This window comes from Psittacula echo (genome assembly GCF_963264785.1).
Source record: "Psittacula echo genome assembly, chromosome: 23".
NCBI lineage: Eukaryota > Metazoa > Chordata > Aves > Psittaciformes > Psittacidae > Psittacula > Psittacula echo.
This window is the reverse complement of record NC_137748.1, coordinates 2,835,012-2,897,375: the sequence shown is the minus strand read 5'-3', so window position 1 is coordinate 2,897,375 and position 62,364 is coordinate 2,835,012. Positions and strand designations below refer to the sequence as shown.

Genomic DNA, 62,364 nt, shown 5'->3' with positions numbered 1-62,364 from the left:
GCAACGGGACAGTGAGCATACCGAGATAGTGCAGGAGGATAGTGAGTGCATGGGGACAGCAAGGGCACCAGGACAGTACACCAGGACAGCCCCAGGACAGTGGTACAATGCCCATGGACAGTGCACTGGCACAGTGCTCCCAAAGAGTGTAATGAGACAGTGCACAGAGATAGTGCTCCAGTGCACCAGGATAGTAAACAGTGCACTGGGCAGTGCACAGGGACAGTGAAACTGGTACAGTGCACTGGGACAGGATAGTGCGCCAGTGCACCAGGATAGTGAACAGTGCACAAGGGCAGTGTAATGGGATAATGCACCGGGACAGTGCACCAGGGCAATGCACCAGGACACTGCACACGCACAGTGCACTTCCAAACCAAACAGTCCCGTGACAATCATCCAGGAAACTGGGGCCATGCATGGGGACACTGGGACCACATGCTGTGACATCAGGACAATGCACGAGGACAATGCACCAGGCATGGGGACAGTCACTGGGGCTGCATAGTGAGGATGCACTGGGGGACTGGGACATTGCACTGGGACACGGGTGACATGGGAACATGGGTGATCTGGAGGTACAAGGTGCTCTGAGGATGTGGAATGTTATGGGGTTCCCAGGGCACCACCCTAATCCAGACTCACCCAGCGCTGGATGCTGGGATGGGGATGCAAAGCAGCTTTCAGCAGCCCCATGCCGTGCTTCATCATCATCCCACACTCCTGTGTTCCTACATTTGGGGAAATTTCCTTTATTCCACATCACAAATTCCAAATCCAAGTAGGGGGACATTCCTTCCCAAACCCCCTAATTCCCATCCCATAGCCTCTGGGGCAATGTTTCCTCTACGTGGAGAATGACTTTAGGAACGCGGTGCAGCTGAGTGTGCTAAGCAGACCACAAAGTGCTGGCATAGGTAGACCGAAGAGAACAAACTGACAATGTTTCTGCCTCATGGACTGTCTAGAATAGGATGTTATGAGAACAGAAGATGTCTTGTGATTAACAGCAATATAAACATAGGAAAATGTAGCCTGCGCTGTTTGATTAAGAGTGGTGATTGCTCAAGCGATAGCAGAGCTTGCTAATCTAAGGCAAATGTTAGCTAGAGGCAATAACAAGGAAATGGTGGTTGAAAATGGTGATTGGGTGACCTTTACATTAAAGTATATGTGGCAGTCTTTAATTGGTTATGTGCTGTAACGCCCTTGAAAGCCTGAAGTATATAATCATGCGGCGTGTGCTGAATAAACGATTCTGTACCTCCGTTCTCAGGGTCTGTGTCTCCATACACCACAGGTGCACCCAAACAGGGAAATGAAGACGTGAAGAGAATTGCAGACCGAAGGTAGCTGCAGAAGCCTGGTGGTGTACCCCATTTGGCTGGACGGAGGGAACAAGCTGAAGGATCCTCGTAAGATTCAGCAGCAGTCGCTGGACAGCTAAGGTGAGCAGCCGTGGGTAGATAGCCTGAGATATTGATGCTAAATATGGGTCAAGGCGCACCAAAGGAGCAATACCTCCATAACAATTTGCTGCAGTGCATTCTGCAAAGACAGCACTTGAAAGTAGCCCAGCTAGACTTAGTTATTGATCTGGATCAGAGATCATTGCCCCTGGTTTCCACCAACCAGCTCTTACGATTTGACTCTGTGACAGCGAGTGGGAGAAGAGTTGCAGGCAGCCCAGGCAGTGAAGCCCGACTCCTTAATGGGACATCTGTTGCCTTGGCATTTGGTTTATTCAGCCTTGTGAGCTTTGCAGCCAGCGGAGCAGGTATTGCAGAATGTGGCAGCTTCTAAGCCTGATATGGTGGAAGTGGTGGAGGGGCTGCAGTCTTTTGAACTGCTTGGCCCTGATGCAGGCCCAGCTCCCCCACTGGTGGAAAATCCTGATGAATCGGAGGATCCCTTTGGTCCTGGACTGATGGACCCAGGGACAGAACCTGATCTATACCCACCACTCACACCTGTGACAGTTTTGGCTGCTACGGCCCCCAGTGCTGATGAAATCCTGCAACAGCAACGTAAACGCTTGTCCCAGTCCTCCGTGGCACGACCACCACCAGCTGCCCCTCTGCTGTATCGGGAAAAGGAGCATGGTGCTGGGCTTTTGGACGAATGTAGAGAGGAGGCATTACGGCGCGGCCAACTGCAGCTTTTGCAAGCCGTGCCAGGCATCTGTAGACCCAATCAGACTCCTGAGTTTGACACTTACCCTGTGATGTGGTGAAAGCAGTGCAGAGGAGTCTGTGAAAGAATATGGTTTGCAAGCATCTGGATGAATTTGCTGCAAGCCATAGGAGAATCGTACACCATGACTCCCTTAGACTGGAAATCTCTTCTGCGCCTCGTACTGTCAGCAGCACAATACTCAGTATGGTCAACTGAATATCATGATTTAGTAGTAGCACAATCAATGGATAATCTAAAGAATGGTGTGGCAGTTGGGCAGAGTTGTTGAGGGGAGCACCAGTATGCAACAGGAGCAGCTCAAGTGGCTTTAAGCCGTGATGTTTTTACCCAAGCAGCAGATCTTGCCATTAGGGCGCTCCGTAGACTGCCAGATCTGAGTAAAAGGGAGATCTCTTTTGCAACAGCCTGACAAGGGGCACAAGAACCCTATGTGCAATTCTTTGATTGGTTGCAAACAGCCACACAGCAGCAGATTGATTCCCCTGAGGCAGCCGACTTGTTAGGTTTTCAACTTGTTATTGAAAATGCTAATGCCGATTGTAAGCGAGCAATAGCTCCATTACAGAATCAAGTTAAAACTGTGGCTGATCTCATAAAAGCCTGTCAGAATGTTGGGTCGGAGCAGCATAAAGCTGAGCTGTTGGCAGCGGCTCTAACCCAGCAGCTGACTGTTGCTAAGGCAGCAGAGGAATGTTTTCTCTGTGGACAGGAGGGACGTATCAAGAAGGACTGCCCCCATCAGAATGGAAGAGGTAGGAGTTTAAGAGGGGGAGCTCAGGGCAGAGCTCCCACTCAACTCTGTCCTCGGTGCCAAGAGGGATATCACTGGGGCAACCAGCGTCGCTCAAAATTTGACAAATTTGGTAATACTCTGCCGGGCCTGGGAAACAGCCGGAGGGGCACAAGGTCTGGTGCCCTGAGAGCAACCAACAGGGCCACCTGGCAAAGCCCAAAACCCCCAGCTTGCCTAGCCAGTCTGCGAGATACTACGTCCCAATGGAATGCAATCTGGGACCACCATCATGCCCCGGCAGAAGTGCCAGGTTGGACCTGGCTACAAGCCAGTGTACAGCAGTCATAGATCAGAGTGTACATTTGATACCCACGGGAGCGTTTGGGCCATTGCCTGATGGTCTCTTCGCCTTGCTAATTGGTAGATCCTCCAGTTCCAGAGTGGGGTTGTTTGCTCGCCCAGGGGTGATCGACTCAGATTACACAGGGGAAATTAAAATTATGGCATGGACACCTACACCCCCCCGTACAGTGCCTGCTGGGGAAAGTATTGCACAATTAATCTTACTTCCTCACAGTTCATCCAACACCGGCACCCCATTCCCCCGGTACAGCCAAGTCCTAGTGTGACCCCCATTCTCCCAGTATGACCCATCACGGCCCCAGTATGACCCCCTTTCCCCAGTATAGCCCAGCCCAGTACAAGTATCACCCCTGTTCCCTCAGTCAGTCCCAGTCCCCTTATACCCCAGTGCAGGATGGCAGCTCAACTGGGGCAAAGGTGAGTGCTCTGGTGGGTCAAACTGGTCCCTGCATCTGGGGTGGCTCTGGTGGCCAGGGTGGCCATGGTAGCAACACCACCTCCCATGCACAGGCTTCAGCCTGCGCTGAGACGGGATGCTGAGCTTCGAGCTGTGGGCACCAGACCTGGAGCTGCTGCGCTTCATGGAGGACCACGACAGCACCTCCTGCAATGACTTCATGGGGCAGTCCATGCTGCTCATGGCCAGCCTGCGGGAAGGTGGGTGCCTTCCTGCTACCCCCGGGGATGGAGGAGCGCCCCTGCCACCCGCTCAGCCCCTGTCTTTGTATTGATGGGTATCGGCATACCCATCTGCTCTCCAAGGATGGCATGTCCCTGTCCCCTGCCATGCTCCTCTTTCACATTCAGTGTAAGAGCCTGTGAGATCCCAGCTGGACGGATGTTGTGTCCCTGTGTAGGGGACAACCTGCTCCTCCATGGGGTGGGCACCATCCTGTGCTACAGACATCCCACTCCCTGTGTGCGGATAGCCTGGGGGTGTCACTTGTCTGGCCATGGGGACACAGCAGGTAGGGAACCCCCTCCGTGTCTCCTGTGCCACCCCAGGACTCAAAGGGAGTAGGGGAGCCCCTCCATGTCCCTTAATGCCACTCCATCTGCTGTGGAGTGGATAGAGATGCTGTGACAATCAGGACAGGGTGGCCAGGCCATTGAAAGCCCAGAACAGCCCTTTGGAGGAGGGGAGAGTGTGACAGCAAGCCCCAAATGTCACCAAGCCCTGGATGTGCTTGATCTCAGCCCCTCCTTGGTGACAGTGCCATCACCATGAGGTCCCCAAGGGCACCATTCAGTCCCTGAGGGGACCCTGCCACCACATGCCTTACCATGCCTATGACTTGGCTGGGGGCTGTTCTCCAGCACCAGTGACAGTCACAGATTTACAACCCGCTGTTAAGCCAGTCAAATAAAGGTTTTATTTTAACAGAGCCTGTCCCGGTGTCCCTTGTCACCTCCTGGGGCCTTTTGGGCTGGGAGCGGGGAAAACCAGCTGAGGCTACCCCACACACAGCACTGCCCAGGGAGCTGCCCAGCACTCATGGATGCTCATTGGAGCAGCCCCCAAACCTGCTGAGGGGACAAGGGGACACCCCCCACCCACACCCAGCCTCCCCCAGCCCAGGACACTAGGGAGACAGGAGGGGACAGAGGTGACACAGGTCCCGGAGCAGGGGGGATGCAATGGGTTTGCCGCGGGGACATGATGGGCTCCTGGTTCCCCACCAAGGCTCTGCAGGTCCAGGCTGGGTGGGAAAAGGCCCTTGGTGCCCGTGGTGTGGGCAGGATGGGGACACATAGGGACAGGGGATGCATAGATGGGTCTTGGCCTTGGTGTGCATCTTTAGAAACCTTTTGGTGAGAGGGCAGAAGCATCTCAGAGCCCTTCATGGACACAGTTCATGTAATGGCAGCAGGTGGCATGCTGCCTGGGTGCTTGTTTCCCAAGGTATCTTGATGGGATAAAGCTTTTCCATGAAAGAAAACATCTCCTTTACCTCGGAGGTTCCCATAGCACAAGGTAATGAGCCTGGTGGAAGAAGCACTGGAGTGGCTGGAGAGGCTGAAGCCCCAGGACAACGCCGATTGTGTGTTGGCAGGGCAGTCTCTTGCATGTGTAGCCATATTTCCATGCTTCCAAAGAAAAGCAGCTGAGCAGAGAGCCCTGAGGTGTAGCAGCAGTGACGGAGCATCCCCCTGATGCCTGCAGCCCCAGTGTTATGGGGAGTGGTGCAGGGAATGAGCCCCCAGGAGTCTGAGCAGAGTGGGGTGCGCCAGATGAGCTCCAGAGACAGTGAGGAGCTGAGTCCCACCGCGGCTTCTGGTGTTGCTGCTCCTCAGTTCAGCACTTGACCCGTTGAAGAGGGTTCAGGTCTCCGAGGCTGGGGAGGAGAAGGGACAAGGCATCGCTTGCACAAATAGCCCTTAGAAAGAAACTTGGAGACTCTCCCACGCTCGCGTGGAGGGATGGTGCCATCCTCCCTCTCCAGGCACCCATGGGGAGGACCGAGTTTAACAAAGGATGAAGCAACCCTGGGGAAACCAGCCAAGCAGGGGACAGAGCTCAAAGCCCCCTCCAGGCAGGCAGGAGGGCTCGGGAGCCCAGCCACTGCATCCCGGTGCTCTAGCACTCTAGCGCCAAGCCGCTCAGCGCAGCAAGTGTCTACCTTGGTGGAGAAAAGTTACGGTGCAGCGCCCTGGAGGTGGCCTTCAGCAGATGAATGCAACTCATGGCAGTTGGGAACAGGAAAGATTTAAAATATCTATAATATATACTTTTATTATTCACCCGTTAACTCCATTATATGCCAATCATGAGCTAGTTTCAGCAGTTACATTCCCTTGATCATGTCTTTACAAGGATGCAATTAAATCAACACAAAGGAGATGGCTGGTGCCAGCAGGACAGTGATTCCAGGCAGTAAGTGACGGGGTCAGTTCCACCGCTCCCGGTGCGGGTCCGTCTCCAGCAGAAAGGATGAGGTCGCTGGGCCTGGCTCCTTGGCAGCGCTGCACTCTCCTGGCCAGGGCTCACTACTGCAACACCAGTCCGACCTGGGGAGCCAGCGGAGATGGGAGGTCAGGATGTGCCCCAGCACCAGTGTCCTCTGCCCCACATTAACACAGCTCACAGGCCCTGGCTGGGAGGGCTCAGTGTTGCCCATATGGGTTTCTCCAAGTTTGGAATATTATGCTGAGCTGCACTCCCAGAACAGCAGGTCGAAGGAGGGGATTCTCCCTCTCTGCTGCACTCTGGGGAGATCCCCCCCCCCCAGTCCTGATCCAGCTCTGGGGCAACAACACAAGAAGGACGTGAAGCTGTTGGAGCAAGTCCAGAGGAGGCCACAGATGCTGCAAGGGCTGGAGCAGCTCTGCTCTGGAGAAGAGAAGGCTCCTTAAGGGGAGACCTTAGAGCAACGCCCAGTGCCTAAAGGGGCTTCAAGAGAGGGGCTCTGGACAAGGGAGGAATGGCTTTAACCTGCCAGAGTGGAGACTGAGATGAGCTCTGAGGCAGAAGCTCTTCCCTGTGAGGGTGCTGAGGCGCTGGCACAGGGTGCCCAGAGAAGCTGTGGCTGCCCCATCCCTGGCAGCGTTCAAGGCCAGGTTGGACACAGGGGCTTGGAGCAAGCTGCTCTAGAGGAAGGTGTCCCTGCCAGTGGCAGGGGTTGGGACTGGATGCGCTTTAAGGTCCCTTCCAACTCAAACTAGTCTGGGATTGTAGGATTTGAGAGCAGCAAAAGCCCTGGACTCGTGGCCAAATGGGCACTCATACCCTGCCCAACTCCAGCGGGGGAGGTGACCAATATTTGGGGTGTGACATTCCCCAGCAGACTGCAAGGCAGCCTTGCTTTACCAGCCAAGGCTGTTTCTAAGCTAATAGCCACAGATTTGGGAGAAGCTGCTTCCCAAGAGCCTGGTATCAGGCCAGGTTGCTCTACAGGCAGCCATCACTGCTGGGTGCTCTCCGGCTGCTGCATGACAGGACATACTGGTGACTGGTCTCAAGCTCTGACCCACTGGAGCCACAGGCAGCCCTTTTGCACATGCTGTAAGTAGAGCTCCCCATCGGCACAGGGTCCTGCTAACACTGACTCAACAGCTATCACACTCGTCTGTTCTCTCTAGAGCAGGGAGTTGAGGGGATGAGCCCTTCCCGTGCACTGGCTGGGCTGGAGGACTCCACCACCCCAAGGCACTGACCTTCTCTGGTGCCATGCTGGGACACTTCCAATTGTACAGGTAATACTGCAGGTTCCCGTCCCCAATCCCAAACTTCAGCTTCTCCAGGAAGGTTTTGTTTTCCATGAGATCCAGTGCATTGAAGACGTCGAATCCTTTCTGCAAGAAAAGATTAACAAAGGCAAGACACAAAGCCATCAGCTCCTCCTGCTTACACAGATGAATTCCTCCCATTCATGAGCTGCCTGACCACTCTCCTGTCCAGCTTTGTACCCCCAGAAGAAGGGACTGAGGCCACCAAGAAATAATATAGCATTCCCCCTTAATTCAAGTGCTGCGGACGTACAGCAATATCATCTGCTGTAAGAAATGAGTAGATACCCTGAGCTCAGCTCACCACTAGCTGGAAGGTTCAGGCTATCCCAGCATCCTTCTCCTGGGTGGCAGATCCTTCGGAATTTGGGTTTGTACAGCCCTGAGTATAAGCCCTGCCCCATGGCCAGCCCAAGAGCAGCCAGATGAGCCATCACTCACCGACTTGGCAAGGATAAGAGCATCACTCATGAGGTCGATGAGAGGTGTCTTTGTGTGAACATTGTAGAAGGAGTAAGCAGCTTTCAGGCTCTTGTGGGTCGGGTGGTTCATGATGGTGGAGGGCAGTGTGTAGAAGCTTAGGAAGTCTGTCACCTCCCCTGGGGTGCTCTGGAAACCAGAAGTGACACCACAACACATCAGAGCCAGGATAAAGCCTGGCCTGAGCGTCAGAGAGGCTTTGTCAGTCCAAGTGACATGTGGGCTCCCTGTGAGGAGACTTTGGGCAGCCCAGGATGGAGGTACCATTCTCCAGCAGCTCAAACCTCCCAGCCTGGAAGAACATCTCTGACTGGGGCAGCCTCTTCCAGAGGAGGCAGAAACCGAAGAAAACACCCTCAATCTTGCTCCTGCCCCCTCACCTCCACCACAAAGGTGTCGATGATGTTCTCCTGAGGTAAGAACCAGTGTTCCACCTCCTCTTGGCTCATGACGGGTGTCAGGTGGAACTGCTTCAGGTACTCAGTCAAGAGCTTGTGCACTGCAGCGATATCTTTGTGCTCCATTGGCCGCAATCCAGAAGTCTTGGGAGTCTACAGAAAGCAGGAGAAACCCTTTGAGTTGCTTGCACTGTGACTTTTATCACCCAAGGGCTCTCTGACAAGCAGCACAGAGATGCTATCTGCTTAGATCAGCCCATTTTCAGTCCCAAAACCCAGCATTCCTGTCCCCCAGCCTTGCTTGCCTGGCAGGATGGATGTGATCAGCCGTGACACCAGCACAGAGACCACAGAGAAGCACAGCAGGTCCCCAAGCCCCACATGCCAGGTCAAGTCCCACTGGAAGTGGCCTCCTACCCACTAACAACTCAAGATCTCTGCTTCCCTCTAGGTTTCTGGTCCCGCTTGCAGCAGGGATGGCTGGGAGATGTGCCCCAGGCACTGCAAGGAACCACCTGAGGTTATTTCCAGTTGGACTCAATTTCTACTGTAGGGTTCGGGTTTCTCAGCAAAGCCCAGCTCAAGCAGCACAGACTGCTTCAGGGTTTGGGTTTCTGTGCAAAACCCAGTAGCTACAACCCAGCAGCTGGTGCCTCTGCTGCGGCAGGGGGCAGGAGACAGGAGCCATGCGATGCCCAGCACTGAAGCAGCACCCTCCAACTGCCAACAAGCAGCTTTGATCAACAAAATGAAGGCAACAAGGTCAGGGAAGGTGGTGGCAATTTTAATGCTTTGTTTGGTTTTTCTCTCATATCCAGCTGGGAACTTCCCAGTCAGGACAACTGCAGTGACAGAACTGATCAGTTTGACTGAAGAATGAGGGACTAACCCAGTGCACGGTCACTCCGAGGCTATGTTTGGACAGATGAAGGCTGTCATATCTGCATTCTTGTTTTACCAGGAGGACAGGATATGACTCACCATCAAACAAAAGCTCACAGGGTCCTCTAGCTGCAAAAATTTTCCCTTAAAATGCAGGTACCCAGGCAAAAAATACATTAAGATTAAATAAAGAGCAATGGCTTGACAGAATCATTTACTACAGGAACAAAACCCCAGTTCTTCAGGCAGAGGACCTGACCTTAGTTGAGGTGTTTGTCTCTCCAACTCCCAGCCTCACCCCTTGCTCAGCAAGGAGCAGCTCATGAGCTCACAGCCCTGCCTGGCACCCACCTCAGGCAACCGGTAAAGCTTCATGGTACGTTGCATAGTCATGTTCCTGCTCAGGTGGGAAAATTTGACCTCGATGAGTTTCCGAGGATTCAGGGACCGGTGCCAATACCTGCAGAAACACACTCACGGTGGGAGACTTGTTCCCGGGCAGCAGGATGGCCACAAGGTTCTCAAAGATGCCATGCGAGGGCGAGAACATCACAGCACTGGTGAAGAAGCCAGCAGCTCCCATAGAGAAAAACAAGGGCAGACTGAAGCACTTGTGCTGCAGAAAGTCTCCTGTCCTGTGATATGTGAGCAGCTTAAGCAAAGCTACTGGACTTAATCCTGGAAGGATGTTGTGGCGAGGAGGAACCTGGGCTGGAATCAATCTCTCCTGTCCTGGGGAATCCCACACATGCTACAGAAGATATCTTGGTAAGGGAAGGTCTGCAGGCAGGAATCTCTTTGGAGAATCCTAGCTACTCACCTGCAAGTCCCCACAGGCTTCGGCAGCACCACTCCTGCAGTGTAAACAGCCTGGAAGATTCCCTCCAGATGCACTCGCCGCGTGATCTCCCGGATCAGAACTGGAGCCACCCTCTTTGAACGTAGCTTTTTGTGCACACACAGGAAATTTATTTCTACCATCTTCTTTTCTCTTGGGAAAGAAACAATGCAGAGCATGAGACCCCACTGTCCTGAGCCAGGAGGGTCAATACAACACTCTGGGCAATATACCTCCAGCCCCTTCAAGAAAAAGAGCAGTCAAAGCCTTGGGGAAGGCCAAGGAGCAAGGGCTGGGTTTGGAGAACTCCCCCTTAAGTTGTTACCCAAGGTTTTCCCGAGTTAAATGGCCTCCATCCAGCCATGGAGGAATTCTGGAAACCAGAGCTCTAAGCTGACCTCACTTGTTGAGGAAAACAGTCTTCATGGTGGCTAACTACAAGATGTCCTTGCACAGAACTTCACTGCCCATCTTACATATCCCCCACCTTCTCCTCCAAGAAGCAAAGCATCCCCATGGTTGGGCAGCATAGGTCTGGCTCTGCTGGTTGGGGAGGACAATGTAGCCAGACCTCCTCAGTGCTCCCAGGAAGCCCCATGTACCATCAAGGGGCAGAATGAGAAATGCAGCCAAGCAGCACTCACGTGTCATAGATGTGGATGGTGGCTGGAATTGCACTGATAAATCCAACCAGCTTCTTGCTGGAGACAACTCTGACTCCACAGTGCCACTGGGGCAACCAGCCTGGAGGACGCAGTGCCCTGGAGAAGTGACATGCTTCAGAAGCCACATCCCAAAGGTTCCCAGAGTACCTGCTCCTGCCTCCCCATTGTGCCCTGGGACAACCTGTCCAGGCTTCCCAAGACAGCTGTGGGTTTGCAGGCAGGATGAGAGGGTGACAGTGACGTGACAAGCAGGACCGCTGGGATCCAGAGCAATTCCTTTACTCCATGGCCAAAGCCAGTTCTCACTAGTGACACAGGAGGAAATCCATGTTCCTCAATCGACCTACACCCTGAGGAAACAGCAGCTCTGGTGCAACACGTCTCCAAGTGTTATTCCTAGCAACACTACTTGGCAGCCACCTTCATCCTACAGCTCCAGGGCATTGAGAAGTTCGTCAGCTACTGGTGCTTTTACAAACACTCAGGGATCAACCCAAAGAGTTAAAAAGAGTTCCTAGTTTAGGCTCTTATCTCTCAAGGAAGCCAGAGGCAGGCAGGGCTGGGTGAGAGCTCTCAGAGTGTACATGGGATACAGCACACAGTGACAGATGGGAAGGGAGGTTTCATCAAGTGAGATGGGAAAAGCAACAGCAGCTCCAGTGCTGCCACTGGGATCAAGCTCGGCAGCATCCAAACGCCTGTGCTCCATGGTCATGGTGCCACTCACCACAGCAGGAATTCGGGAGAGTAATCGAACCGGAACATGTTGTCATCGTCCTCCACGTAGTTCTCGTTCAGCAGCGTGTACAGCTCTTTCAGCTGAAGCAGCAGAGACCAAGCAGGTTAAGAAATTTGTTCAGCCACCACATGCCCCAGCTGCCCTGAGATGGGACCCTGAGCACCTTTTGTGTGGCCACAGCAATGGGTAACATATGCAGATGTGTCCCTGTTTCTGGCATGTCCCCCTGCTCTGGCCTGCTGGCTCCAGGCTCCTGAACCTGCCATTGGAGAGCAGGGTAAGCAGCAGGACACATAGGATGACACAGGTCATCTCCCAGGGAGGTGGGTCACACTCTGGAGGGTTTTCCTAAGTGAAAACTCCTGGCTTCAGGTATCCTTACATCACCGTGAAGAAATCAGGCTAACCAGGCCAACATGGGATGGGGAAGAGGTAATTGCACAGTGGGAGAAGTCAGACCCAGCTAACTCCAAGGAGATGGCATGACCACTGAGTTGGGGAGTTGCCTGGTGTGGTGAAGGACACGTTCCTGTCCCCAGAACCATCTTTGGCAGTCCAAGCACAGAACTGCCAACTGGGCAATGGAGATGGCCTCCCAACACATATGCCAAGCTGCCTGTACTCACCACGCCTCTATCTCCAAGGTCCAGGGCATCCCAGGTGAAGCCCTGAGGCAAAGTGTATGGCTCCTGACGGATATTGTCTTTGTCTGGCTCAACGGGACCATGGGTGTTCACCACTTCTCCTGTGAGAGCAAGGAGCTATGAAGACACCTTCTACTTTTGAAGCCAAGTCTCCACAACACTTCAATCTGGCAATCAATGTGCCTCCTGTCTCCTACCCCAGGTTCCTGCTGAGGGGAGCCATGAATTGCTATTTTACCCATTCGGTTTGGGATGTGTGACATATCTGTTGTGACACAGGGGAAGAGAATCAAAACTCCTTCCAGGGCAACACTGCAGCTGACTAGGCAGTAGAGAGGAGATGACCGAGCTGATCAGAGCTTCAGGGCCACAGCTATGTCTTCCAGGTCCACATGTGATGTCTTATCCTTCCCCATCCCCACAATCCCAGCCTCGGCCAGCACTTTCCCATAAGCTGCTCCATGAGATGGTGGCTCTCTCCCTGCCAGCTCTGGCCCTTGCCATTTAGCAAGTGTCAGGGTTTCCTTCCCACTGCCCTTAAAGAAGAGCTGCAGTGAACAGAATTACTTTTGTTGGAAAAAACACTGACTCCTAAAGCTCCTGATTCAGCCAAGAGATACTGGTTCAAGCACTGGCTTTCCTGGGGATGTCAACACAGTGGTATCATTTCAGTGCTGCAAGGGAAGCAAGCTGTGCGAATTAGGAATTCCCATAAAAAGGGATTGGAAAGGTTTGCAGTTAACGGGGAGGTGAAGAAAGCCCAGAGCAAAAACTGCCCCCATCACACCCCTCCAGAAACGCTCACTCCTGGCTGTCCTCTCTGTTTTGAGCAGGCGCTGAACTGCTCTGGAATCCAGTCCCCAAAATTCCACGGCACTTTTGTTACCCAGCCTTCACTAGCCTGATGTACACAATACTGTGTGCCAGAGCATGCTCCTGAGTCAGAGCACAGCACAGCAAGTTGGTGTATGGAGGAATGTGCTGGTTTGTGCTTCTCTTTCCCCTGAAGACATCTTCCACCTTTCACTCCTTTCCAGAGTTTACCCAGGCAGAAATGATGTTTGCCATGTCCAGGATCCTCTGGGGAGAAGGACTAATGCAAGATCTGGTTTTGCTGTCTCACCCAACCCCATGCCATCTCACTATGACTTTCCAAGCACAAAGATAAGACCATTGCTCTCAGCAAACAGTCTCTGAGACAAAAGAAAGCCTCAGCCTGGCGCTGAGAACACGCAAAGGGAATCAAACACAGTTTGTGTTTGCAGCAAGAGGGACTTGAAGCCCCATAAAAGAAATTACTGAGGATCAGCCAATTTGAAGCGATGACAAGCTATGGGTAAAACTAGAAACTATGGGCTTGGGCTCATTTACTAGTTCTCCTGAGCTCTACATGGATTTGGCTGGGGGAGACTAAGCAAAGCAACCCCAGGCACCCAGGGGCACTGCAGACTTCATCCAACTAGGCTTGGAAAAAGCACCTTCCAGCCATGCAGATCAGCAGCAGGGCTCCCCTCTGCCTTTCAGATGTGGTCAGCTGCCAACTGCTGCCAACACCCTGAGCAATGCCTGGTACTGACAATACATCACTTCTGATGGAGCTGATAGTGTCAAGAGCAAACTGGAGAAAGGGCTGGAGCAAAGACTAGAGCTGGGAAGAATAGCCGAGCTGTTTGCAGGGGGAAGAGGTGAGGAAGAGAAGGGATTTCTCATCTTTAGTGTGCATGGCAGCTTGGGCATGCACATGCTCTCAAGGTTTGTGTCTCCCTTCTCCTGGCTCAGCCCAGCACCTACCCATGCCAGAGGCTGATGTGAGCTCAGAAAACCAAAAATGTGGCAGCTCAGCATATGGACCTGCTTCCCTGAGCAACTGGCCCTGTCTCACACTGAGCTACCTTCCCCACCAAGGACCCCTTGCTGGAAGCTTCAACCCTCAGAAAAGGCACAGCTTCAAAGTCCTTAGGACTTGGCAAGAAGAAGGCTGACAATGCTGCACTTGAAACTTGGGCACAGAGGGCTCTGGTGACCCAATTCAAGGGCTAAAGACAAATGAAGGGATGCCCAAACACAAGAGGCATCAAATCAGGTGTCTGAAATGGCTCCTCATACCTCTCGACCACCCCAGCCACCTCCCCAGCTTTCCAGTGGCAGAGCTGAGAGTCCATGATTCTGAATGGGAGACAAGCATCACTGATGCCTTCGCAGCCCAGATAGGACAGCAATGAGAGGCCACCCAAGGACTCACCTGCTGTCCAGAGACCAGCTACTTCAGGCTTCTTTGAGCAGCCTGGGGACCACAAGGCCTCTCTCAAGGAGCACAAACCAGCAAGGGGCTGTACATACCTAGCTTCGGCACTGGCTGCGTGTCCCAGAACTGGTAGCTCCTTTTGCTGGCTTCCTCCATGGTTTTGGCAGGGCCTTGACCTACAGAGAAGAGCTCTATGGCTTTTTGAATCTCCTGGATCCTCTCAGCAGGTAAAGAGTTCACCTGAGGGCAGAAAGGCAAAATGAGTAAGCTGAGCCACCAGGTCTGTATTTCAGCTCTTCCTTTGCAGATTGCGGAGCTGACTCTGCCCTGGGACACTGACAGGAAGGGGAGAGCAGGTAAGAGACTCCCTTCCCATCCTAGATCCTCCTGTAACCCTCAACAAGATGGATGAACCCTGTCACCAGCCACCTGCTACACACCTAGACCTGGTTTCTAGGCACTCCTGGGTCAAGGGAGGTGGATGAACTGCCTTAAAATGCTTTAAGCTACAGTTAAGAGGGTGCTGTAAACCCCAAGCGCAAAGCTCCTTGCTCCACCCTGAGACTCCCTGGCTCATGCAGGGTCTGAGACTCTGCATGAGCCAGACACTCCCTGGCTCAATCTACACCCAGCACCTGAGCCTCCTGAGGTGGCTTTGCCCTCATTGCTTCAGCCTCCTCCACCTAAGCTGGATCCATATCTGCAAATGGCAGCTTCCATAGAGTCGTCCCTGGGCCCTGTAGACTAGGACAAGGTGGAGAGGCTGAATCAGGAAGATTTTCCTTCTCCTCAGACAGACCTTGGCAGGGTGGGCAGCTCCAAACCCCAATTCTTCCCTGATTCCTGGCGAATTTAGTTTGAAAATGCAAAGCCCCAAATTAATGCTCTGCACAGCCAGGAGGACAAAATATCAGCACTATCTGGATGGGAACTGGGCACTGGATAGAAAAGAGCTTCTGTTGATGTGCAGATCTGTGTGTCCCCTGTCAGAGGATAAGAGGGGATGAGAGGACCAACAGGATGCCACCCTGGCAGGGACAAACCCTACATGTCCCAACCTCCTTTCTGAAGCACTGGCTGCTAGACAGGACCAGGCAAAGCCAAGAGGGGTGAGACAGCCCCTGCTCTGACCTGGCTGCTGTTCTTATGAAAATGAGGCAGAAAATCAACAGCATCAGATGTCATCCAAGAAGGAGGAGAACACGTCTGCCATGGTGGATGTGGGCAGCAGGGGCAGTGGCAGCTCCCTGCCTGTGACAAGCCAGTGTGACCCTTTCATCATTGCTCACTAGAGTGGACTGGGATATTTAGCCAAAAACCACATTTACCCTGGAGGGCTCCACAAACACCTCCTGCACCAATGGGAATTCACACACACAGAGCCAGGCTGGGCAATCACTTGGAAACTTCAGTTCTTTGAGCAGCCAAGTGCCTAAAACCAGGATCAGGAGACTCTTTCCTTGTCCTAAGCTACACTGGGGAGGTTCAGGATGGGGCTGGATGCTGTGTGGGGCTGCAACTCTGGGAAGGGGGTCAGTCACCTTCACTGGCTGGTCCTGAGCCTGGTTGGGCTGATCTCCTCCTTTCTCTTTCTTCCTTCTGGGTTTTTTTTTCTTCTTTTTGACTCCACTGTCATTTGCTGGACTCAAGCCTCTAAGGAACAAAGAAACATCATTAGAGCCCTGAGATTTCTTTTGGAGAACATTAATAAGGTTTCTGTTGCTCTTTAAAGAAAACACAAGCTCCCTGCTCTCAGTCCAAGTTTCCAAGAGGGTGAATGCTCAGAGCACAGAGGGTGCAGTGCTGTGCCCTCTTCCCAGCATCTCTCCCAGAGCTCTGTGTTAGCTCCCAAAAGGGGACCAGCACCAACATCTCCCATCCTGCAGGTTTGCTCAGTGGTGGGGAGTGTGCCCCGCACTGCAGGTAACCATGTCTTCCCTGTCACACCACCCCACTTGGCCACATGTGTGTAAATCCACCCCAAGGGATGCCCAGCTTAGGCTTTTTCCTCCTCTCTGAGCCCAAGGATGGATGGAGGACAGCAAACACTGGTCCAGCCCTGGGGATACTGCACCACAGCAGTTCACGCACTACAGAGGGGCTGGTGGCCAAGGACACCACGCGTGCTCCTGCTGTACTCTCAGCTCTGAGGGCTTTATTTGTGCAAGGTGAGGGAGGAAAGCACAAGGGAGGACAACTCTGGCTGTGGTTGACTTTTCATGGCTCCCACAGCTGCCAAAGCCAGGCAGGAAGTTCTGGGTGGGCATGGAGGGATTTCAAAAGCAGGGACAGGGTGTTATTGCCCCCAGCATACACACTGCAGTGATCAAAAAGCATCTTCTGTTCCACAAAGCAAACTGCCATGCTCAGGCTCACAGACTGGCTCACACCTCAGCAAACTGGACCAAAAATGCTGGTTCTGCCCCAGAACCCCAACTGGAAACAATTCCCAGATGCAAACAAGGGCTTGTGTTGTCTGTAATTCCTCCACTGCACGGCCTTGCCTCCCCACCTGGAAGGTGTCAGATGAGAACCAGGAGCTCCCTGTGCCCTGTTTAGGTGCTGGAAAATCCTTGTGTCAAACCTGGGGCTAATCGGGTCCGGTGCTTAAGCTGTAATCTCCTCAGGGGCCAGGCTGAGGAGGGAGGCTTTGCAGATGGCAGAACACAGGTCCCAAAGCAGAGTGTGCCATTACTGTGCTCCTTACACCACCTAAAACTAAATCCTGCACAGTAGAGCATGGCAGATGTCCCAGAAACATCCCCTCTCAGTGCAAGTGCCAGCAGGGATTGCCAAATCTGACAGGTGCCCCTCTGACAAAAGCCCCTTTTCCCCCCATGCTCCATCCAGCAACAACCCAGTTCATGCCACAGAACCCTCCCTGAACTCTTCCCACCTTCCCTAGGTGGTTTTGCCAACAACAGCCATGTTTCACAGGGCTGGGACACTTGAATCCTTGGACTCATCACTGCCTGTGGGCTGACAAACCCCTTGGGCTGGCACCAGCTTGGGGAAGTACAGCCCATGCTGGTCTCTGCTCTTCCAATGCCTTTATCTACAACAGAAATAAACCCTCCACAGACCTGGAGACATGACAGGAGCCTTCTCTGCACAAAGGGTGACAAAAGTTGGCTTTGTCTGTACTTTTTGGGGGAGGAAATCAACTTGGACACTGCAGCAGAGAGCAGTATAGCAACTTCCCTGTGTTGACACAGAACGGCGGCAGGGGAAGCTCAATTCCTCTTTCCTGGCCTTAAAAGGAAAGGAAGTGTTGCTTTCACTAAGTAATAATTTTATGTTTTAAATTTCAGAGCCAAGATCCAGCAAGTGTTTCTCATATCCCAGAAAGCCAACTGTATCCTGGGCTGCATCAAGAGGAGCGTGACCAGCAGGGCGAAGGAGGTGATCCTGCCCCTCTACTCTGCTCTCGTGAGACCTCACTTGGAGCATTGTGTGCAGTTCTGGTGTCCTCAACATAAAAAGGACATGGAATTGTTGGAACAAGTCCAGAGGAGGCCACGAGGATGATCAGGGGCTGGAGCACCTCCCGTATGAAGATAGGCTGAGAAAGTTGGGGCTGTTCAGCCTGGAGAAGAGAAGGCTGCGTGGAAACCTCATAGCAGCCTTCCAGTATCTGAAGGGGGCCTAAAAGGATGCTGGGGATGGACTCTTCATCAGGGACTGCAGTGACAGGACAAGGGGTAATGGGTTCAAACTGAAACAGGGGAAGTTTAGATTGGATCTAAGGAAGAAATTCTTTACTGTGAGGGTGGTGAGGCACTGGAATGGGTTGCCAGGGAGGTTGTGAATGCTCCATCCTTGGCGGTGTTCAAGGCCAGGTTGGATGAGGCCTTGGGTGCCATGGTTTAGCGTGAGGTGTCCCTGCCCATGGCAGGGGGGTTGGAACTGGGTGATCTTAAGGTCCTTTCCAACCCTAACTATTCTATAATTCTATTCTATGATTCTATAACTCTCACCATGAGCTGGGCATAGGCAGGACTCAGAATGTTGCTCTGCAACCCCCCGGCAGCTCAAGACACTTCCCCTGCCCTGTTTTGGGGGACAGTGACAGGAAACACTCCCCCACTCCAGCGTAACATGACATATGTTCAACAGAAACAACATGCATTGAGAAAGAAAACCACCACCTTTCCTATTGCTCAGCCTTTTCTCTCCTAAGTGGATCCCTCCCCATTAGGTTTTGAGGAAACAGCTTTGCCAGAGCACTTGGAAGGTTCACTGCCTTGTGCTTGTGATCACTGTGCCTGTCAGCCACACTTCCAACATTATTTCCTGAGTGATCCAGACTCTCTCTTTGTTACTAGGGCACTTCCCAGGCTGCCCAGTTAGCTTGTTGCACTTCTATGCTTGCCCTAGTTCAGGGCATTTTAACTCCCCGAGGTTGCAGGAGGTGTGATACCGATCCTACAATATGAACAGGGCCCAAGAACAGACCTTTTCCTGGCAAAGGAAAGGCTGAATCACTGGACTGGGAAATAACAGTGATTAAGTACTGTGTCTCCTCTCTGCTTAGCTCTGCTCACTACAAACCTAGCCATGTCATAGAGGAAGAGAATAAAAATCTCCCCAGGAACAGCTATACCTATTAGCCTGAGACACAGTGCCACACTCGGGAGGCAAACACACCATAACCAGGCATCTGTGCTGTCATCAAGAAATCCTCTGTGATATTTCTTGAGTGAACTTTTATTCACTTTGGTTACTAGGCAGGCGAGATTGCCTTTGGAAAGCTGCCGATGGAAGAAGAAGAGCTCTTAAAGGCGATGGCCTCTCTGCCGCAACACTGGGAAAGCAGCTGCTGGGGCACAAGGCGAGCAGGAAGAAGAGCATGGTGAGGCTCAGGGGCATGAAGCGCAAGGTGCAAAACCTCTGGAAACACACGATATGGCATAAGCCACACATCGATGTGCCCTGCTGCATGCAAAGTCAGCAGGAACGGGGAGAAAACCAACAGGCATGGGGAGGCAGCTCTGTGTCTTATCAAATAAAGCAGCAAGTAAAGGGGTGCCTATTGGGGATTTCAGGTCTCTCCTACCTAGATAAAGCCCTTCCTTGCCATGTCCACTCACACCCAGCCTAGCTGCTGCTAACTCACCATTTCATATCCCGCTCCTCAAACCACAAGACAACATTAGCTGAGCTTTGCAAAACCCTGAGCTGTTTTCAGGATGAGGCCAGAACGGGTGCGCAGGAGCCTGGGCTTCTTCCGAGGCAGCCTCAGGCTCCGGGAAGCGGGATACCACACCCTGTGTGCCACTGTGGTGCTGGAAGTGCCAGGAGGGGAACAGGGCTTGTGCTAGGGACCAGGGGGCATGTGAGACACACCCTAACACAAGGACAAGAAGAGCTGCGGATTAAGCTCATTCCTGCCAAAGGAAGAGGCACTCGCGGCCCAGTCCCGGCTGCCGCCGGACACAGCGCTGCCCGTTCCCCGTCCACGCCACGGCCGGGCCCGACCCCGCTCAGCTCCAGACACCCTCCCACAACTGGTGTGAATGAGAGCCAGCTGACCCACCCCCCCCGGCAGACTGACGGGCAGCTAAACCAATCGTAGAGCGGGACGCTGCCTCGCAGCCAATCAGCACGGCCGCAGGGCGGGGCGCCGCTCACTTCCCTGCCACCGCCCTCCTCAATGGGCCCGGGCGCCGCCGCGGCGGGCCTCCCCGGGCGCCGCTCACCCCCGGTTGGAGCTGTGCTCCGCCTCATTCTCGCAGTCGCTGCAGTACTCGTGGTCGTTCTCCTCCGCCGGCGGCCGCGGACACCTCGCCGGTGGCCGCCTCGCTGCTGTCTCACTGTCGTCCGCCATCTTGCAACGGAGCCTCGGCGCCTGCAGCACCCCCACAACAAAGCGCGCCGCAATTGGGTGATGGACCGTGGGTCATGCCGGGATCGGTAGTCTGTACCGGCGTGCGGAGACCAGGCTGCACCGGTGCCGGGACTATAGCTCCCGTCGGCCTTTGGGGGCGTCCGGGGTGGGGCTCGGTGGCGGAGGGGAGGGTTCACACACACTGGCGCAGCCGTGCGGGGCCATCCGGCGTGGTAGAGATCCGCGGCCCAGCTCTTCCGTCTCCTGCCCTACGCCGAGGCCGTAGGGTCCTCGCCCTCAGTCGCTTCCTGCCCAAGGGGGCGGGCCGAATCCAATGAGGGAGGCGCTGATTGGCTGATAGGCAGTCCTTTTTTCCCGCCAGCCAATAGGCGCGCGGGATGCTGCTCCACGCATGAAGCTAGACAGAGGTTGAGTCGGCATGGCGCTGTGAAGGGACCTGCGGCAGCCCTCGCATCCCGCGGCCAGGCTCGGCCTGAGCGGTACCTCCGCACCCCGGCTGGTCCCGCGGCCCCCCTGGCCTGACCCCCAACCGTATCACAGGCCCACGCAGGAGCCGCGGCAGCGCCCCGGGCTTGGGGAGGCCTAGGGAGTGGTCACGGCCCGGGACCACCGGGAATACGCCACTTTGCAGCAAGGGCCCTGTCCGGTGAAGTCAGCGCATGGAGCTTAATTGAGCACCTGCCGAGAGGCCCGGGGGTGATTCATGGCAGTTCCGGTGGTGGCTTTTTCCCCACCGAGGTTGCAGGGTGTTATATGGGGTTTCCCTTTAATTGCAGCCTCCTCAAGCCAAGCACCGGAGCTGTGAGTGTGCCAGAGCTGAGGGGAACAGGAGCAGGGCCGGGGGCAGGGTGGGCTGGAGGACACGTTCACGTTTCAGCTCTCTTCTCAGCCTCAGTGCACTCTGGGTGAAGCTTGAAGCAAGCAACTTGTGCTGGAAAACCAGAAGGTGGGAGATGGGGTTAGTTTGAACACCTCAGTGTTTAAAAGCTGCTTTTCCAGGCTCTGGGCTACATCTCGCAGGGCACCTCGTCTCACAGCAGGAATAACTCACCAGGTTTTCCAGGTGCCTCTGTGGCTTTCAGCTTTCCCCACACTTGATTTAGTTGTTGCAGGCCAAAACCACACACACACAAAGTATATTTTGGGGAAAAGTGGTTCTGGCCTCTGCCTGTAACATCTGCAGGAACCTTGGTACCTTTGTGTGCAGTTCAAACCTGGGCTCGTTAAATATTTATCCTTCATACCATGTGTCTTCTATCTCTACAGGCCCTTTGACAGCACATGTATTCTCAAGGCCCATTTGGCTGTGGTTTCTAGACTGTACCTTCCAAGTACTCTTTTACCCCTGCAGTAATTCTCACAGCAGCCACCTGCCTGCAGAGGTATGTAACAGAGGGACAGAAATAGCAGAGGGTTTTGGGAGCAAGTGCTAACTGAGGCTGGATGCCAGAGTGTGAGGTTACTGCAGCTAAAGCCTTGTTTACTCTACATGGGCAGGAGAGGTTTCCATGGAGCCTTCACCCCTGCAAGGCAGCATACCAAAGGCCTGATTCCTGTCCTGCAGTGTTAGCCCTTCCAGGCTGGTGCTGAGGAAGGCAGACAGAAACCCCCTCTTTCTTCCTCACCCCATACTCCCATCCCAGGAACAGCCCACGGGTACAGCTGTACCACCTGACACAGAGGAATGAGCTGTCCTCAGTGCATGCCCCACCCCAATGGGTTCCCGCCCCCCAATGGCAAATGAATTTCCCCCCCCTTTATTTTATTCCTAGAACCTGAATGTTTTTTAATCACCAATTTTGGGTTATTTTACCTGAAAATGATGATTTTCCACCCTCAGAATCCCCTTTTTGACCCTGGTTGTTCTTTGCCATCCAAACCGTTTCATTTTCTCTTCAAACTAGTTGTTTATTACCGCAAATGGGGTGTTTTTCCCCCAAAGACTTTTTTTTCCCCATCAAATGCACTTTTTTTGGCCATAAAAGGGCTTTTGGGGCCAAAGAGGGGGGAAGCAGTCAAAACTTGGTTGAAAGCAAGAATCAGTCGTTAATGAGGGCGAAACAGGGCAGAAAAGGGGCTTTGGGGGCTATTTTGGGCCGAGAAGGCTGCACAGATCCGAATGGACTTACTAAGGGTAGACCTAACAGCCCTTGTATGGGTAGTCATGATAGTCATAAAATGGGTATACCTGATAGCCGTAACGCAGGTAGACCTGACAGCCCTGTCATGTTGCCAGCAACATGTCAATCCATGCTGTTTCCCATATAAAAGGTCCCTAACCATAAACCTAACTAACCCTAACCTTGTAGGGGTAGACCTGATAGTCCGGGAAGATTTTTGCCTTAAAATGAGGATTTTTTTTCCCATAAAATGAAGTCAGCTCCACAACTGTGCCACCGGCAATGATCTCGCTCCTCGCTTTCCCGCCTGAAAGTCCAACTGTGTGCAGTCTCTCTGGCGCCCGCTCCCGGCCGTTCCACGGCACGGCGCACAGAGTATGGACTTGAGGCCCCTGCTCCCACAGCCGAAGAGCCAGGAAAGCAAGCTGCTGCTGGGCCTCTTCTGCACACCGTGAGCTCTGCAACGGTGCCTCTGGCATTGCTCTCGCTCCTCTCTTTCCCACCTCGGAGTCCAAGTGTGTGAAACTTCACACCCTTCGCACGGCTTCGGCTCCGCCCTCTTCGGGTGGCTTCGGCTCCCCTCGGGTCTCTTCGGGCGGCTCCGCCCCCTTCGGGTGGCTTCGGCTCCCCTCGGGTCTCTTCGGCCGGCTCCGCCCACTTCGGGTGGCTTCGGCTGCCCTCGGGCAATGGCAGCGGCGTGTGGCGGGCAGCCGTGAGGGGATGCTTCCCCCTGTTCCTGCACCGTTCCCCCCCGCCATGGACTGGTTCCATTGCAACAAGTGCTTCCGGCAGGAGGGAGCGCGGTTCGCGGTTACCAGCTGCGGGCACGTCCTGTGCGCAGCGTGCGGGGCTGCGGGTGAGAGGGAATTTCATCACTTTAATGCCTTTAAGTGTGGAAAAAGGGGGGAATTCCTTCACATTTGCCTTATGAAGCAGTGGGAAAGAGAGAATTCCATCACTTTTACCTCATAAAATACTGGGAAAGAGGGGAATTGTATTACTTTTAGCTCATAAAGTGGTGGGGAAAAAGGGAATTTCATCCCTTTAACACATAAAAATGGTGAAAAGAGGGAATTCCATCACTTTTACCTCATAAAGTAGTGGGAAAGGGAATTCCATTACTTCATAAAACAATGGAAAAGAAGGAATTCTTTCACCTTAAGGCCGTTAAATAGTGGAAAAGAGGGAATTCCTTCACTTTTACCTCATAAAACAGTAAAAAGAAGGGAATTCCTTTACTTTTACCTCATAAAGTAGTGGGAAAGAGGGGATTCCTTCACTTTAATGACTTTAAATGCTGGAAAAAGAAGGTATTCCCTCACCTTAACACCTTTATTTGATGGAAAGAAGAGAATTGCCTGACTTTTACCTCATAAACCAGCAGAAAAGTGAGAATCCCTTTCCTTTAACCCCTTTAAACAGCAGAAAAGTGCAAATTCCTGTACTTTACCACCTCTAACTGATGGAAGGAAGGGAATTCCCCCACTTTTACTTCATAAGCCACCCTAAAAGCGTTAATCCCTTTCCTTTACCCATTATCCCCGCAGGACCGTGCCCCGTGTGCGGCGCCGCCTGCCGCCACCTTCCCATCTCCTCGCAGGCAAGTCCTGTAACCCCCCTTTAGCCCCCTTTAACTCCCTTTAAACACATTTAAACCCATTTAAAACCCTTTTAACCACAATTAGACCCCGTTAAACCTCCTCTTTCACCTTCTATCGTCATAGATGCGCCCACAGGAGAAGCTCTTCTTCAAGAGCCCCGCTGCCATTGCCCTACAGCACTTGGCAAGCATCACTCAGGTGTGTATGGAGGAAGAGGAAGGGGGGCTAGGGCGGCGCTGTCTTGGGCTCGTCCTTCTTCCTCCCTCCTGCCCCGCAGGTCTGGCGCTTCCAGCGCGCTCAGGCAGAGCTGCTGCTGGCCTCGCACCACCACGCTGCCCGCCGCCATAGGGAGGCCATGGAGGCAGCGAAGAGGGAGCTGGGTGTGAAGGAGAGGTGAGACGAAGCGGTGGGAGACATCGTAGTGGGAGTTCCTCATGGCAGGCGCCATCTTGAGTGCGGCTCTGCTTTGCCATGTTGGGAGTGGGAATCTGGGGGCGGCATTATTGGTGAGGTGCCACTGACGCCAATGAATAGGCGTCATCTTGAATGGGGCTCCTGGGGGCGGCCATGTTGGTGAGGTTAAGGCACCATTGACACCAACGGATAGCCGCCATCTTGGTGGGGTCCTCCCCCCATTGACTCCCCTATAGTGTTGCCCTTTTGCTGTGGGTCTGCCCTACATCTATGGGGCTCTCACCCCCTATTTCCCCCCCACAGGGAGCTTGAGTCACTGCGCCGGGAGAACACAGAGCTGCGTCGAGCTCAGGTGACCCCATAACCCCCTGATATACCCCCTATGCACCCCCATATAGCCCCTATATACCCCCGTATCCCCCTCCCTTATGCATTAATCCCTTTCCTCTCCTCACAGCTCTCCCCCGGCTGGCGAGGGGGCAGCAGGTGACCCCCTCCCTATGGGAGTCTATGGGGGGCTGTAGGGCACCTCATTGCCGCTCATAACCCCCCTGCGCCCCACACAGGAGCAGCACTCCCCGGCCTGTGGGGGTCACATCCCCGGCACACACGGGTAAGACCCCCCCCAGCACCCCCTTAACCTGGGGGTTACCCTGACCCCTAACCCTGCCTGCACCAGCAGTGACCCCACAGCCCCGGCGGCAGCTCAGCTCCCAGGTGGTCAGGTAACAACAGCACAGACCTATTATACCCCATTATAACCCCTAATATACCCCATTGTATCCCATTATAACCCCATTATATCCCATAATAACCCCACTCTACCCCCATTCTAACCCCTTCCCCCCACAGCCGCTCAGCCCCACGGGAGCCCCCCCCACCCCGCAGCACCCCTCTGTGGCACCTGGGCAGCGCCTACAGGGAGGGGAGCACCCCCTCTGGCTCCAGCATAGGTGAAAGGACCCCAAATCTGGCAGGTTTCTACCCAAACCTCCACGGCCCACACAGCCCCTGGCCATAGGGCACGCCTCCTTCACCCAAGCCCCGCCCTTATCTCCATATATGATATTCATTTCCCTAAACCCCTACCCTCATCTCCATATATAACCCCCTTCCACTAAGCCCCTCCCTTTATCTCCATATGTGGCCTCCCTTCTGCTAGGCCCCGACCCTCATCTCCATAATTCCTCCCCTCCGCTAAGCCCTGCTTCCACCTCCATGTGTGGCAGCCTTTTTCTAAGCCCCGCCTCTCATGTCCACAAATGGCCCCCCTTCCGCTAAGCCCCGGCGTCTTCTCCATACTTAGCCCAGCCCCTCTTTACACACCGAGTCATGACCTCACCTATTAAGGCGGCCCCGTTGCCGTGGTAACGGCCGCGCCTCCGCCGGCTTCATTTTGCGCTCCAAGATGGGGCTGGCGGGCGTGGTGCGGGCTGGGGCCCCGCTCCCTTCCCGTTCCTTCCTCCCGGGGCTCGTAGCGCCCCGGGACGCGGCCGGGCGCTCCCCCACGGCATCGCCGCCCCCTTCTCCGGAAGCTGCTGCCGCCGCTGCTGCCAGGACCTGGCATCCACCTCCTGCACAGCACCACCACCCTGGCCTTCAAGGTACGGATACTAGGGGGGAGTCATAGAGACACATAGGGACCCTTAGAGAGACATTGGGGGTGCTGGGACCCATAGGGACCCCATAGAAACTCCATAGGGGCAAAATGGGGGGGGGCATGGACATAGAGACCACATAGAGGTCCATAAAGAGCTATTTTGGGGGAGCTGAGACCTATAGAGAGCCATGGGGGGGGGGGGGGCTGGGACACATAGAGACCGTAGAGACCTCCATAACCCACCATAGACACCCCATAGATCCCCATAATCCTCTGTAGATCCCCGTAAGCCCCCCTTCTTACCCAATAACCTCCGCATAGACCCCCATAGACACCCCATATCCTCCCATATTCCCCCATATCCCCCCATAGGTCCCCATAGAACCCCATAATGGGTCTTCAGACTCCCAAATCCCCCCATAGACCCTCCATATCCCCCCATAAACACCCCATATCCCCCTCCCCCAGACATCACAGAACCCCATTTAGGGACTCCAGACCTCCATATCCCCCCATAGGCACCCTATATCCCCCCATATCCCCCCCATATCCTCACACATTTCTCCCTAGAACCCCTTGTAATGGACTACAGACCCCCATATCCTCCCAAAGAACCTCATAATGAGACTCCATACCTCCGTATACCCCCCATAAACCCCCATAGAACCCCATATCCCCTGATATCCCCCCACATTCCCCCTTAGAACCCCATGTAGGAACTCCAGACCCCCATATGCCCCCTAATTCCCTGATAGACACCCCATATCCCCCTGTAGAACCCCATAAAGGGTCTCCAGACCACTATAGAACCTCATGTAGGGACTCCAGATCCCCATATCCTCCCATATTTCCTCACAGACCCCTATAAAGGGTTTCCAGACCACCATAGACCCCCATTTAGGGACTCCAGACCCCCGTATCCTCCCTAATCCCCTCTAGACCCCCATGTTGGGACTCCCGACCCCCATATCCCCCCATCTAACCCCACTGTCCTCATTCCTCCACAGCTGCCCCACGGCGTGGTGCATGTGGTTGACTCCTGCGCCATGGCCGGCTCTTATATGGCGTTGCAGTCAGTGCAGAAGGTGCTGGAGGTAAGCGTACGGGTGCTGGACACCCGCCAAGTGGTGTCACCGACTGCGCCTTCTGGCAGCAGGGGCTGGCACGGCAGTACCACATGTAATGCCTGTGGCACTGGCAGCACGCGTTGGTGGCCACCACCACCAAGCTGCTGGCTAGCATGGTGTACCACTACAAGGGCATGGGGCTCAGCATGAGCAACATGATCTGCGTCTGGGACAAGAGGAGGCCCGGTGAGTGCGGGTTGTTGGGGGTTGGTGGTTGTGGGGTCAAAGACTTGGGTATTGAAGCATATAGCACTGGGGGTTATGGTTAGGGGGTGACGAACATCATGGGGTTGGAGTTACAGGGCTCATGGTCAAGGTTGGGAGGTGGTAGACATCATGGGGTTGATGGTTATGGGGTGAGGTTCATGGTTATGGGGTTAAGAACTTGAGTATTGAGGTGTATGGGGCTGGGGGTTATTGTTGGAGGTAATGGAGACAATGCGGTTGGAATTATGGGGCTCATGGGCATGGTTAGGGGGTGATGGACATCATGTGGGTGGTGGTTATGGGGTGGTGGAGGACTTGGGTATTGAATCTATATAGAGATGGGGCTTATGGTTATGGGGTGATGGAAATCGTGGGGTTGGAGTTATGGGGCTCATGGTTAAGGTTAGGGGGTGGTGGACATCATGGGGTTGATGGTTATGGGGTTAGGAACCCAATAATGTGGGGCCGATGGCTGGTGCCGCGTCTCCTGTGACAACGTGACCAAGCTGAAGGAGTGCTATGGGCCGAATGGGACAGCAAGGAGTGAAGGAACGGCACAAAATGGGTGGTTGGGGGGTGAAAACGGGCAAACCCGGCCATTTTGGGGCCAAAACCGGACATTTGTGGGCTGAAAACTGCTAACACCGGGCATTTTGGGCCAAAAAATGGCTGTTTGTGAGCCAAAACTGTCTGTTTTGGGCTGAAAACGGCCGTTTTGGAGCTAAACCCTGTCATTTTGGGACTAAAAATGTCCGTTTGTGGGCTGAAAACAGTGTTGGTGCCCAACGCGTGGTCGTTGCTAAAGGCGTCATTCGGCTCCAGGGTGAACAGCGTCGGGGGGGTGGGGACGGGACGGCACGGGGAGCACGTACGTGACGCACGGCGCGATTCGCCCTCGGGGAAGCGGGTGCTGATTGGTTAAAGGGGCCGCGCTGGGATTGGTGGAGAGGGGAGGCAGGGGTGGGGCTTAGCGCGAGCGGGAGCGCGGCGGTGAGGAGCGGAGCGGGGCTTAAAGGGGGTTCAATGGGGGGCAAATTTGGGCCATGGGGTTCTCTGTGGGGGCTTCATTAGGGTCTCTGGGGGTAAATGGGGTTTAGGGAGTAGTGCATGGGGTCTGCGGGGGGTTAAATGGTGTCTATGTGAGATCTGTGGAGGTCAGAAGGGGTTTGGGGGTACCTGTAGGGGGTTAAGGGGGTTTGGGGGGTCTGGAGGGGGTTAAATGGGGTCTGTGGGATGTAAAGGGGGTCTGTGGGGTGTTAAAAGGGGTTTGGGGGTCTGGGGGTTTAAATGTGGTCTATGGGGGATTATAGGTTATGGTTACCCCCATAGCCACCCTTTAACCCCCCCCCCCATAGACCCTTTATGGAGGGTTAAAGGGGGTCTGGGGGGACCTATAGGGGGTTAAAGGGGGTCTATGAGGGGTTAAAGGGGGTCTGGGGAGATCTATAGGGGGTTAAATGGGGTCTGTGGGGGGTAAATGGGGTCTATGAGGGGCTAAACGGGGTATATGGGGGGTAAAATGGGATGTGGGGGGGCTATGGGGGGTTCAGTGGGGTTTGGGCGGGTCTATAGGGGGTTAAAGAGGGTCTATGGTGTCTGTAATGGGAATAGACCCTTTGTGGGGGGTCCATAGGTCCCAATAGATCTTTTGAGGTACCCCTGGGCTGTCCCACTCCCCAATGGGGAGGGCCACCCGGCACATAGGTGCTAGTCCCCCCCTATACCGGCACACAGGGGGCTCCTGATGGCGCTGGACCCTGCTGAGCTGCTGCCAGGTACCCTGCGTGCTATTAATACCCATTAAGAGCCATTAATAAGCGTTAATGAGGGCATTAATTACTTAACGCCCCCCAATAGAGGAGGAGGAGCCCCACCTGCCCCTCTTTGGGCTCTCTTCCCGCGCCGAGGGACTTGGTTTGGCCCAGCTGCTGCAGGGGCTGAGTGTGGCCCTGGGGCCGGACGGCCTCACTGCGGGCCTGCGGGGCGAGCTGCGGCAGGTAACGGGGGGTGGGGGGTGTGTGTGTCAGGTTGGGGCAGTTTGGGGTATTTTGGGTCATTTTGGGTGATTTGGGGGTGATTTAAGGGGGATTTGGGGGAGTTAAGGGAGGGTTTCAGTGGGTTTTGGGGAGATATTGGAGTGATTTAGGGTCATTTTGGGTGATTTTGGGTCATTTAGGGTGATTTGGGGTGATTTAGGGTCATTTTGGGTTTTACCTCATAAAACACAAAGCACATTGAGGTGTTCTAGGGGGATTTGGGGGGGGGTTGGGGGGGTTTAGAGTGATTTAGGGGGATTTTGGGGTGCTTTAGCGGGAGCTTTTGTCAGTTTGGGGTCATTTAGGGTAATTTTGGCGTGATTTAGGTTATTTGGGGGCTTTTGGGGTGATTAAGGGGGAGTTGAGAGCAGTTTTGGGATGGTTTTGGGGTGATGTGGGGTTTTTTGTACTCTTGATCTATTTTGGGCCATTTTTGTCTAATTTAGGGCTATTTGGGGCCATTTTCGTCTATTTGGGTCCAATTTTGGGCTATTTTAGGCCATTTTGGTCCAACTTTGGACTCTTTTGGGCTATTTTGGGGATATTTTGGGGTTTGGGGGTATTTTGGGGCTGTTTTGGGGTGTTTTGGGTGCCGGAGCTCCCCCTGCAGGCGAAGGCGGCGTTGGCGCTGCACAGAAGGATGTGGCTGCACTGGGACGGGCTCTGGAGAGCGCTGCAGGAGCTGCTGCAGGACCCGCACGGGATCGAGCCCCCCGTGAGCCATGGGGTGATCCACACATGGGGGGCAATAGGGGATATGGGGGGGACCCACATACACATGGGGGGTGCCTAAAGGTGGTTTTGAGGTGAATTGGGGTGGATTAGGGGGCTTTGGGCTGATTTTGGGGTAATTTGGGTGATTTGCAGACCCGCCGGGAACTGGAGCTGCGCTGTGGGGTGCAGAGCATGGCCCAGGCACTGCCTCCAATGGAGGTGAGAGGCCATAATGCCCCAAAGCTGTCCCAAATCACCCCAAAACCCCGTTTACCCCCCCAATTTCACCTCATTGCCCCCCATGGCCCCCATTCTGTCTGCAGCCACCCCCTGCACCGCTGCTCCGTCTCCTGGAGCTCCGTCTGGCCGCGAAGGTCCTGGACCTCTCCATTTACCACGCGGGGGAGGCTGCCCCGGAGCTGCCATTGGCGGAGGCAGCGCCACTGTTGGCTGAGGAGGGGGATCCCCCCCCTGCGGTGCTGCGCCTTGGTGCGGCCCTGCGGGAGGAGGCGCAGCGGCTGCAGCGCGCCCGGTGGCGACGCCAGCACCTGCAGGGGGCGCTGCGGAGCCAGCGCAGGCGCTACCAAGAGGTGGAAGAGGAGGGGGGGAATAGAGGGGTTCTGTGGGATCTATAATGGGGGTAAATGGGGTCTATGGGGGGTAGTGAGGGTAATTGAGGTTAAATGAGGTCTGTGGGGTTTGGGAGGTTTTAAATTAGGTTGATGGGGGTTAAATGGGATCTATAGAGGGTTAAGTGGGGTTTGAGGGGTCTATGAGAAGTTCGCTGGGGTCTGTGGGGGTGAAGGAGGGTTTGGAGGGGTCTGTGGGGGTTAAATGGGGTCTATGGGGGGTTAAGTGGGGTTTGGGGAGATCTGTGAGAAGTTCAATGGGGAGTTAAAGGGGTTTGGAGGGGTCTATGAGGGGCTCAAATGAGGTTTGAGTGGTCTATGGGGAGGTTAAATGGGGTCTGTTGAGGGCTCAATAGGCTCTATGAGGGTTTAAATAGAGTTTGGGGATCTAAGGGGTTAAATGGCATCAATGGGGGCTTAAATGGGGTCTGTGGGCAGTTAAATGGGGCTTGGGGGGTCTACTAGGGGTTAAAGAGGGTTTGGAGGGGGTCTCTGGGGGGCTAAATGGGTTTATGGTGGTTTAAATGTGGTCTATAGGGTTCAATGGGGTCTGAGGGTTTAAATGGGGTTTGGGGTGTCTATGGGGGCTCAATGGGCTCTATGGGATGGTCAGTGGGGCTCTATGGGGCAGGTGCTGGGCCGGTGCTGGGCCTTGCTGAGGGCTTTGTCTGGTGCGGGCTGTGCTGAAGCCTTGCAGGAGCTGGACCAGCAGCATGGGCTCTACCTGGAGGCCAAAGGGGTGGCGCTGCTGCTCAAGACACGGTATATGGGGTTCTATGGGTATCTATGGGGACTATGGGGGTTACAGGCAGTGGGTTACTGTGCGTGCTGCAGGGGGGATATGGGGCTCTAAGGGGGGGTTTATAATGGGACTTGGGGGGGGGATTGGTGAGGTTGGGGGGCTTCTAAAGGGCTTAAGGTGGGATTTGGGGGTGTCCCCTCTGTTACCCCATTGCCCCCTCTGCAGGCTGGAGGAGCTGGGGCTGCTCCTTGCCTCCTACCCCCCCCTCACTGTAGCTGCCCATCAATACATCAAGTGAGTGCCATATGCTCCCTTCCCCTTTATCAATGACCCCGCTCCCTTTATGACACCATCACGACATTACTGCAGGCACAGCGTCTCATTGGCTGTGGAGGATGCAGAGAGGCGGGGCCAGGAGCTGCAAGCAGCGCTGTCAGCCTATCAGGAGCTGGGGGTGGGGCTGGAGGAGCTGGCCTCAGCCTATGGGAGGCTACAGGAGGCGGTTGAGCAGAAGAGGTGGGCCCTGCAGCAGCTCCACCCACCCAGCCCATGATGTCATGTGACAGCAGCCAATAAATGCGCCCAAGGGACAGTCAATGAATGAAGCCATGTCTCTTTTTCACTTATAAGGGGAGAATGGGCGGTGGAGAGGAGGGCAGCGACTGGTTGGTAGTGCTGGGGGGGGGGCAAGGTGAGCATGTCCTTGAGAGGTAGTGCCAAAAATGGCTAATACTGACTCAGAAATGGGAAAACAGGTTAGAAATGACCAAAATTGGCTTAAAACAGGTTAGAAATGGGCAAAGCTGAGCTAGAAATGGCCAAAAACGGCTTGACAGGTTAGAAAATGGCAAAACTGGATTAAAAATGTTAAAATATTTCTAAAACTGGGATAGAAATGGCCAAAGATGGCTTAGAATGGGTTAGAAGTGGGCAAAGCTGGGTAAGAAATGGCCAAAAAGTGTTTAGAAATAGCAAAAACCAGCTTAAAACAGGTTAGATTATTAAACGGGTAGTTCCGATAGTCCTAGACCGGGTGGACCTTAGCCCAAGTAGGGGTAGATCTGATAGCCCTAGTGCGAGTAGAGCTGATAGCCATATTCAGGCTAGAGCTCTGGTGTGGTAGACTTGATAGCTTTAGTGCAGGCATAGCCCTTGTGGGGGTAGACCTGATAGCCCTAGTGGGGTACCATGTGTCTCAGCCACAGTGTCTGTGTGGTCTGAACATGTGTGTGAGTCTGAGGCAGTCTTGGTGGGAGTGAGCATGTGTGGTCTGTGAGTTCTGAATGTGAATCTGAGCCAGAGAAGGAGAGCCAGAAAATTAAAGTCAGGAAGCAGACTGGGAGCCAGACCCAGATAGGAAAGACTCAGCTGTGGGTTATCAAGCTGCTGTTAGCCCCGCTGGTGGTTTGCCCCTCCCCTGTCCTAGGCCATTGAGGGAGGGGTTGTGGGTGGGGCCTGGGGTATATGAGGCACAGCCTTTGCTGAGGGACCTCATTCAGGGTTCAGCTCTCATCAGAGTAAGTTTGAATCCAACCTTGGCGGCACCTGCTCTCGGCTGTCCAGAAGCAGAGTGAGTAGAGCATGAATGTTTGGCCTCTGCTCCCACAGCCGAAGAGCCAGGACAGAAAACTGGTGCTGTGCCTCTTCTGCAGACAGGCAGCTTTGCAACGGTGCCACCTGCATTGCTGTTGCTCCTCGTTTTCTCACTTAAAAGTCATTCCAACCTCTGCCGTGCCAACTCTTGGCTGTCTTGCAGCAGAGTGAGTAGAGCACGAATGTTAGGCCTGTGCTCCCTGTACGATGGAGTCCTGGCACTGCCTGACACAGGGCTCGTTGCAGCTGTTGGCCAGCGGGGTCGGGCCGCAGGGCTGGCAGGGCACGCATGGGCTGTAGCAGGACATGTCTGGATGCTGGAGCTTCACCTGGAGACAGGGCAGGGGCAAGCACAGCAGGGACATGGGTCAGGAGCAGAATCTCACATCACCACAAGGAATTCAAGGCAAGCCAATGTTGAGACAAGAGCTGGAGGTTTTGTAGGGACACCCACAGACTTCAACTTCCCCTCAGCTCAAAAGTGCCCCATCAAGACTGGCCAAGCCCAGAGGGATACCACCTAGCACATAGCTCAGAATGCACATCAGCCAAGACCCAGCCTTCTCTGTGCTAGACCTTCTTCCTCCTTCCTTCTTCTATGGAAAGGACCTCCAAGTCCTGCTGTGGCATGATGGAACAGGCATCTGCTGACATGTCTGTTGGTCTGAGACCTCAGCCTGTGGAAGGATGAGAAGCAGAAAGGGCTGTAGACTCACCTGGGTCCCAAGGAGAGCAGTGCCAGAGAAGTGGATGAGAGAACAAGGCTTTGGGGTTACTTTTATACCATTTTTGCACCGCCCCCGGCCCTGAGGCTGCCTCTGCGCAGGCAGTAATTTTCCAACAGACTCATCTTTCATGGAAAGTATTCTTCCTAATCACACACCTTGTAATTTGGTTTCCTTCTTTGACTCCTCTTTATTTCCTCATTTCTGACATGCCCTTTGTGCCAGAGACGCTCCTACCAAATGCTGGAATGAGAGGGTCAAGCACTTCCAGGGCAGGAATGCAGCAGTGCTGGCGACAGCACTCAAGTGCTGAAGACATTCCATGCAGCCAGGGGACCCCAGCTTGGGGTTCCTTGGTGGGCTCTCTTGTAACTCTTTTGAGGAAGAGTCACCGGTACTCCAGGTGTTGCAGTCCCCATCTGTGCAAACAAGTTCCCATGCAGAAGGACTTGCTCTGTCCTTCTCTCTCCCTCTACCCCAGCTCACTCTGACAGTCAGTTCAGACTGAAAGCTCACTCCTCAGGCTGGTGGGCCATGCTTCTGGTTTCAGCCCTCTTTCTCCTTATATTGCCTAGTTTGATGAGAAATTTCCCCCCTTTCTTGGCCTTCTCTCATCTAGGTGTGCAACCCAGCCTGCACATCTAAGTGGCTGTAGCACCCAGAAATCACAGAATTCCCACTTCCATAACTCAGGGACTGGCTAAAATGTCTTGGGTATGGAATCAGCAGAGTGAGAACCTGCGTCTTGGATCCTCTTAGCATCCCAGAGCCAATGCTTCTTAACTGTGTCAAGGTGTGTGCAGAAACGTGGCCAGAGGTGCTGAGGGGCCATGGAGGAATAGAGAGGATGCAGTCACAGGCAGAGAATTTGTCTCTGCTTTTGCACATTCTATTCCTCTTAGGAAGCACCACTGTGCAGTGATTAGAGAGGTTGAAAAGCCTGGCTGGAAGAGAGGAAGCAAGTTAGAGAGGAACAGCCCAAAGTGAAATGCAAAGTTTCTTGCAGAAGCAGTTTTCAATAGAGAGAACTCTTCCCCTCTTCTGCAGTGCCTTTTCTTTCACTGACAACAGTCTCCGAGGGAAAGAGTTCTCGTTCTGACACTCCTCATAGGGGTAGCAGCAGCATTTGGAGAGTGTGGTCATGAATCAGACAATCCTTCCCTTCCCGGCAGTTCCCAGCAGAATAGGACTTCAGTGTGGGACACTCTGTGTGATTGAAGACCAAATGAGTTGTCAGCTGCTCGGCTCTCCCTTTGCAGCGTGGACCAACTGTCCTTCCTCTAAAGCACAGGGACACCAGATCATCTGTCCTCATGTTTGGTAGGGACTCAAGGTCTCTGCCCAACAGTGTCAGGTCACTTAGCTGCAGCGGTGGCCATGGCTTTGACTGGAACATGAGGAGCCTGTGTCCCTTCCCAAACACTGTTAATACTGCAAAAGAAGCAGGTTCACTCAGGAGGATCCCTTCATGAGGTGGGCAGGATTTTCTGGCTTTTCTCCCTGCACAGAAAGCTAACCCTGTTGCTTTGAACTCCTTAACACCGGGAGGAGAAGATGTATCCTGGCCTGGAGAAGCAGGGAGTGGTGACTGACAGTCATGCTAAGCCACTTTGAATGTTGGTACACTTATTTAAATTGTGTTTCCAAGTTGATGTGAAACTGTCCTTGTGAGGCTCTGAGATCTGCTGTAGCAGGGTGAGAGTTTTGAAGGAACATGAAAAGGAATGCTCAGGAGACAGGGTCTCAGTACTAGCATCCAGGCCAGGTCTCCACCAGGTCCATGCCGTTGCTCCTCAGCTGCCACTTGCCTTCTTTTGGCCTGTGGAACCTACTGCTCTGTGGTGTGCATGTACAGAAGAATGGAGAGTGCCCCTGGCATGACCAGGACATCTCCTCATGAAGAAGACATGTACACAGGGAGACACAGGCATGTGCTCATGCACACCTGTGTGCTTGTGCACACTTAAACATGCATATGTACACAGATTTTAGGGAAAACTGATTCTTTTGCCACAAAAATGAATACAGACAAATGAGAAGACATACAAGCGTGCAGACGTATAAGTGAAGCTACACAGATGTTGTTTGTACATAGACTGAACAGAGAAATAACCCTAATATGCTGAAGGCATTGACTGGAGACACCAAAAAGTTGGTCAGAGAGTGGAAATGGCAGATTTGTCCCAAAAGCAAGATCATCAGGAGGAGGAGGTTCAAAACAAGCGGTGGAGCCCACTCACCAGTGATCATTGAGAAATGCCAGACCCCTTATTTTCAACAGGGTGATTAACAAATCCACTGTATCTATATCCAGAAAATGGGTCAGGTCTTCAGCCCATAATGATGCATTCCTGACCTGAAAAGCCTTGGGTTTCTCGACTCAGAACTTGAAAGAACACTCAAAGGCAAATGGCCATGGAATAAATCACAGTATGAAAGCACTGAACTCTGGACAGCAAAAGATCCTGGGCTTGACTGATCCTTTACTTGAATGTCTTCAATTAGAGACTGCTGGAAAATTACTGCCTGTATAGAGCATGACTACATGCCTGGGGCGGTGCTGGAGCACTATAAAAGCCAGTGCAAATACCCAGTCTTACATCCACTTCTCTCACCTCTCTATCCTGAAGGATCAGGTGAGTCTGAAGCTCTTTATCTTCCTTTCTTTCCTCCTATGAACACCATTAATGCTCCAACCCAGCATCATGCCTGGGATCCCTCATAGTGGTGATGTGAGATTCTGCTCCTGACCCGTGTCCCTGCTGTGCTTGCCCCTGCCCTGTCTCCAGGTGAAGCTCGACCATCCAGACATGTCCTGCTACAGCCCGTGCGTGCCCTGCCAGCCCTGCGGCCCGACCCCGCTGGCCAACAGCTGCAACGAGCCCTGTGTCAGGCAGTGCCAGGACTCCATCGTCGCCATCCAGCCCTCCCCCGTGGTGGTGACCCTGCCCGGCCCCATCCTCAGCTCCTTCCCGCAGAACACCGCCGTGGGCTCCTCCACCTCCGCTGCCGTTGGCAGCATCCTGAGCTCTGAGGGAGTGCCCATCAACTCCGGGGGCTTCAGCCTCTCCGGCTTGGGCCTCTCCGGCTTGGGCGGTCGCTACTGCGGCAGGAGGTGCCCCCCCTGCTAAAGCTGCTGGCGATGGCCCTGGGGAAGGGCCCAGGGACCCACAAGATGGCACCGCACTGGGGATGCCGACTCCTTTCTGCCTTTGGTGCTCCCTGCACCAGGATCTCCACCCACAGTGTCCTTGTTTCCCTGGTTTGACTCATTAAAGTTCTGCTGCATCCCAACCTGTGACTTTGTGTCATCCTTTTTCAGGCAGATGCCAAGATCCCAAGAAATGCATTTCCTGTGCAGTTTTGACCTTGCTTGATTTCATGGCAAAGATGCCTTGCAGAAGAATCAGAATTATCCCTTGGCCTTTCTCAATCCCTTCTTTTGTTTTGCCCCATATGAAGGGGTAACCAAACTGCAACTACACTGAGAGGAGGGAGAGGCATTGTCTTCAGAATTTCAGACAGGAAGATGCTCTCTTCACCACTGGGGTATCCAAATCCAGGCAATTCATTGCTGCCAAGCTGTTAGAATACAACACTGGTTCATTCTGGACCACCCTTTTCACATGGCCCTTGTGCACAGGGCATTCTCCAGTCCTTAGGAGACCTCCTTGTCATCAGATGACTTCCATCACAACTAATCCTCTCAGGCACTTTATGCCTCTCTAAGCCTTGGTTCACCTTCCTTACTAAATCACAAGATCTTGAACAGATATCTTGCCCTCACACTTGACAAGACACACCTCCAGAGACTGCAATTCACAGCTTCTTTTCCAAGTCCATTGTCAATTCCTGGGTCCCTGTTGAGGGATCCCAGCTGTTTGGCTTCCTTACCTCCCAGTTCCTGGCTGTTGGCCCCAATCTCTAACCATCAGAGTTGCCATGCAGTAACCTGCTCACCAGGCTGGTGTCTGTAATGGTTCCACATGTCTTGAAGCTCTCTTGAGGTCAAGGACTGGGTGCAACCAAATCCAGTTTGGACACAGGGGCTTGGAGCAACCTGCTCTAGTGGAGGGTGTCCCTGCCCGTGCCAAGGAGTTGGAACTGGACGAGCTTCTTCCTCAAACCTTTCTACGATTCGACTCTGTACTTTCTGTCTCTTCAGTTATTTGTCTCACTTCATCCTCCCACCCTTTGCTGAAGGGCTGCCTTCCTCATCACACACTTCCCTCCTCACTTCTTTACTAATCAAAGAGAAGGACCCATTCACTTCGTTGTTCACTATTTCTTTTCCATTACCAGAACAATTACTGCAGGTAGTGTTTGGGTCCCTGTCCCAGCCGTGGTGTCCTCACCTGTGGTTTGGGTCTCTGCCTCAGCTACCGTGTTCTTAGATGTAGTTCGGGTCCCTGGCTGAATCGTGACATCTCCAGAGGTCGTTTGGGTCCCTGTTGTAATCATGGCCCTCTGATGCTAACGAGCTGTGGCTCGATAGACACAGGTCAAGTACAAGCAATGCCAATACAGTGCTAAAAGCAGCTGGTTTTCAAGCAGCAGCCAGCCAGGGACTGGCCACCTCAGGGCACATTTCACTGTCACCACAGCCAGAAGTTGTCACCTCTTAAGCCAGCATGACAGCAGTTTCCACAAACCCACATTAAACCAACGGTTCATTACTATTTGTAAGAACCTCACCAAAGAGTGAACAAGGACCTCAGGAACCCGCACAACAGAATGAGCCACATCCGTCTTGGATGGGGAGAGGGAGCTGTATTCCCTCATGTTCTCCTCCAGCACAGCTGGGGCATCAATGCCAGGGCAATTACTGGTTGCTTCAGAAGACAAAATCCGTAATCAGGAGCTGAAGTCCAAGCAGGAGATACAGAGGAGGTGGAAGCAGGGACAGGCCACTTTGAATGTTGTCAGAGTACGCAGAAATGCGATGGGGAAAGCCAAGGCCCATTTGGAATTCTATGTAGCTGAGGATATGAACAACAGGAAGGGCTTCTTCAAACAGATCAATAATAGGAGGAAAATGTGGGCCCACTACGGACTGGAGCAGGGACCCTGGTGACAGAGGACACAAAGAAGGCAGAGATACTGAACGCTGCCTTTTCTTCAGTCTTCAGCATCAAAGGCAGCCCCCAGGAATCCCTGAGCCAGAAGACCAGAGAGAAGGTCTGGAGAGAGGAAGTCTTTCCTTTGGTTTAGGAGGCTTGCTTAGAGACAAGGAGGTTGGAGCAGGTGGCCTCTGGTGGTTCCTTTCAGCCTCAACCATTCTGTGAATGCTCCCCTGGCCCAAACCTCCTCCTTCCTCCTACCATTTATTGCTAACCATGATGTCATATGGTATGGAAAATCCCTTTGCTCAGTCTGGCGCATCAGTCCTGCCTTTGTCCCTCCCCAGCCTCTTCCCCACTCCAGCCTAGAATCATTTGGAGAGGGAGTTGGAGAAACAGCATAGGTGCTGTGCAAGCACCGCTCAGCAAAACCCGAAACAGTTCTGTGTTATTAGTATCATACCAGGTACAACTAGAAAGAACAAGTAGGAGGGCTAATATGGGGCCAACTCCATCCAGGTAGATCCTGCACAATGCTATTACAAATCACAATTATCCCCTCCCAGAACCACCCCTGAGCAACAGCTCTGTCCTTGGGCATCTTGGGAGAGCATCTGCAGGGGAAAGGAGGAGACAGAGGCATGGGTTGGGATGCAGCAGAACTTTAATGAGTCAGAACAGGGAAACAAGGACACTGTGGGTGGAGATCCTGGTGCAGGGAGCACCAAAGGCAGAAAGGAGTCGGCATCCCCAGTGCGGTGCCATCTTGTGGGTCCCTGGGCCCTTCCCCAGGGCCATCGCCAGCAGCTTTAGCAGGGGGGGCACCTCCTGCCGCAGTAGCGGCCGCCCAAGCCGGAGAGGCCCAAGCCGGAGAGGCTGAAGCCCCCGGAGTTGATGGGCACTCCCTCGGAGCTCAGGATGCTGCCAACGGCAGCGGAGGTGGAGGAGCCCACGGCGGTGTTCTGCGGGAAGGAGCTGAGGATGGGGCCGGGCAGGGTCACCACCACGGGGGAGGGCTGGATGGCGACGATGGAGTCCTGGCACTGCCTGACACAGGGCTCGTTGCAGCTGTTGGCCAGCGGGGTCGGGCCGCAGGGCTGGCAGGGCACGCACGGGCTGTAGCAGGACATGTCTGGATGGTCGAGCTTCACCTGGAGACAGGGCAGGGGCAAGCACGGCAGGGACATGGGTCAGGAGCAGCCTGAAGCCCAAGGCAAGCCAAGGTTGAGACAAGAGCTGGAGGTGGTGTAGGGACACCCATGGATTTCAGATTCCTCTCAGCCAAGGTACGCTCCATCAAGAACAGCAAAGTGCAGGGAGCTCCCAGTGTAGCCATCGCTCACTTCAGCCAGCCAAAGCCTACCTGCATGATACACCTTCTGCTCCCTTCCCTCTCTCATTATTAGTAGCCCCTTGACCCGGCGTAGGACAAAAGGCAGGTGTATGCTGAGAAAAGCTGAAGAGGTAAAGGAAGGATAAGGAAGGAGAAAAGGCTTCAGACTCACCTTGTTCTCAAGGAGGTGGAGGCGAGAGCAGTGGATGAGAGAGTGAGGAGAAGTTCCTGCTTTTATACTGCTCCTGCACTGCCCCAGGCCCACAGGCACTGCACACGGGCAGTAATTTTCCAGCAGACTCACCTCCAAAGCAAAACATACGCCTAATGGCACGGGTTGGGGTTGGTTTCCATCAACGCAGCCATTTCACTTCCTCATTTCTGAAATGACCATTATGTCTCAGAAGATCCTTTCAAGTATCAAGATGACAGGCCCAAATATTTCCTGTCAGGAGCACATCAATAGCAGCGGAAGATGTACTCCAAGTGATGGAGGTGTGCGTGCAGGTAAGAGGCATGGGTCTGGAGAAATGTGGTGAGGTTGTTTTCAGCCTTCTGGACAGGCACGTGCTGTCCCACCAATGCAGTCCTCTCCTGCCTGTGTCCATTTGTTTGGCCAAGCTGTTCCCTCTTGTGGCAATATCTGGGATCCCAACCAAGGCCATCTGCAGGCACATCAGTAGCACCTGCATGGCAGAGCAACACATCAGAAATGAGTAAATCAGAAGGAAAACAACCCCAACCCGTGCCATCAGGTGGGTGTTTTGCTTTGGAGGTGAGTCTGCTGGAAAATTACTGCCTGTGTGCAGTGCCTGTGGGCCTGGGGCGGTTCAGGGGCAGTATAAAAGGGGGAGCTTCTCCTCGCTCTCTCATCCACTGCTCTCGCCTTCATCTCCTTGAGAACAAGGTGAGTCTGAAACTCTTTCTCATCCTCCTTTTCCTCCTGTTTCTCCTCCTCCTCCTTTGGGATCTCTCAGCATATTCCTGCTCCTTCGTCCTACACTGGGAGTTGAAGCAGCTTGTCACAGGACAGGAAAAATGGTAGAAGTTGTGGCATGGAGTTAGGCTGGGTCTTGGCTGAGCAGTGGTCTGGGAGGTGACCTTGCTGGGTTTGGTTGCTCTTGGCAGGGTCTTTTGGGCTGAGGGGAGGCTGAAGGCAGTGGGATTCCTTACACAGCCAGTAGCTCATGACTCCATCTTGCTACTTGGCTCCTTTGTGGTGGGCTTCAGGCTGCTCCTGACCCATGTCCCTGCCGTGCTTGCCCCTGCCCTGTCTCCAGGTGAAGCTCGACCATCCAGACATGTCCTGCTACAGCCCGTGCGTGCCCTGCCAGCCCTGCGGCCCGACCCCGCTGGCCAACAGCTGCAACGAGCCCTGTGTCAGGCAGTGCCAGGACTCCATCGTCGCCATCCAGCCCTCCCCCGTGGTGGTGACCCTGCCCGGCCCCATCCTCAGCTCCTTCCCGCAGAACACCGCCGTGGGCTCCTCCACCTCCGCTGCCGTTGGCAGCATCCTGAGCTCCGAGGGAGTGCCCATCAACTCCGGGGGCTTCAGCCTCTCCGGCTTGGGCCTCTCCGGCTTGGGCGGCCGCTACTGCGGCAGGAGGTGCCCCCCCTGCTAAAGCTGCTGGCGATGGCCCTGGGGAAGGGCCCAGGGACCCACAAGATGGCACCGCACTGGGGATGCCGACTCCTTTCTGCCTTTGGTGCTCCCTGCACCAGGATCTCCACCCACAGTGTCCTTGTTTCCCTGGTTTGACTCATTAAAGTTCTGCTGCATCCCAACCCATGCCTCTGTCTCCTCCTTTCCCCTGCAGATGCTCTCCCAAGATGCCCAAGGACAGAGCTGTTTCTCTGTGTGATTCTGGGATGGTGTTTTGGGGATGAAGGTGTAGTGGTTGTTAACACAATGGCTGTGAACTGAAAGGCTCGGGGCAGTCTTTCCAAAGCGGCCATTCTTCGGAGCATGCCTGGGCATCCTCTGCTGTTGTGAGGTGCTGGGTGTTGCCTTTGCACCACTTGGGTTTTCTCTTTTTTCCCCTTCCCCTCATGGACTGTCACGCAGGTCCACAGACAGAGAACATCTCCTTGCCCTGCCTGTGCCCAGGGTTTCCTGGGGATGCCTCTGGAGAGCGGGAGCAGGTCAGGAAGAGGTAGCGTGTGCAGGCTGAGTGTCTCAAGGGTCGGTCCAGGAGCTCTCCACAGCAGCGCAATCACCAGAGGCAGAGGCTGCAGAGGCTTGTGGCTGACGAAGGGGAGCAGCTGAACTGCTGCAGGACAGAACTGGGTAAGATCCCACATGTCCAGCCAGATCCCTGCATGGCAGCTGGCTTGGCAGCAACCAGCCCTAGCTCTCCTCACATGCTTCCACCCTGACAAGCAGCAGCCTAAGGCAGGCTCAGTTCTTGTGGTAACACCATTAAAAACCGTTTCTGGACATAAAGGACTGTCATCGGCATCATGGGCAATACCAATAGGACTCATCCCACTCTGCTCAGCACTCACCAGCTGGGCTCTAACACAAGAAAGATCTAATGGGAGAAAGACCTTGACCAAAGGGAGTGAGTTCAGCAGAGGGTGTCCAAGATGGTAAGGAGCTGGAGCACGTGTTCAGGGAGGAGTGGCTGAGGGCTTGGGACTTGCTGATTGTAGAGAGAAGGCTTTGGTGGGAGACCTAAGAGCAGCTTGGGAGTAGCCGTGGTGAGGTCCCTCAGAGGACAGATCCAGGCTCAACAGTGCTCACCACGGCAGTGTATGGTCGTAGAGCTGGAGACATGGGGCTCACCCTGAGAGATGAGAGGTCCGGACTCGATCGGTGGCAAATGGTTTTCACCAGGAAGAGAGTCCAGGAGTGGAAAAGGTTGCCTGGGGAGGTAGTGCAGTAACAGTGCTTGGATGCTCATGGCTGATTGATGTTGGAGCAAGGGGTTGCCCCCTATGACCTCTGGAGGTACTTCCTAACTTGAGTATGCTGTGATCCCATCGTCCCAGGATGGCCTTTGTGCCTCTGCCCACTGGCGGGGATAGGGCTGGCAATGAGGAGGAGGGACTCAGCTCCTTGGCCAAGGAGAAAGGCAGTGTGCAGGAACTCTCCTGAATCCTTGTGGAAGGAAAGAGCAGGTTGCCACAAGCATCTCTGCACCAGACCAGAGACCACAAGAGCTGTGGAGCCCAGCTGTGGAGACTGGTTTCCCAAGGACACTGTGGCAGTATGTTCCTTTACTGTTGTTATGCTCTGATTTCCTGCCTGGGATTCTCCTCACCCTGCAACTCAAAATCTCAATGCTGCAAAAGGGCAGGTTCCCCCATACTTCCCTGGCAAGGTGTTGATGCTGCCTTGTCAGTAACACACTCATCTTTTCTCCACCTGACTGCCTCCTTCACAATGTTGAGCTTCCCAAGGAAAAGGAGGAGGTGTTTGCACCAAACTGATGGTAGTGACTGGGTCATTCAGTCACTCAATCCTGCTATACCCCACATAGGCAGAGAAGTTTAGAAACAAGAGAGTCACAGAATTCATGACAGAGCAAACTCAGTGCAAACCCATGTGGACAATAACTGCACAATAATCCCCAACACCCCGTCCCAGAACCCAAAGAGCAACATCTCTCTCCCTGGGCATCTTGGGAGAACAACTGCAGGGGAAAGGACAAGACAAAGGCATAGACTGGGCTGCTCAGAGGTTTAATGAGACAAAAAAAGGGGAGCGAGGTCAATCAGAGTAGAGGTCACAGTGCAAGGAGCATCAGGGACAGAAAGGAGTCGGCATCCCCAGTGCGGTGCCATCTTGTGGGTCCCTGGGCCCTTCCCCAGGGCCATCGCCAGCAGCTTTAGCAGGGGGGGCACCTCCTGCCGCAGTAGCGGCCGCCCAAGCCGGAGAGGCCCAAGCCGGAGAGGCTGAAGCCCCCGGAGTTGATGGGCACTCCCTCGGAGCTCAGGATGCTGCCAACGGCAGCGGAGGTGGAGGAGCCCACGGCGGTGTTCTGCGGGAAGGAGCTGAGGATGGGGCCGGGCAGGGTCACCACCACGGGGGAGGGCTGGATGGCGACGATGGAGTCCTGGCACTGCCTGACACAGGGCTCGTTGCAGCTGTTGGCCAGCGGGGTCGGGCCGCAGGGCTGGCAGGGCACGCACGGGCTGTAGCAGGACATGTCTGGATGGTCGAGCTTCACCTGGAGACAGGGCAGGGGCAAGCACGGCAGGGACATGGGTCAGGAGCAGAATCTCACATCACCACAAGCAAGGATGAAAGGCGTCCTCTGTAGACAAGAGCTGGGGGCTGTGCAGGGGAGGCACTTGGGCTTCTCCTTTCCCTCCGAAGATCCCTGCCAAGATTGACCAAGCCCAGGGAGATCCCCAACAACCCCAGAGCTCAGGGGACATCTAATCCCATCCAAGCCCCAAGCTCTGTCCATGTCATAGACAAGTCCAGGTCCATGTCACACCTTCTGCCTCCTTCCCTCTACCATAGCAAGAAGTTCCAATGCCCAGCACAAGACAAAGGGGCAGGTATGTCCTCAGAAATGTCAGTGGAGGAGAAGGAGGAGAAAGAGCTTCAGACTCACCTTGTTCTCAAGGAGATGGAAGCGAGAGCAGTGGATGAGAGAGTGAGGAGAAGTTCCTGCTTTTATACTGCTCCTGCACTGCCCCAGGCCCACAGGCACTGCACACGGGCAGTAATTTCCCAGCAGACTCACCTCCAAAGCAAAACACCCACCTGATGGCACAGGTTGGGGTTGGTTTCCATCAACAATAATGTCCTCATTTCTGACACACCCACCAGGCCACGGAAGCTTCTTTCAAGTACCAGGATGAGAAGCCCAAGAATTTCCTGTGCAGGAGCACATCAGTGCGGGCAGAAGACAATTCCCAAGGGGATCCCCATGGATTTGAGTTCTTCCTCGTTACCTGTGGGTTGTGTTGGGGCTCAGGACAAGGTCCTGTTGTTCCCACTCTGCTCACAGCACCCTGCAGATTGGCTGGGGCTTTGCACCCTGACCAGCCAGAGACACAGGGACCTGGCCGAGTTGCCAAACCTCCTGCAGCCCTGAGCTATGGGAGCAGCAGCAGGAAAGTCCTGCTGAGGGCAGTGGCCATGAGGCCATCCTGGAGCTGTGGACTTGGGTGATGCCCCGTGCTCAGAGCTCATTTTCACAGGGCACGAATGGAGCTGCCCTGGCCGCAGGGGAATTGAGCCCTGTGTGGACAAGGGCTGCACTCCTGCCTTGTCCTCACACCAAAGGCTGACACACGCCAGGCCAGAATTAGAATGTGACTCTCCACGGGTAGGGAGAGTCTATCCCAGGGATCTTGCCTACGGAAGGCATTCCCCTGCCCTCCTGGGATGTATCCCAGCTGCCTCCAGGGCTGCAGGGCAGGGACGTGCACGGCTCCTTGATGTGCTTGGAGAGCTGGTTTCGTACTCAGAGGTGTTTCGAGCACTTGTCCTCCCTGAGCATCCCCAGGCACATAGCACTGCGGGGTTCTGCAGCCCTCACTGCTTGGGCAGTTGGAAGAGATTTTCTTGCCTCGCCAGTGGTGCTGGGCTGTGTTCCACACTGAGGAGGCCTCTGGGGCATGGGGTGGGAGGAGGGATGAGGGATGCAGCCCTAATGGCCGGAGAAGACGTATCGCCCCAGACTGAGGGATGAGTCCCAGACACGCAGGAGATCTTTTCTCCAACCCTTGCTTTCCCTCCATGCCATGTTCTGGAGAGCAATGAAGGCAAATGAAGAGAAGCCTTTAGGCGTTCTGCTGACACTTGCAGTGTGGGCAGGAGCTGGGCTTCTTCCTACAAAGGTATTTGCCAACTGTGGCACTTCACTGCCCCAAGCCAACACCGCACGTGCCTGTTTGGGACTCCTCAAATACTTGGGGCTTCTCTTGTGCCCCACTGGCATGATTCTACCTGGGATAGCCTTGGGCTTCTCGTCCCGGGACATGAAAGGAGCTGCACGGCAAGTTCACCACATCAGGAATGAGGAAATGAAATGGCTGCGCTGATGGAAACCAACCCCAACCTGTGCCATCAGGTGGGTGTTTTGCTTTGGAGGTGAGTCTGCTGGGAAATTACTGCCCGTGTGCAGTGCCTGTGGGCCTGGGGCAGTGCAGGAGCAGTATAAAAGCAGGAACTTCTCCTCACTCTCTCATCCACTGCTCTCACCTCCATCTCCTTGAGAACAAGGTGAGTCTGAAGCCCTTTCTCTACCCCCTTCTCCTTCTCCTCCTCCTTTGAGATTTCTCAGCACATAACTGCCCCTTTGACCCATTCAGGGGCTTGGACCATCTTGTCATGGGAGAGGGAATGGGGTGGAAGATGTGCCATGGCTGGACCTTGGCTGAGGAGACTCCTGAGCTCTGGGGTTGTTGGGGATCTCCCTGGGCTTGGTCAATCTTGGCAGGGATCTTTGGAGGGAAAGGAGAAGCCCAAGTGCCTCCGTGCACAGCGTCCAGCTCTTGTCTACAGAGGACGCCTTTCATCCTTGCTTGTGGTGATGTGAGATTCTGCTCCTGACCCATGTCCCTGCTGTGCTTGCCCCTGCCCTGTCTCCAGGTGAAGCTCGACCATCCAGACATGTCCTGCTACAGCCCGTGCGTGCCCTGCCAGCCCTGCGGCCCGACCCCGCTGGCCAACAGCTGCAACGAGCCCTGTGTCAGGCAGTGCCAGGACTCCATCGTCGCCATCCAGCCCTCCCCCGTGGTGGTGACCCTGCCCGGCCCCATCCTCAGCTCCTTCCCGCAGAACACCGCCGTGGGCTCCTCCACCTCCGCTGCCGTTGGCAGCATCCTGAGCTCCGAGGGAGTGCCTATCAACTCCGGGGGCTTCAGCCTCTCCGGCTTGGGCCTCTCCGGCTTGGGCGGCCGCTACTGCGGCAGGAGTTGTCTCCCCTGCTAAAGCTGCTGCCTGTGCTGAGGTCTCCACTCGGGTCGACCTCTTTTCCCTGTTTTGACTCATTAAAGTTCTGCTGCATCCCACCTTGTGCTTTTGTCTCCTCCTTTCCCCTGCAGATGCTCTCCCAAGATGGCCAAGGAAGAGATGTTGCTCAGGGCTGGTCCTGGGAGGGTGTTGTTGAGGATGGTTTTGCAGTGACTGTCAGAACAGGCTGGCAGTGAGTATGGTCAGTCATCCATCAAGCGACCCTCTACTTTCATAAAAAAGTCTGCCTTTTGGGGCTGGGATACAATTAACCACACATTGGTCAGAACCTTCAATCCACTCAGCTGTGCACACATTTCCTGTTCCTCAGTAACTTCAACATTTTCATGTAAGTATTCTGGAGGGAATGTGGTACTGACAAGACAGAGCACTTGCTTCCCAGGCGAGGCCAGGAGAAACTCGTCCTTACCACAGCCTTCTCAAAGAGAGAGAAATGTTTCAGTGGGGCACCTTACTGTAGAGCCATATAATTATAGAACCATAGAATGATTTTGGTTGGAAGAGATCTTTAAAGATCATCGGCATCAAACTCCCTACCGTGGGCAGGGACATCTGTCACTGCACCATGTTACTCAAAGTTCTGTCAAACCTGATGTTCAACGCTTCAGTGATGGAGCATCCCATCATTCTCCAGGCAACCTTTGCCAATGTCTCACCATCCTCAGCATAATAAATTTCTTCCTTATGTCCAACCTTCACGACCCCTATATCAGTTTAAAAGTGTTGCTCCTTGTCCTGTTAGGATCGTCCAAACTCTCCTTTGGACTTCTTTCTAAGTTCCCTCTGTATGTTGAAAGGCTGTACTAACATCTCCGCGTGGACTTCTCCACGATGAAAACACCCAGCTCCCTCAGCCTTTCCTCATCTGAAGGAGTTGCAGGCATCTGATAAATTTTGTAGCTCTTCTCTGGACCTACTCTAACAGGTCCATGTCTTGTTTCTACTGGGGACACCGACTGGCCTCAGTGTTCCTCTAAGTGAGTGAGGACTAGAAGCAGAGAATCACTCCCCCAACGTGCTGGCCACGTCTCTTGTGATGCAGCCCAGGACACGCTTGGCTTTCTGAGCTGCCAGCACACGCTGCTGGCTTCTGTGTTGTTTATCAACCTCCAGTGTCCCTTAGTCCTCAAGCTTTCATCTTCCAGTCCGTATCAATATCGCTCAAGGGCAGGTGAGGGGCCTTGCCCTTGGTCTTGTCAAGTATCCTGAGTTTCACATGGGACCATTCCTCAAGCTTGTCCGTGTTCCTCTGGACACCATCCCTCCCTTAGGAGTGTCAGTTGCCCCTCAGCTTGGTATCACGGAGGAGCTCTCTGCGGGTGCACTCAACCCCACTACCTGTATCACTGATGAAGAGATGAAATAGTATTGCTCTAGGTACGGACCCCTGAAGGAAACCTCTTGTCACTTGTTTCCACTTGGACCTTGAGCTGTTCACTACAACTCTTTGCAGCCAAGGTGCCCTCAGAGCAATTTGACTTGCAGCAGGCAGTAATTCTCAGACAGACTCACAGCCAAAGAAAAATACCTCACCTAATGTCGAGGTCGTGCTTTGATCATTTTAGTGCCGAGCTTCAAATGTGTGGTTAAAACATTGCAGATAACAAGCCTAAGCTTTGGATATTGGCGCATGGTGGGTGAAAGTGGTGTGCAAGTAGCTGGATGGGACACTGCCAGGAGACCTGACTTGAACTGACCAAAGGACTATGCCATGCTGTATAACATCATGCTCAGCAATAAAATTGTAGGCAGTCTTTCCAAAGCGGTCGTTCTTTGGAGCATGCCTGGGCATCCTCTGCTGGTGTGAGGTGCTGGGTGTTGCCTTTGCACCACTTGGGTTTTCTCTTCTTTCCCCTTCCGCTCATAGACTGCCACACAGGCCCCCAGGCAGAGAACATCCCCTTTGCCCTGCTCCTTCCCTGTTGTGCCCAAGGCTTCCTGGGAATGTTTCTGGAGAGCGGGAGCCAGGAAGAGACTCAGGACACGAAGACAGGTAGGAAGGTGTGGAGGTTGGTGAACGTGGCTGGCCAGGACAGGCTAAGGGTAGAGATTTTGCTGAGCATGGAGAACAGAATGCTTTAGTGGGAGACCAAAGTCATTATTGGAGTAGCGATGTTCACTGAACAGCATCTGGTCATTCTGCCCAGACTAAGACAGGTAGAGAAGTTTAAAAAGCAGAGGGTCACCCAATGTGTAACTAAAAAAATATCAGAAGCAAGCCAGTGTTACGCGTCAGAGCACAAGTATCTCCAAAACCCCATGCCAGAAGCACCCCTGAGACACGGAGCATTTGGGGGAGTATCTCCAGTGAAAAGGATGAGGCAAAGGCATGGTCTGGGATGCAGAAGAACTTTAATGAGTCAAAAGAGAAAAATGGGAATGGAGGCCCCACTACAGACAATAGAAGAGGCAGGTGTGGGCCGTGCTGTGCAAGAGACCAACCTAGCCCCATCCTTGTTCAGGAGGTGCTGGAGTTCCTCAGCTGCTCTGGAAGCAACAACCAAACGTTCCTTCCCCAGTGCGGTGCCATCTTGTGGGTCCCTGGGCCCTTCCCCAGGGCCATCGCCAGCAGCTTTAGCAGGGGGGGCACCTCCTGCCGCAGTAGCGGCCGCCCAAGCCGGAGAGGCCCAAGCCGGAGAGGCTGAAGCCCCCGGAGTTGATGGGCACTCCCTCGGAGCTCAGGATGCTGCCAACGGCAGCGGAGGTGGAGGAGCCCACGGCGGTGTTCTGCGGGAAGGAGCTGAGGATGGGGCCGGGCAGGGTCACCACCACGGGGGAGGGCTGGATGGCGACGATGGAGTCCTGGCACTGCCTGACACAGGGCTCGTTGCAGCTGTTGGCCAGCGGGGTCGGGCCGCAGGGCTGGCAGGGCACGCACGGGCTGTAGCAGGACATGTCTGGATGGTCGAGCTTCACCTGGAGACAGGGCAGGGGCAAGCACAGCAGGGACATGGGTCAGGAGCAGAATCTCACATCACCACAAGCAAGGATGAAAGGCGTCCTCTGTAGACAAGAGCTGGGGGCTGTGCAGGGGAGGCACTTGGGCTTCTCCTTTCCCTCCAAAGATCCCTGCCAAGATTGACCAAGCCCAGGGAGATCCCCAACAACCCCAGAGCTCAGGGAACATCTAATCCCATCCAAGCCCCAAGCTCTGTCCATGTCATAGACAAGTCCAGGTCCATGTCACACCTTCTGCCTCCTTCCCTCTACCACAGCAAGAAGTTCCAATGCCCAGCACAAGACAAAGGGGCAGGTATGTCCTCAGAAATGTCAGTGGAGGAGAAGGAGGAGAAAGAGCTTCAGACTCACCTTGTTCTCAAGGAGGTGGAAGCGAGAGCAGTGGATGAGAGAGTGAGGAGAAGTTCCTGCTTTTATACTGCTCCTGCACTGCCCCAGGCCCACAGGCACTGCACACGGGCAGTAATTTTCCAGCAGACTCACCTCCAAAGCAAAACACCCACCTGATGGCACAGGTTGGGGTTGGTTTCCATCAGCGCAGCCATTTCATTTCCTCATTCCTGATGTGGTGAACTTGCCGTGCAGCTCCTTTCATGTCCCGGGACGAGAAGCCCAAGCCTATCCCAGGTAGAATCATGCCAGTGGGGCACAAGAGAAGCCCCAAGTATTTGAGGAGTCCCAAACAGGCACGTGCGGTGTTGGCTTGGGGCAGCGAAGTGCCACAGTTGGCAAATACCTTTGTAGGAAGAAGCCCAGCTCCTGCCCACACTGCAAGTGTCAGCAGAACGCCTAAAGGCTTCTCTTCATTTGCCTTCATTGCTCTCCAGAACATGGCATGGAGGGAAAGCAAGGGTTGTAGAAAAGATCTCCTGCGTGTCTGGGACTCATCCCTCAGTCTGGGGCGATACGTCTTCTCCGGCCATTAGGGCTGCATCCCTCCTCCCATCCCATGCCCCAGAGGCCTCCTCAGTGTGGAACACAGCCCAGCACCACTGGCGAGGCAAGAAAATCTCTTCCAACTGCCCAAGCAGTGAGGGCTGCAGAACCCCGCAGTGCTATGTGCCTGGGGATGCTCAGGGAGGACAAGTGCTCGAAACACCTCTGAGTATGAAACCAGCTCTCCAAGCACATCAAGGAGCCGTGCACGTCCCTGCCCTGCAGCCCTGGAGGCAGCTGGGATACATCCCAGGAGGGCAGGGGAATGCCTTCCGTAGGCAAGATCCCTGGGATAGACTCTCCCTACCCGTGGAGAGTCACATTCTAATTCTGGCCTGGCGTGTGTCAGCCTTTGGTGTGAGGACAAGGCAGGAGTGCAGCCCTTGTCCACACAGGGCTTAATTCCCCTGCGGCCAGGGCAGCTCCATTCGTGCCCTGTGAAAATGAGCTCTGAGCACGGGGCATCACCCAAGTCCACAGCTCCAGGATGGCCTCATGGCCACTGCCCTCAGCAGGACTTTCCTGCTGCTGCTCCCATAGCTCAGGGCTGCAGGAGGTTTGGCAACTCGGCCAGGTCCCTGTGTCTCTGGCTGGTCAGGGTGCAAAGCCCCAGCCAATCTGCAGGGTGCTGTGAGCAGAGTGGGAACAACAGGACCTTGTCCTGAGCCCCAACACAACCCACAGGTAACGAGGAAGAACTCAAATCCATGGGGATCCCCTTGGGAATTGTCTTCTGCCCGCACTGATGTGCTCCTGCACAGGAAATTCTTGGGCTTCTCATCCTGGTACTTGAAAGAAGCTTCCGTGGCCTGGTGGGTGTGTCAGAAATGAGGACATTATTGTTGATGGAAACCAACCCCAACCTGTGCCATCAGGTGGGTGTTTTGCTTTGGAGGTGAGTCTGCTGGAAAATTACTGCCCGTGTGCAGTGCCTGTGGGCCTGGGGCAGTGCAGGAGCAGTATAAAAGCAGGAACTTCTCCTCACTCTCTCATCCACTGCTCTCGCTTCCACCTCCTTGAGAACAAGGTGAGTCTGAAGCTCTTTCTCCTCCTTCTCCTCCACTGACATTTCTGAGGACATACCTGCCCCTTTGTCTTGTGCTGGGCATTGGAACTTCTTGCTGTGGTAGAGGGAAGGAGGCAGAAGGTGTGACATGGACCTGGACTTGTCTATGACATGGACAGAGCTTGGGGCTTGGATGGGATTAGATGTTCCCTGAGCTCTGGGGTTGTTGGGGATCTCCCTGGGCTTGGTCAATCTTGGCAGGGATCTTTGGAGGGAAAGGAGAAGCCCAAGTGCCTCCCCTGCACAGCCCCCAGCTCTTGTCTACAGAGGACGCCTTTCATCCTTGCTTGTGGTGATGTGAGATTCTGCTCCTGACCCATGTCCCTGCTGTGCTTGCCCCTGCCCTGTCTCCAGGTGAAGCTCGACCATCCAGACATGTCCTGCTACAGCCCGTGCGTGCCCTGCCAGCCCTGCGGCCCGACCCCGCTGGCCAACAGCTGCAACGAGCCCTGTGTCAGGCAGTGCCAGGACTCCATCGTCGCCATCCAGCCCTCCCCCGTGGTGGTGACCCTGCCCGGCCCCATCCTCAGCTCCTTCCCGCAGAACACCGCCGTGGGCTCCTCCACCTCCGCTGCCGTTGGCAGCATCCTGAGCTCCGAGGGAGTGCCCATCAACTCCGGGGGCTTCAGCCTCTCCGGCTTGGGCCTCTCCGGCTTGGGCGGCCGCTACTGCGGCAGGAGGTGCCCCCCCTGCTAAAGCTGCTGGCGATGGCCCTGGGGAAGGGCCCAGGGACCCACAAGATGGCACCGCACTGGGGAAGGAACGTTTGGTTGTTGCTTCCAGAGCAGCTGAGGAACTCCAGCACCTCCTGAACAAGGATGGGGCTAGGTTGGTCTCTTGCACAGCACGGCCCACACCTGCCTCTTCTATTGTCTGTAGTGGGGCCTCCATTCCCATTTTTCTCTTTTGACTCATTAAAGTTCTTCTGCATCCCAGACCATGCCTTTGCCTCATCCTTTTCACTGGAGATACTCCCCCAAATGCTCCGTGTCTCAGGGGTGCTTCTGGCATGGGGTTTTGGAGATACTTGTGCTCTGACGCGTAACACTGGCTTGCTTCTGATATTTTTTTAGTTACACATTGGGTGACCCTCTGCTTTTTAAACTTCTCTACCTGTCTTAGTCTGGGCAGAATGACCAGATGCTGTTCAGTGAACATCGCTACTCCAATAATGACTTTGGTCTCCCACTAAAGCATTCTGTTCTCCATGCTCAGCAAAATCTCTACCCTTAGCCTGTCCTGGCCAGCCACGTTCACCAACCTCCACACCTTCCTAGCTGCTCACTCCCTGTCTTCGTGTCCTGAGTCTCTTCCTGGCTCCCGCTCTCCAGAAACATTCCCAGGAAGCCTTGGGCACAACAGGGAAGGAGCAGGGCAAAGGGGATGTTCTCTGCCTGGGGGCCTGTGTGGCAGTCTATGAGCGGAAGGGGAAAGAAGAGAAAACCCAAGTGGTGCAAAGGCAACACCCAGCACCTCACACCAGCAGAGGATGCCCAGGCATGCTCCAAAGAACGACCGCTTTGGAAAGACTGCCTACAATTTTATTGCTGAGCATGATGTTATACAGCATGGCATAGTCCTTTGGTCAGTTCAAGTCAGGTCTCCTGGCAGTGTCCCATCCAGCTACTTGCACACCACTTTCACCCACCATGCGCCAATATCCAAAGCTTAGGCTTGTTATCTGCAATGTTTTAACCACACATTTGAAGCTCGGCACTAAAATGATCAAAGCACGACCTCGACATTAGGTGAGGTATTTTTCTTTGGCTGTGAGTCTGTCTGAGAATTACTGCCTGCTGCAAGTCAAATTGCTCTGAGGGCACCTTGGCTGCAAAGAGTTGTAGTGAACAGCTCAAGGTCCAAGTGGAAACAAGTGACAAGAGGTTTCCTTCAGGGGTCCGTACCTAGAGCAATACTATTTCATCTCTTCATCAGTGATACAGGTAGTGGGGTTGAGTGCACCCGCAGAGAGCTCCTCCGTGATACCAAGCTGAGGGGCAACTGACACTCCTAAGGGAGGGATGGTGTCCAGAGGAACACGGACAAGCTTGAGGAATGGTCCCATGTGAAACTCAGGATACTTGACAAGACCAAGGGCAAGGCCCCTCACCTGCCCTTGAGCGATATTGATACGGACTGGAAGATGAAAGCTTGAGGACTAAGGGACACTGGAGGTTGATAAACAACACAGAAGCCAGCAGCGTGTGCTGGCAGCTCAGAAAGCCAAGCGTGTCCTGGGCTGCATCACAAGAGACGTGGCCAGCACGTTGGGGGAGTGATTCTCTGCTTCTAGTCCTCACTCACTTAGAGGAACACTGAGGCCAGTCGGTGTCCCCAGTAGAAACAAGACATGGACCTGTTAGAGTAGGTCCAGAGAAGAGCTACAAAATTTATCAGATGCCTGCAACTCCTTCAGATGAGGAAAGGCTGAGGGAGCTGGGTGTTTTCATCGTGGAGAAGTCCACGCGGAGATGTTAGTACAGCCTTTCAACATACAGAGGGAACTTAGAAAGAAGTCCAAAGGAGAGTTTGGACGATCCTAACAGGACAAGGAGCAACACTTTTAAACTGATATAGGGGTCGTGAAGGTTGGACATAAGGAAGAAATTTATTATGCTGAGGATGGTGAGACATTGGCAAAGGTTGCCTGGAGAATGATGGGATGCTCCATCACTGAAGCGTTGAACATCAGGTTTGACAGAACTTTGAGTAACATGGTGCAGTGACAGATGTCCCTGCCCACGGTAGGGAGTTTGATGCCGATGATCTTTAAAGATCTCTTCCAACCAAAATCATTCTATGGTTCTATAATTATATGGCTCTACAGTAAGGTGCCCCACTGAAACATTTCTCTCTCTTTGAGAAGGCTGTGGTAAGGACGAGTTTCTCCTGGCCTCGCCTGGGAAGCAAGTGCTCTGTCTTGTCAGTACCACATTCCCTCCAGAATACTTACATGAAAATGTTGAAGTTACTGAGGAACAGGAAATGTGTGCACAGCTGAGTGGATTGAAGGTTCTGACCAATGTGTGGTTAATTGTATCCCAGCCCCAAAAGGCAGACTTTTTTATGAAAGTAGAGGGTCGCTTGATGGATGACTGACCATACTCACTGCCAGCCTGTTCTGACAGTCACTGCAAAACCATCCTCAACAACACCCTCCCAGGACCAGCCCTGAGCAACATCTCTTCCTTGGCCATCTTGGGAGAGCATCTGCAGGGGAAAGGAGGAGACAAAAGCACAAGGTGGGATGCAGCAGAACTTTAATGAGTCAAAACAGGGAAAAGAGGTCGACCCGAGTGGAGACCTCAGCACAGGCAGCAGCTTTAGCAGGGGAGACAACTCCTGCCGCAGTAGCGGCCGCCCAAGCCGGAGAGGCCCAAGCCGGAGAGGCTGAAGCCCCCGGAGTTGATAGGCACTCCCTCGGAGCTCAGGATGCTGCCAACGGCAGCGGAGGTGGAGGAGCCCACGGCGGTGTTCTGCGGGAAGGAGCTGAGGATGGGGCCGGGCAGGGTCACCACCACGGGGGAGGGCTGGATGGCGACGATGGAGTCCTGGCACTGCCTGACACAGGGCTCGTTGCAGCTGTTGGCCAGCGGGGTCGGGCCGCAGGGCTGGCAGGGCACGCACGGGCTGTAGCAGGACATGTCTGGATGGTCGAGCTTCACCTGGAGACAGGGCAGGGGCAAGCACAGCAGGGACATGGGTCAGGAGCAGAATCTCACATCACCACAAGCAAGGATGAAAGGCGTCCTCTGTAGACAAGAGCTGGACGCTGTGCACGGAGGCACTTGGGCTTCTCCTTTCCCTCCAAAGATCCCTGCCAAGATTGACCAAGCCCAGGGAGATCCCCAACAACCCCAGAGCTCAGGAGTCTCCTCAGCCAAGGTCCAGCCATGGCACATCTTCCACCCCATTCCCTCTCCCATGACAAGATGGTCCAAGCCCCTGAATGGGTCAAAGGGGCAGTTATGTGCTGAGAAATCTCAAAGGAGGAGGAGAAGGAGAAGGGGGTAGAGAAAGGGCTTCAGACTCACCTTGTTCTCAAGGAGATGGAGGTGAGAGCAGTGGATGAGAGAGTGAGGAGAAGTTCCTGCTTTTATACTGCTCCTGCACTGCCCCAGGCCCACAGGCACTGCACACGGGCAGTAATTTCCCAGCAGACTCACCTCCAAAGCAAAACACCCACCTGATGGCACAGGTTGGGGTTGGTTTCCATCAGCGCAGCCATTTCATTTCCTCATTCCTGATGTGGTGAACTTGCCATGCAGCTCCTTTCATGTCCCGGGACGAGAAGCCCAAGGCTATCCCAGGTAGAATCATGCCAGTGGGGCACAAGAGAAGCCCCAAGTATTTGAGGAGTCCCAAACAGGCACGTGCGGTGCTGGCTTGGGGCAGTGAAGTGCCACAGTTGGCAAATACCTTTGTAGGAAGAAGCCCAGCTCCTGCCCACACTGCAAGTGTCAGCAGAACGCCTAAAGGCTTCTCTTCATTTGCCTTCATTGCTCTCCAGAACATGGCATGGAGGGAAAGCAAGGGTTGGAGAAAAGATCTCCTGCGTGTCTGGGACTCATCCCTCAGTCTGGGGCGATACGTCTTCTCCGGCCATTAGGGCTGTATCCCTCCTCCCATCCCATGCTCCAGAGGCCTCCTCAGTGTGGAACACAGCCCAGCACCACTGGCGAGGCAAGAAAATCTCTTCCAACTGCCCAAGCAGTGAGGGCTGCAGAACCCCGCAGTGCTATGTGCCTGGGGATGCTCAGGGAGGACAAGTGCTCGAAACACCTCTGAGTACGAAACCAGCTCTCCAAGCACATCAAGGAGCCGTGCACGTCCCTGCCCTGCAGCCCTGGAGGCAGCTGGGATACATCCCAGGAGGGCAGGGGAATGCCTTCCGTAGGCAAGATCCCTGGGATAGACTCTCCCTACCCGTGGAGAGTCACATTCTAATTCTGGCCTGGCGTGTGTCAGCCTTTGGTGTGAGGACAAGGCAGGAGTGCAGCCCTTGTCCACACAGGGCTCAATTCCCCTGCGGCCAGGGCAGCTCCATTCGTGCCCTGTGAAAATGAGCTCTGAGCACGGGGCATCACCCAAGTCCACAGCTCCAGGATGGCCTCATGGCCACTGCCCTCAGCAGGACTTTCCTGCTGCTGCTCCCATAGCTCAGGGCTGCAGGAGGTTTGGCAACTTGGCCAGGTCCCTGTGTCTCTGGCTGGTCAGGGTGCAAAGCCCCAGCCAATCTGCAGGGTGCTGTGAGCAGAGTGGGAACAACAGGACCTTGTCCTGAGCCCCAACACAACCCACAGGTAACGAGGAAGAACTCAAATCCATGGGGATCCCCTTGGGAATTGTCTTCTGCCCGCACTGATGTGCTCCTGCACAGGAAATTCTTGGGCTTCTCATCCTGGTACTTGAAAGAAGCTTTCGTGGCCTGGTGGGTGTGTCAGAAATGAAGACATTATTGTTGATGGAAACCAACCCCAACCTGTGCCATCAGGTGGGTGTTTTGCTTTGGAGGTGAGTCTGCTGGGAAATTACTGCCTGTGTGCAGTGCCTGTGGGCCTGGGGCAGTGCAGGAGCAGTATAAAAGCAGGAACTTCTCCTCACTCTCTCATCCACTGCTCTCGCTTCCATCTCCTTGAGAACAAGGTGAGTCTGAAGCTCTTTCTCCTCCTTCTCCTCCACTGACATTTCTGAGGACATACCTGCCCCTTTGTCTTGTGCTGGGCATTGGAACTTCTTGCTATGGTAGAGGGAAGGAGGCAGAAGGTGTGACATGGACCTGGACTTGTCTATGACATGGACAGAGCTTGGGGCTTGGATGGGATTAGATGTCCCCTGAGGTCTGGGGTTGTTGGGGATCTCCCTGGGCTTGGTCAATCTTGGCAGGGATCTTCGGAGGGAAAGGAGAAGCCCAAGTGCCTCCCCTGCACAGCCCCCAGCTCTTGTCTACAGAGGACGCCTTTCATCCTTGCTTGTGGTGATGTGAGATTCTGCTCCTGACCCATGTCCCTGCCGTGCTTGCCCCTGCCCTTTCTCCAGGTGAAGCTCGACCATCCAGACATGTCCTGCTACAGCCCGTGCGTGCCCTGCCAGCCCTGCGGCCCGACCCCGCTGGCCAACAGCTGCAACGAGCCCTGTGTCAGGCAGTGCCAGGACTCCATCGTCGCCATCCAGCCCTCCCCCGTGGTGGTGACCCTGCCCGGCCCCATCCTCAGCTCCTTCCCGCAGAACACCGCCGTGGGCTCCTCCACCTCCGCTGCCGTTGGCAGCATCCTGAGCTCCGAGGGAGTGCCCATCAACTCCGGGGGCTTCAGCCTCTCCGGCTTGGGCCTCTCCGGCTTGGGCGGCCGCTACTGCGGCAGGAGGTGCCCCCCCTGCTAAAGCTGCTGGCGATGGCCCTGGGGAAGGGCCCAGGGACCCACAAGATGGCACCGCACTGGGGATGCCGACTCCTTTCTGTCCCTGATGCTCCTTGCACTGTGACCTCTACTCTGATTGACCTCGCTCCCCTTTTTTTGTCTCATTAAACCTCTGAGCAGCCCAGTCTATGCCTTTGTCTTGTCCTTTCCCCTGCAGTTGTTCTCCCAAGATGCCCAGGGAGAGAGATGTTGCTCTTTGGGTTCTGGGACGGGGTGTTGGGGATTATTGTGCAGTTATTGTCCACATGGGTTTGCACTGAGTTTGCTCTGTCATGAATTCTGTGACTCTCTTGTTTCTAAACTTCTCTGCCTATGTGGGGTATAGCAGGATTGAGTGACTGAATGACCCAGTCACTACCATCAGTTTGGTGCAAACACCTCCTCCTTTTCCTTGGGAAGCTCAACATTGTGAAGGAGGCAGTCAGGAGGAGAAAAGATGAGTGTGTTACTGACAAGGCAGCATCAACACCTTGCCAGGGAAGTATGGGGGAACCTGCCCTTTTGCAGCATTGAGATTTTGAGTTGCAGGGTGAGGAGAATCCCAGGCAGGAAATCAGAGCATAACAACAGTAAAGGAACATACTGCCACAGTGTCCTTGGGAAACCAGTCTCCACAGCTGGGCTCCACAGCTCTTGTGGTCTCTGGTCTGGTGCAGAGATGCTTGTGGCAACCTGCTCTTTCCTTCCACAAGGATTCAGGAGAGTTCCTGCACACTGCCTTTCTCCTTGGCCAAGGAGCTGAGTCCCTCCTCCTCATTGCCAGCCCTATCCCCGCCAGTGGGCAGAGGCACAAAGGCCATCCTGGGACGATGGGATCACAGCATACTCAAGTTAGGAAGTACCTCCAGAGGTCATAGGGCGCAACCCCTTGCTCCAACATCAATCTGCCATGAGCATCCAAGCACTGTTACTGCACTACCTCCCCAGGCAACCTTTTCCACTCCTGGACTCTCTTCCTGGTGAAAACCATTTGCCACCGATCGAGTCCGGACCTCTCATCTCTCAGGGTGAGCCCCATGTCTCCAGCTCTACGACCATACACTGCCGTGGTGAGCACTGTTGAGCCTGGATCTGTCCTCTGAGGGACCTCACCACGGCTACTCCCAAGCTGCTCTTAGGTCTCCCACCAAAGCCTTCTCTCTACAATCAGCAAGTCCCAAGCCCTCAGCCACTCCTCCTTGAACACGTGCTCCAGCTCCTTACCATCTTGGACACCCTCTGCTGAACTCACTCCCTTTGGTCAAGGTCTTTCTCCCATTAGATCTTTCTTGTGTTAGAGCCCAGCTGGTGAGTGCTGAGCAGAGTGGGATGAGTCCTATTGGTATTGCCCATGATGCCGATGACAGTCCTTTATGTCCAGAAACGGTTTTTAATGGTGTTACCACAAGAACTGAGCCTGCCTTAGGCTGCTGCTTGTCAGGGTGGAAGCATGTGAGGAGAGCTAGGGCTGGTTGCTGCCAAGCCAGCTGCCATGCAGGGATCTGGCTGGACATGTGGGATCTTACCCAGTTCTGTCCTGCAGCAGTTCAGCTGCTCCCCTTCGTCAGCCACAAGCCTCTGCAGCCTCTGCCTCTGGTGATTGCGCTGCTGTGGAGAGCTCCTGGACCGACCCTTGAGACACTCAGCCTGCACACGCTACCTCTTCCTGACCTGCTCCCGCTCTCCAGAGGCATCCCCAGGAAACCCTGGGCACAGGCAGGGCAAGGAGATGTTCTCTGTCTGTGGACCTGCGTGACAGTCCATGAGGGGAAGGGGAAAAAAGAGAAAACCCAAGTGGTGCAAAGGCAACACCCAGCACCTCACAACAGCAGAGGATGCCCAGGCATGCTCCGAAGAATGGCCGCTTTGGAAAGACTGCCCTGAGCCTTTCAGTTCACAGCCATTGTGTTAACAACCACTACACCTTCATCCCCAAAACACCATCCCAGAATCACACAGAGAAACAGCTCTGTCCTTGGGCATCTTGGGAGAGCATCTGCAGGGGAAAGGAGGAGACAGAGGCGTGGGTTGGGATGCAGCAGAACTTTAATGAGTCAGAACAGGGAAACAAGGACACTGTGGGTGGAGATCCTGGTGCAGGGAGCACCAAAGGCAGAAAGGAGTCGGCATCCCCAGTGCGGTGCCATCTTGTGGGTCCCTGGGCCCTTCCCCAGGGCCATCGCCAGCAGCTTTAGCAGGGGGGGCACCTCCTGCCGCAGTAGCGGCCGCCCAAGCCGGAGAGGCCCAAGCCGGAGAGGCTGAAGCCCCCGGAGTTGATGGGCACTCCCTCGGAGCTCAGGATGCTGCCAACGGCAGCGGAGGTGGAGGAGCCCACGGCGGTGTTCTGCGGGAAGGAGCTGAGGATGGGGCCGGGCAGGGTCACCACCACGGGGGAGGGCTGGATGGCGACGATGGAGTCCTGGCACTGCCTGACACAGGGCTCGTTGCAGCTGTTGGCCAGCGGGGTCGGGCCGCAGGGCTGGCAGGGCACGCACGGGCTGTAGCAGGACATGTCTGGATGGTCGAGCTTCACCTGGACACAGGGCAGGGGCAAGCACAGCAGGGACATGGGTCAGGAGCAGAATCTCACATCACCACAAGCAAGGATGAAAGGCGTCCTCTGTAGACAAGAGCTGGGGGCTGTGCAGGGGAGGCACTTGGGCTTCTCCTTTCCCTCCGAAGATCCCTGCCAAGATTGACCAAGCCCAGGGAGATCCCCAACAACCCCAGAGCTCAGGGGACATCTAATCCCATCCAAGCCCCAAGCTCTGTCCATGTCATAGACAAGTCCAGGTCCATGTCACACCTTCTGCCTCCTTCCCTCTACCATAGCAAGAAGTTCCAATGCCCAGCACAAGACAAAGGGGCAGGTATGTCCTCAGAAATGTCAGCGGAGGAGAAGGAGGAGAAAGAGTTTCAGACTCACCTTGTTCTCAAGGAGATGGAAGCGAGAGCAGTGGATGAGAGAGTGAGGAGAAGTTCCTGCTTTTATACTGCTCCTGCACTGCCCCAGGCCCACAGGCACTGCACACGGGCAGTAATTTCCCAGCAGACTCACCTCCAAAGCAAAACACCCACCTGATGGCACAGGTTGGGGTTGGTTTCCATCAACAATAATGTCCTCATTTCTGACACACCCACCAGGCCACGGAAGCTTCTTTCAAGTACCAGGATGAGAAGCCCAAGAATTTCCTGTGCAGGAGCACATCAGTGCGGGCAGAAGACAATTCCCAAGGGGATCCCCATGGATTTGAGTTCTTCCTCGTTACCTGTGGGTTGTGTTGGGGCTCAGGACAAGGTCCTGTTGTTCCCACTCTGCTCACAGCACCCTGCAGATTGGCTGGGGCTTTGCACCCTGACCAGCCAGAGACACAGGGACCTGGCCGAGTTGCCAAACCTCCTGCAGCCCTGAGCTATGGGAGCAGCAGCAGGAAAGTCCTGCTGAGGGCAGTGGCCATGAGGCCATCCTGGAGCTGTGGACTTGGGTGATGCCCCGTGCTCAGAGCTCATTTTCACAGGGCACGAATGGAGCTGCCCTGGCCGCAGGGGAATTGAGCCCTGTGTGGACAAGGGCTGCACTCCTGCCTTGTCCTCACACCAAAGGCTGACACACGCCAGGCCAGAATTAGAATGTGACTCTCCACGGGTAGGGAGAGTCTATCCCAGGGATCTTGCCTACGGAAGGCATTCCCCTGCCCTCCTGGGATGTATCCCAGCTGCCTCCAGGGCTGCAGGGCAGGGACGTGCACGGCTCCTTGATGTGCTTGGAGAGCTGGTTTCGTACTCAGAGGTGTTTCGAGCACTTGTCCTCCCTGAGCATCCCCAGGCACATAGCACTGCGGGGTTCTGCAGCCCTCACTGCTTGGGCAGTTGGAAGAGATTTTCTTGCCTCGCCAGTGGTGCTGGGCTG

General features: G+C 54.5%; 3 protein-coding genes and 10 pseudogenes across 20 annotated transcripts; 7 read left to right on the top strand and 6 right to left on the bottom strand.

Annotated features, from left to right (window-relative positions):
* Nucleotides 1-4,898: 4,898 nt before the first annotated feature.
* Nucleotides 4,899-20,524, bottom strand: NMT1 (N-myristoyltransferase 1). The gene is made up of 12 exons (XM_080633540.1): nucleotides 20,110-20,524; nucleotides 15,952-16,063; nucleotides 14,506-14,650; nucleotides 12,148-12,266; nucleotides 11,510-11,601; nucleotides 10,762-10,878; nucleotides 10,100-10,270; nucleotides 9,631-9,739; nucleotides 8,380-8,550; nucleotides 7,961-8,128; nucleotides 7,448-7,585; nucleotides 4,899-6,301 (listed from the first exon to the last, which is right to left on the bottom strand). Exons 1-12 carry the CDS (start codon nucleotides 20,235-20,237, stop codon nucleotides 6,281-6,283), a joined length of 1,491 nt encoding a protein of 496 aa, XP_080489666.1. The 5' UTR covers nucleotides 20,238-20,524; the 3' UTR covers nucleotides 4,899-6,280.
* A 139-nt stretch (nucleotides 20,525-20,663) lies between these two features.
* RNF212B (ring finger protein 212B) lies at nucleotides 20,664-25,353 on the top strand. Of its 4 annotated transcripts, none has more exons than XR_013958384.1 (10): nucleotides 20,664-21,204; nucleotides 21,525-21,640; nucleotides 22,635-23,234; nucleotides 23,926-23,978; nucleotides 24,103-24,177; nucleotides 24,257-24,372; nucleotides 24,697-24,745; nucleotides 24,851-24,879; nucleotides 24,960-25,118; nucleotides 25,246-25,302. XR_013958384.1 is itself a non-coding variant. In XM_080633402.1 (10 exons), the coding sequence occupies exons 3-10, from the start codon at nucleotides 23,099-23,101 to the stop codon at nucleotides 25,120-25,122; spliced, it is 552 nt and encodes a 183-aa protein (XP_080489528.1). In that variant the 5' UTR covers nucleotides 20,664-21,204; nucleotides 21,525-21,640; nucleotides 22,635-23,098; the 3' UTR covers nucleotides 25,123-25,353. The 4 variants fall into 4 exon arrangements, 2 of the variants coding, with proteins under 2 accessions (XP_080489528.1, XP_080489527.1); XM_080633402.1 differs by having other exon boundaries at nucleotides 24,960-25,006; nucleotides 25,076-25,353; XR_013958383.1 differs by lacking the exon at nucleotides 24,851-24,879.
* Nucleotides 25,354-25,358: 5 nt separating this feature from the next.
* HAUS4 (HAUS augmin like complex subunit 4) lies at nucleotides 25,359-32,030 on the top strand. Of its 5 annotated transcripts, none has more exons than XM_080633400.1 (11): nucleotides 25,359-25,997; nucleotides 27,001-27,087; nucleotides 27,252-27,306; nucleotides 29,062-29,102; nucleotides 29,185-29,324; nucleotides 29,974-30,078; nucleotides 30,231-30,296; nucleotides 30,401-30,667; nucleotides 31,338-31,468; nucleotides 31,674-31,742; nucleotides 31,818-32,030. In XM_080633400.1, the coding sequence occupies exons 4-11, from the start codon at nucleotides 29,072-29,074 to the stop codon at nucleotides 31,999-32,001; spliced, it is 993 nt and encodes a 330-aa protein (XP_080489526.1). In that variant the 5' UTR covers nucleotides 25,359-25,997; nucleotides 27,001-27,087; nucleotides 27,252-27,306; nucleotides 29,062-29,071; the 3' UTR covers nucleotides 32,002-32,030. The 5 variants fall into 5 exon arrangements, with proteins under 5 accessions (XP_080489526.1, XP_080489524.1, XP_080489522.1 ...); XM_080633398.1 differs by having other exon boundaries at nucleotides 27,195-27,306; XM_080633396.1 differs by lacking the exon at nucleotides 27,252-27,306.
* A 4,546-nt stretch (nucleotides 32,031-36,576) lies between these two features.
* On the top strand, nucleotides 36,577-36,897 carry LOC308229281 (feather beta keratin pseudogene; annotated as a pseudogene). The gene has a single exon. The product of its transcript is annotated as a feather beta keratin pseudogene (transcript).
* Nucleotides 36,898-39,635: 2,738 nt separating this feature from the next.
* Nucleotides 39,636-39,956, bottom strand: LOC308229604 (feather beta keratin pseudogene; annotated as a pseudogene). The gene has a single exon. The product of its transcript is annotated as a feather beta keratin pseudogene (transcript).
* A 1,504-nt stretch (nucleotides 39,957-41,460) lies between these two features.
* On the top strand, nucleotides 41,461-41,781 carry LOC308229524 (feather beta keratin pseudogene; annotated as a pseudogene). Its single transcript has one exon. The product of its transcript is annotated as a feather beta keratin pseudogene (transcript).
* Nucleotides 41,782-43,989: 2,208 nt separating this feature from the next.
* LOC308229322 (feather beta keratin pseudogene) lies at nucleotides 43,990-44,310 on the bottom strand (annotated as a pseudogene). The gene has a single exon. The product of its transcript is annotated as a feather beta keratin pseudogene (transcript).
* Nucleotides 44,311-46,733: 2,423 nt separating this feature from the next.
* On the top strand, nucleotides 46,734-47,054 carry LOC308229572 (feather beta keratin pseudogene; annotated as a pseudogene). The gene has a single exon. The product of its transcript is annotated as a feather beta keratin pseudogene (transcript).
* A 2,616-nt stretch (nucleotides 47,055-49,670) lies between these two features.
* On the bottom strand, nucleotides 49,671-49,991 carry LOC308229556 (feather beta keratin pseudogene; annotated as a pseudogene). The gene has a single exon. The product of its transcript is annotated as a feather beta keratin pseudogene (transcript).
* A 2,440-nt stretch (nucleotides 49,992-52,431) lies between these two features.
* LOC308229516 (feather beta keratin pseudogene) lies at nucleotides 52,432-52,752 on the top strand (annotated as a pseudogene). Its single transcript has one exon. The product of its transcript is annotated as a feather beta keratin pseudogene (transcript).
* A 2,627-nt stretch (nucleotides 52,753-55,379) lies between these two features.
* LOC308229503 (feather beta keratin pseudogene) lies at nucleotides 55,380-55,700 on the bottom strand (annotated as a pseudogene). Its single transcript has one exon. The product of its transcript is annotated as a feather beta keratin pseudogene (transcript).
* Nucleotides 55,701-58,116: 2,416 nt separating this feature from the next.
* On the top strand, nucleotides 58,117-58,437 carry LOC308229489 (feather beta keratin pseudogene; annotated as a pseudogene). Its single transcript has one exon. The product of its transcript is annotated as a feather beta keratin pseudogene (transcript).
* Nucleotides 58,438-60,645: 2,208 nt separating this feature from the next.
* On the bottom strand, nucleotides 60,646-60,966 carry LOC308229474 (feather beta keratin pseudogene; annotated as a pseudogene). Its single transcript has one exon. The product of its transcript is annotated as a feather beta keratin pseudogene (transcript).
* Nucleotides 60,967-62,364: the final 1,398 nt, after the last annotated feature.

Coding starts and splice junctions, on each gene's coding strand:
- NMT1 (XM_080633540.1), bottom strand. CDS start 20,237: ATGGCGGACGACAGTGAGACAGCAGCGAGGCGGCCACCGGCGAGGTGT. Junction 10,271..10,761: donor ACCATCCACATCTATGACAC/GTGAGTGCTGCT, acceptor TTCTTTCCCAAG/AGAAAAGAAGATGGTAGAAA. Junction 9,740..10,099: donor AAGCCTGTGGGGACTTGCAG/GTGAGTAGCTAG, acceptor GTGTTTCTGCAG/GTATTGGCACCGGTCCCTGA.
- RNF212B (XM_080633401.1), top strand. CDS start 23,099: ATGCTTCCCCCTGTTCCTGCACCGTTCCCCCCCGCCATGGACTGGTTC. Junction 24,373..24,696: donor GAGCTGGGTGTGAAGGAGAG/GTGAGACGAAGC, acceptor TCCCCCCCACAG/GGAGCTTGAGTCACTGCGCC. Junction 24,746..24,959: donor CAGAGCTGCGTCGAGCTCAG/GTGACCCCATAA, acceptor CGCCCCACACAG/GAGCAGCACTCCCCGGCCTG.
- HAUS4 (XM_080633396.1), top strand. CDS start 27,020: ATGTGGTTGACTCCTGCGCCATGGCCGGCTCTTATATGGCGTTGCAGT. Junction 30,668..31,337: donor AGCGCAGGCGCTACCAAGAG/GTGGAAGAGGAG, acceptor TCTATGGGGCAG/GTGCTGGGCCGGTGCTGGGC. Junction 31,743..31,817: donor GCTGCCCATCAATACATCAA/GTGAGTGCCATA, acceptor ACATTACTGCAG/GCACAGCGTCTCATTGGCTG.